The sequence below is a fragment of the Osmerus eperlanus genome, chromosome 3 (assembly GCF_963692335.1).
Source record: "Osmerus eperlanus chromosome 3, fOsmEpe2.1, whole genome shotgun sequence".
In the NCBI taxonomy this organism is placed as follows: domain Eukaryota; kingdom Metazoa; phylum Chordata; class Actinopteri; order Osmeriformes; family Osmeridae; genus Osmerus; species Osmerus eperlanus.
In genome coordinates this window covers 11,366,688-11,438,776 of record NC_085020.1, presented here as the reverse complement: position 1 = coordinate 11,438,776, position 72,089 = coordinate 11,366,688, and the positions used below count along the sequence as shown (strand labels likewise).

General features: G+C 45.7%; 1 protein-coding gene and 2 long non-coding RNA genes across 4 annotated transcripts in view; 2 read left to right on the top strand and 1 right to left on the bottom strand.

Annotated features, from left to right (window-relative positions):
* zeb2a (zinc finger E-box binding homeobox 2a) overlaps positions 1-12,589 on the bottom strand; it is a 47,101-nt gene extending 34,512 nt beyond the window's left edge. The window contains exons 1-2 of the mRNA XM_062456243.1: positions 12,352-12,589; positions 10,567-10,711 (exon numbers count right to left, since the gene is read on the bottom strand). Coding sequence (XP_062312227.1) covers positions 10,567-10,639 — 73 coding nt within the window. The 5' untranslated portion in view covers positions 10,640-10,711; positions 12,352-12,589. The remainder of the gene's footprint in view (positions 1-10,566; positions 10,712-12,351) is intronic.
* Positions 12,590-19,955: 7,366 nt separating this feature from the next.
* Positions 19,956-25,404, top strand: LOC134016836 (uncharacterized). 2 transcript variants are annotated; one of them, XR_009929669.1, is made up of 3 exons: positions 19,956-20,073; positions 22,101-24,359; positions 24,568-25,404. It is a non-coding gene; the product is annotated as an uncharacterized LOC134016836 (long non-coding RNA). The 2 variants fall into 2 exon arrangements; XR_009929666.1 differs by lacking the exon at positions 19,956-20,073 and adding an exon at positions 21,478-21,572.
* Positions 25,405-45,876: 20,472 nt separating this feature from the next.
* Positions 45,877-46,663, top strand: LOC134016826 (uncharacterized). Its single transcript, XR_009929655.1, has 2 exons — positions 45,877-45,921; positions 46,004-46,663. It is a non-coding gene; the product is annotated as an uncharacterized LOC134016826 (long non-coding RNA).
* The last annotated feature ends 25,426 nt before the right edge of the window (positions 46,664-72,089 follow it).

Here is a 72,089-nt window from a genome sequence, read left to right as displayed (position 1 = left end):
ACCTAAGACTTTGAGCATGACATAATACTTTGCGAGGTAGTGAACTGCAGGCAGCTCCAGCCCAACTGTGACAACACTTGTACCCACACAGACAATGTTCTCACAGCATTTCTGCTCCTCTTTGTTTCAGGCTTAACAAAACTCCGCCATCACGCCGCTTCGACTCAATAAGAACTGTCGACTGTCGTAACCCCATCAAGCCTGGCCTGTCATATGCAAACCTGTGTGTGGGGGGTGGGGGTGTGCGTGTGAGGAGAGAGAGGAGAGAGAGAGAGTGAGAGAGGAGAGAGAGATGAGAGAGAGATGAGAGAGAGAGAGAGAGAGAGAGAGAGAGAGAGAGAGAGAGAGAGAGAGATAAGGTGGGAGGGAGGGAAGGAGGGAGGAGAGACGGAGGTAGGGTGGGGAGGGGGGAGGGGGGGAGGGGGGGAGGGGGGGAGGGGGGGAGGGGGGGAGGAAAGCCAAGAGTGAGAGGGCAAAATAAAGGAAGAGAAGAAAGGGAATTGTAATGTGCCGTTGATGCGTTTGTGCCTTACTTAATCCTCTGGATCGGTCCTGTTTGAACAGATGCTTAATGTCAGAGAAGGATAGAGAGATAGAAAGAGAGAATGAAAAAAACAGCCACCAAAAGGACCAGAGGATTTTAAGCCCGGAAGGTGTCTCATCTCCCTCCTGTGCAACAACTAAACGGGTAAGCGACATGTCACAAGCTCTGGAATACCACGTATCGCTGACACATTCTACCGCAAGACCAGGTTTCCAGTCTGGCTGACAGATAATCAAGTCCCTCTACGCCTTTATCTTGTTGAGCAGTGCAGATATGAGTCATGTGTAACAGCAAGTAAACTCTCTTGCCTCTACTCACCCCTCCCATCTCCTCTCCTCCCTTCCTTTTCTCCTCTCCTCACCTCTTCTCCTTCCCTCCCCCCCTTCTCTCCTCCTCTCCTGCCAGCTCTACAGTAGTGTAGAGCTGGCAGTAATAGCAAACATGCTGCTGCCACCATGATACAAACTGGGGATTAGGGTTAGCGCGGGGGGGGGGGGTTTGGGGGGGGGTTGGTGGGTGCAGGGGAGGGAGTTGGGGAGGGGGGTGAGCGTGGCTTGCTCATTTGTGTAGATGGTTGAGAAGGTGCCGCACATGAATATTTCATCAGGTTTAATTGCAAAGCAGGACCCAGTCAGTAGCACCATTAGGAGTGAACACCCCCCCCCCCCCCCAAAAAAAAAAAGAAACAACAGAAGAAAAAAAAAATCACAGACTCCTAACGCAACATTAACATGCCTTGTGATCTGCCTGGGTTGGCTGTGCCATCTGGGCTAGGTGTTGGCATGGCTGGTGGCAGTGCCAGCCCTCCATGACACCCTGCCTGCCACAGAAAACCCACCTAACTAACCAGGGCTCAAGGAAAATCTCCAAACTTCAACTGTCACTTTCACCAAACCCACACGTGTCCTCGGTGGTGGCTCAGCACTGAGGCAGGTTACAGCCCAGAATCGAGGCTGAGGGGGAAAAGGGCTCACATTTCCCTCAGATAGGACTCCACAGGAGGGCTTCGACAGGGATGTCAGGTCCTATCGCCCTGAGTGCCTGGACTCCCGCGGAGCTGGGGAGACTAGAGCTGAGGAAGGCAGGAACAGGACATCGCACTCTGATAAGGGACCAGCTAGCCTCGCCTGGGGGTTATGGAGCGGGTGGAGGAGCAGGATGGGGAGGAGAGGTGGGGGGCGGCTGAGCTAGCATTAGCACTCAGAGGCGTAGCCTAGCGCGGCTCTGCTCAGGCCCTGGTGTCCTCTCTATGAGCCCTGCACTTTCTCATTACTTTAATTGGTCGATCTGTGACCAAGGAAGTAGTGTCCTTTCATCCCTGGCTAAGGAGCCTGGCACAGTCCCCTCAGGTGCAGATGAGCCTCCTATACACCCAGCCTCTAATACACCCCAGCTTCCTATAAACCCGGCCTCCTATACACCCAGCCTCCTATACACCTAGCCTCCTATACACCCAGCCTAACTTAAACACAATCCCCAAGTCAACACAGGCCGTGTGGGGACCACAGGCAGGGGGACAGGCAAGGGGACAGACCACTGTTACTTGGGTGATCTGCCTCCACGCTTTCTCCTCTGCCTCCATGTGAACAAAGGATGCCTCTAAACCAGGCCACAACATGAGGGGGGGGGGAGTGTGTGTGAGGCAGAGAGTGAGAGTGAGAGAGAGAGAGAGAGAGAGAGAGAGAGAGAGAGAGAGAGAGAGAGAGAGAGAGAGAGAGTGGGGGAGGGGGGAGTGACTGAGAGACGGAAGGAGGGAACAAAAGAGAGAGAAGAAGGCTGAACCGAACAGAGACAGGAAACAGATAAAGGGAAAAGACAAAAAGCGATTGATAGAGAGATCGGAAAAAAAAGAGAGCACTGCCGCCGAGTCCCCTCTGTCTGCCACAGAGAGAGCGGGAGGGAAAGAGAGGAAGAGAATGAGAGGGGGAGAGAGAGGGGGAACGGAGGGAGGAGGGTATGCTGTCATCGTGACTAATCAGTCTGGTTGTTACCTGGGGAGGTGTCTGGATGACATTTGGCGGTGACAGTGTTGGGGACGACAGGCAGGGAGAGAACCAGGGCCCTGTCACATCCTATCACCTCTCCACCTCCGTAGCTGTGCCTCTGCTTCTGAGTACAGTGAGGCCCAGTAAGGCTGGAGGTGGCTCTGACTGACATACATTCTCACTTCTAGTGGACAAGGTATGCAGTGAAGTGCATGGTAATAATAAGAGTGATGTATCCATTTAGCAGATGCTTTCTCAAAAGCTACCTGCAGAGGGATTTGAACCTGCAAGCCTAACAGCCTTTTCCCCAGAACAAGCCAGCCTTGTGGAGGGTTTCACGCTAAGATGGTGTCTCAGTATGCTGTAGACTCCAACCTTCTGATTGGAGAGTCAGATTCATTCACTTACAGTGATTCAAAGTCAGATGCATTCACTTACAGTGATTGCCAGTTAGATGCATGCCCCTTCAAAGATTCAGAGTCAGATTTATGATTCAAATGCAGTTTTACAGCAAAGATAGTAGAATTGATTATAGAATTCATCGGCCCCAGAGCTGACAGATTCAGAAGTAGGTTAGGTGGGGGGTGCTGAGGGCATCACAGTATCTACTAAATTGATCTATTCCTTTTACTTACAAACTGACCATTTGCTCTACATAGAGGGAATGGCCCAGAGGCAAGATGCATATGGACATCAATGGGTAGCATGACAGCATGTATGGTTCCCATAGTAACATCCCATAATAACAAGGCCAGTGTCCCAGCTCAGGTGGCCAGTCAGCAATCCACACACACACACACACACACTCCCACACACGTCTGCACACTAACCCTAACCCAGTACAGGCCATGGATAGAGTCAGGCTCCCTGCCCCTGAAATATGGATCAAAGCTTAGCCTGACCCCTCTACACACACACACACACACGTCCACACACACACACACACGTACAGGACAGGACAGGCAGAGAGGCAGTCACCCGTAACGGAGAGGTCTGGACTCACAGATGTCATGACACCTTATTCCACCGATCCGTTATTGATTGTTCCATGTGTCTGTGACCTTGCCCGGGGTGCTACTGCCAGGGAGCCAATCACACGCACACGTTTGTGTGTGTGTGTGTGTGTGGGGGGGGGGGGCAGCTGCAGTGTGTGTATGTCTATAGGAGGGTCTGCAGTGTGTGTGTCTATGGGGGGGGGCTGCAGTGTGTGTGTGTGAGGGGGGGGGGGATGGGGGAGATGGGCAGCTGCAGTGCGTGTGTGGGTTCTGGGTGGGGTCTGAGGTGTGTGTATGTGTCTGTGCTAGATGGCAATGTTTGATGGTATAAAGGTAGACTCCCTCCCAATCATGATCACATCCGTCAGATGACGCAAGACCGTCCGTACAGCTGATACACCATCACACAGTGAACTGATTAGGAACACAAACTCTCTCTGGAACATTACAACCCCAACAAACAATACAACTCATGGTAAACTGATATGACTGAAGATATGTATGTATATATTTTTTATTAGACAATAGTGTGTCTCTCTCCTGCTTTTGTGCAGTAGGTTGTCAGTGAAGGTTGTCAGACGGTAGATTTGAACCCCCCCACCCCCCCCACCATCACCCCCCCACCCCCACCCCCAGATGGCTGATAGCAACAGTGAACCTTACTCCCAGTCATTATCACCGTCCGCTGTGTTTCTGCTGCCTGCGGTGACATACCTCATTACTGACCTTGGTGAATCCTGTCTGTTTAGGCTAACGGCGATGTGCGGCTGCTAAATGTCACGAGGGTACGCTGCACTCACTCAGGAGCCACTCATGAAGAAGATGTGCACATGGTTACACAGGGGATGGGGCATGGGCGCAAAAGACAATGACCCATGTCAGTCACCTTGAAAAGCACAAACATGGACAAGAAGAGCCAATGTGATCTGGAGGACGGGGGTGAGGGGTGGAGGGGGGTGGAGGACGGGGGGGGCACAGGGATGCTCCGGCAGGGTAACTTCCGGGCCGTGGCCTCCGAGTTGATCCGAACAACAACGACCTCGAAGGAACGCAAGCTAACCTCGAACCAACGAGAGGTGTTCCCACGTTGCCAGAGCAGCAAACCCTTCTCACTCTCTCTCTATCTCTCTCTCTCTCTCTCTCTCTCTCTCTCTCTCTCTCTCTCTCTCTCTCTCTCTCTCTCTCTCTCTCTCTCTCTCTCTCCATCTCTCTCCTCTCTTGTCTCTCCTCACTCTCTCTCCTCTCCTCCCCTCCACTCTCTCTCTCTCTCTCTCTCTCTCGGTTCTGACGACTTTTGTCTTGTTGACAGACTGACGGCAGCTCAGAGAGACGCGGTCCGCTGGTCCGCTGGTCTGTGAGCAGCTCTCAGAGCCCGCTGAGTGGGGGAGGCTGGAGATGGCGCCAGCTCAAACGTGTCCACTGACAGGGACAGGCATGTCCCTGTTAGTCACCGGTGACGCGAGAGTAAGCTCGCCTGCGGTGGCGTTCTCCTGTCCCCCTCAGTGCTGAGGCAGATGTTAGCGTGGCTGGCGAAGCAGAGAGGTGGGGGGGGGGGGGGAAGTGTAGCGGTGAAGGTGGCGTAGAGGGTGGGGGGGGGGGGGGGGCGGGGGAGGTGAGGAGGGGGGGGGCGGTTGTTGTGGCTCGGCTTAGTGCAGCATGCACAGCTTAAGAAGGTAGAAAAACCCTCTCCTCCCTAATTCGACAGCTTTCCCGACTCGAGACCACACGGAATGTCTGACCTACTCCGACAATGGTCGCTTTTCCACCTCAAACTGTTAGAAACAACCTGTGCTGAAGTCGCTGGGGTGGGATCAGGCCAACTCTTGAGCGGACCGAGGTGACTCCGTGTCACGTGCTAGCGTCAGAGTCACGTCGTACCCGCAGTGATCGAAACAGGAAGGCCACAGTTCCATGCCCCCCCCCCCCTCTCCTCCCTCCTCCCCCCCCCCCTCCTCCTCCCTCCTCCCCCCCCTTCTCCTCCTTCTCCTCCTCCTCCCTCCTCCTCCTCCTCCTCCTCCTCCCTCCTCCTCCTCCTCCTCCTCCTCCTCCTCCTCCTCCCTCCTCCTCCTCCTCCTCCGTGTGTGTGAGCTGCATAGAGGTTTAACCAGGCTCCGCAGGCCACCGGCACACTGGTTAATATTATGTGCCTGGCTGGTGAAGCATTATCTCCTCCTCTGAACAAAGGCCCCCTTCTTTCTAAACAGGCCCTGTCTCCTCCCCAATGTCCAAAGGTGTTTGGTGAAGTAAATCTGCCTAAATCCTGCACAGCTTGGTCTGGCAATGGGAGGGGGGAGGCGGGGAGGGAGGCAGGGGGGGAGAGGGAATAAAGGTGAATGAAGATAATCTCCTTAAAAAAAAAAAACTATTCTGGGGAAGGGGGGGGGCGGGGGAATTAGGAATTCATATCACATGGTGCAGCATCCCTCCTCTTCTTGCACTGTGTTTCCCTCACTCTCTCCCTCCCTCCCCCTTTCTCTCTCTCTCTTTCTCTATCTCTCTCTCTCCCTCCCTCCCTCTCCCTCTGTCTGACTGTGTGATTGTTGACCTATTAAGAAGCTAAAGAAAAGAGGGGGTGCTGAGCACGGTGGTGTGTCTGGACAGGCAGCTCAGGGGCCGAATGTTCTGAGTCTCTGGGTGGATGGAGCAGGAGGTTCTCGGTGTGATAGGAGGTTCTAGGTAGGGCAAGGGGCTATAGGTGTAACAGGAGGCTGTAGGTCTAGCAGGTTTGGAGTTGAAACGACACCAGCCCTGATCTTAAACACACACAGTCCAAATGTTAGCATTAAAATGGCTGTTTGTGTGTGCACTGTCTTACCGAGGGAGGGAGGGAGGGAGGGAGGGAGGGAGGGAGGGAGGGAGGGAGGGAGGGAGGGAGGGAGGGAGGGAGGAGGGAGGGAGGGATGGAGGGAGGGAGGGAGGACTGGATGGGACAGGATGTGTGGGACAACACCCAATGTGACTCTCTGTCTCCTGTGAAAACAACAACAAGTCACACCTGCTCTGTCATGCTTATTAAAATGGAATCTGAAAAGTCTCAGGCCCTCGCAAGATTTCTGTCTCAGGCCCATAAACCAATCTGTCCCCCCTACCCAACTTTCTCTCTGTGTCTTTCGCCGCACCTCTCATCCCTCTATTCCTTTCCCTCTGTCTCTGTCCTTTCATTCTTCTTTTCCTCTCTCTCTGCTTTCAGACCACCCATCTTTCCATATATCACTGTCTCTCTCTCCAATTGCTATCTCTCTCTTTCTGTCTCTCTCCCTCCCCACCTGCTCTCTCTCTCTCTTTCTCTCTAAATTTCTGACTGTGTTTCTTTACCAGTCCTCTCCCCCTCCTGTTATTTAGCTGTGAATAGTCCAGGCATGGAATCCTGTAACCCTATCTGTCCATCAGCCGGACCCAGCCCTAGGGCGTAGTGGGACAGGACAGGGAGGCTATATAGGGCACGTAACCAGGGGAGGCACCACAAACAGCTGCAGGCACCTCCGTTATGGCGCTTGCAATACCAATCCCTTCTGCACCTCTTCACCATTATCATTCCTATTTTCACACACACACACCCTCCATCCATCTCACTCACACACACACACACACATTCACTCATTAACTAACAGACACACACGTTCACTCGCACTCACTCACTCAACACAGGCACACTAACTCACTCACACACTCACTCACTCACTCACTCAAACACTCATACACTCGTTCCTTCACACACTCATAGACTCACTCACGCACTCACTCTCTCTCTCACACACTCACTCGTTCACTCACACTCTCCTGGTTGGCTTTCCATTTTTGCAGCTCTTTTCATCTCAGGCTTTGGGATGCTGAAAGCGAGAGAGCAGCCTGGCGGCAGTGAAAGGCCTGAATTGTGATTAAGAATGAGGAGAGGAGCTCTCTTTCTTTGTTCTGCCCTGAGGGGGTGTTTACTGAGGGGTGTGGGGAGGAGAAAGGGAGGGAGAGGGGGAGGGAGGGTGGGGAGGAGAGGGAGAGAGGGGAGGGGGAGTGTGTGTAAGACATAGCGGAGCAGATATGAAAGGCATTCAGGTCAGCACCGATGTGAGCGAGAGTGGTATCACACCAAAGGCTTTCTAAAGGACCTCCGCTGTAGTGCCAATGTGTGTGTGTGCGTTTGTTGGTGTGTGGGAGAGATAGAGAGTGAGATATAGACAGAGAATGAGAGAGTATGTTTATGTGTGTGTGTGTGTGCGCGTGCGCGCGTGCGTGCGTGCGTCCACAAGAGCACATGTGAGGGTCTATTCCTCTCTCAGGCTCGACACCCCATACATGCCTTTAGCCAGAGGCCCATGTAGGAGCAGAGAGAAGGCAACAGCAGACACGAACAAGGAGCCATCAGAAAGGTATCTGTGCATGAGGCCGGCCGGACAATGGCACGTTTGTGAGGAATGGACATGAATGGTACAGCGGGCATCCTGACACTGCTGATGGTACAAGCATGGAAATGAGAGAGACACTCACTTCTAATGAAACCCCTTTGTCTGGATCCACAAATGTTCTCGGTACAACAGCATACAAGCTATGACGTTTACAACAAAATGGCTTTGCCATCATTTTAGTATGATGTTCACGGTGAGAGAGTTTATTGTGAGGATCCATCTAAATGTTTAACATGAGGGTCGCAATGTTTCAGACAGGCTAACAATAAAGCCATGTCGAAAAGGCCTAACCTAAGATCTAATCTTACGGGCCTTAATTAAACCGAAACACTAGATATTAATGTATGTTTTGACACTTAACAATTTGATTTTAACTCTGGGGCGAGGGGTATTGCAAACATACAACACTCACACACACAGAATAAAAATTGGAAAAAAAATTACTGGCGAGGTTAGCGGAGCGCTTTTGACAGCTGCGCTCTTACAAGCAAACGAGCCCTCGCAGCTGGATGTGACGTGCAGCACCGGGAGAGTGTGTGTGTGTGTGTGGGGGGGGGGGGGGGGCTGCGAAATGCAACAAAGCGGCGCAAGCTGCGCAGATCGGGTTGCACCGGGCCTAACGTGACCTTCCCCAGGGACCCTGAGTGGAGATTGGGGGCAGATCGAGCAGGCATCCTCATAGAAAAGTAAAGTTCAATCACACTCTAACACATAGCCTACTGCCTTTATGTTTAGGGGAAAGTCCTATCATATTTTCTTACAGTTTTGTGAGAAAGGGTCTTCATGTGAAAGCATGAGGATTACAGGACAAAACTTTATATAGTAGGCTAATACAAAGAAACGGTAGGTATTAAACGGTAGGGTATGGTTCAGTGCCTGCGGATAGTGGTGATGCGTGATGGTGAGCTCGATGAAATTCAAATAGGTCACTGAGAAGCCTGTGTCTGGGCTTGATTTGAACGGGGTCTTCTGACACATTTATTTTGACAGTAAAAATATTCTCAATAAATTCACACATAACCATCATGCGAACGAAGTGCAAGCTATGCTCTACAGCGCAAGCAATCTTGGATGAAACATCGTCAATTGTCAGCGGGCAATTATTAATAGAATCAATTAAATTATAATCCACATTGCATGATTTAAAATCTGTGCATTCCATACATCCAAAATAAGAAGTTGAATCTGGAAAAAAGAAATTCCGTGTAGGCTATGCGGGGGTAGGCAACACCAGACAAATATCTCTTAAAGTTCAGCACAATTACGAAAGCGATAGGCAATGTTTATTGAGCCGAATAGGCTACACTTCAGAAACTTAATTTGGCCTGTAGGCTGGTTAGAGTTCGACTAATTCAACATTTGCTAATGAGATTGGCTTAAAAGAAAAGAAAAATGTCACTAATCAAGGTTGCTTTTCTTTTTGTAACCAAACATAGTCTTATTACAATTACTTTCCCCCCTGCCCTCAGAATAGGCTACAGTTCACAAAGCTCCAAAACTTCAACCGTGGCATTGTTGCTGTGTGAATCAGAAACGTGCTTGCAGCTACTTGAGAGAAGACCCTGAACAACCTATCGATTTCAGTAAATCAGTGGAGAAAAAAAAGGATTAAGTCGACTTTCGCATGTTGAAACGTAAAGAAATGTCTCTAGTGTAGCAGATGTGTTATCTTGACTAATATAGCCTACAACTTTGCATAACACTTGACTAGCGTTGCATAAAAGAGACGCAGAGTCCTCGTCTGATCATAATGACTGTTTATCTGTCATAGCCTACGATTGTTAGAGGCCACATTACATAGCCTACCTATAACTTGAAATGAAGCCACGTCTTCCATCATAGAATTGACAGCTATAAACGAGGCCAGCTTTAGTCAGGCATAGCCCATATTGCAAACACGTTTTGTTGTCCATTGCGCTGTGTAGCGACGCATCTGAACAAACGGCAAATGACACTGAAGAAGCCTATCTGCTGTAGGCTACTTGGTTAGGCAAGATCTTTTAACAATTTCACATAAAGAATAGGCCTAGGCTACTGCTCAAGTTATAGAGACGTAGAAAGATGCAGACTGGCTGAAAGAAGGATGTCATAGTTTAAAGTATAGATAGAGAAAGCAAATAGCCTATCTTCGCGGAAAAACAAAACATATAAAAACAAACAATTTTAAAACAAAGTACAATTATACTAGTAGCCTATAATTACTTAGTAATAATAGATACCGCATTAAAACAATTCAGGTTCCAAACCATCCACAGGTTTTTTTTCTTCTCAACTTCTCGAATGCATTGAAAAGCACTCACGCTCAAATAACGGTTTTTCTCCCTCTCCATAATGGCACTATCTCGCTGATCCGCTACTCGAACCCCGTATAGCCGATACGTGCCTTCTCAGTTTCACTAAAGCCTTCCGTACATAATTGTTTCATATTCTCTATTCTCATTTATATATGCTACTTTCATTGTTTATGTTCATAGTAATGAATTAAAGCGTCAATCAACACCAAAGAAAACTTTGGTGAACCGCTCCTCTGTCTACAATGAAGAGAGAAAGGGGACAGCGCGGGATGTCCCGCAAATGACTGCGTGACATAGCTTACAAACCTTCACAAACATTTATTTTGGTCACTTAAAAGTTGTCCTTACCGTTCTTTCTTCGTGGGTTGGCTTGTTTTCGCCTCTTACACCGGGGACCCTCCGCCATGCTCTCGTGCTTCATTGATAAGAGTAGGTCAGATGGCAGTCCGCATGGGCTTGACTCCTTGAATCAGCAACACGCAGACTCCGCTATCTAACAACCAAACAAAACGGCCACAAATTGTAGGACAAGATGACTTGTAGATTCCGTGAAACAAACAAGGGGCCTGAAAATATTACGTTCGAATTCACTCTAATGTCCTCAATAAAACTCCATAGGATAGAGTCCAGAGTTTGCAACACTGTGCGTGTCTGCCGTCGCCTGATCTTTTGATGAGAGTCTAATCGGACAGGGCGTCAGTGAACGGAGCAAGGAGGAGGAGGTCGGACGGGCAGACACATTTGATAGATGGGGGCAAGTTAAACCAATTTGACTTAGGTCGACTAGTGGAGCCTTAAAAGGTAGATAGTTCAAGTTAAAGTGAACTTCCACACAGTTCTGACTTGTTCGTTATTTTGTGGGATTTTGAAAGATTTCTAAGGTTTCAGGCAATGCTGTTTTATGGCATCTTTCATTTAATAGATTATAGGCTACATACATCTATATACAGGCCTATATATAGTAGATATTGCATACATTACATTCTCAAACTGTATGAAATGATGAAAATAGACAAAACATGTATATCATTATTTATCTAGCCTATCATGATACATCCGCTCAATCGAATTAAGTTGTTGCCAATTTAGTCTAACGAACTAATACACATCATTTAAAATAAACCCCTTTCTCCTAATATTATGAACATAGCCGTGTTTGAGTTGTTTTTCGATGGAAGTTCTAGCAAATGGGCTTTCCCCGTCCTGTCATTTGGGCCACACCTTTTCATAGAGAAAATACTTTCACAATTGTGCAAAATGTAAAGGTTGGTAAATGTCAAACTTCCTTATTGTAGTCAGTTATATGAAGCCATTATGTTTAAGAGCTCACATGCATGGAATGTGAGAAGAAGCATCGGCGTGCCCATGGCCCTCTCTGTTAGACGCTTTAAGTGCAGGGACGCATTGTCACTTGAGTTTGAATTAGAAGGGTAGCGAACCGTAGCAGGGGAAAACAAACATACAAATACATCACAAACATTTAGACAACTCGGCACTGAATATATCCTATTGCAACAGCACAAACCCTTTGGCAAATACTGTGGATTTTAAATGGTAAAGCGTGACAGCAGAAACACGGTTCAAAAAGAAGGTCTTAGTTTAGAACTGAATTACGAAATATTGCCACTGCATCACACTATATCTTTTTTTCCTCTCTCTTTGGTTTTGGCATTTGCACCAGCAATGCAACAGCAGTGCGGATATATGTGGCCACAGTCCAAACGTCGCTTTCACATGACATGATATGTTGGTAAACTGAGATGTGCTGATATAAGAATCAAACTCACATATATGTAATAGTCGGCATAAATACGGATGGCACACATGCACCTTCTCCGCCCGTTGTGTCTCATACTGATTTTTTTTTTAAAGAAAGGAAGAAAAATAGGCTATCGAAGACATTGGACTTCGGATGAAAGCACACGGGAAAAACCAGCGGACCATTGAGGCACGCATACACAGTGGCTCACACCTGGAGTATTGCGCACCTCTGCCACCTGCACAGGTAAGTGGTTTATCTAGGAGAATGTGCCAGAGAGCACAGGTATGCATGATATCCAATCTTCCACTGGTACGCTAATATTTGACTAACATATTCATAAAAAATATGACATTGTTTGAAAATACACCTACCAGAATGTCAGAAAGATGGTCCAAACTGCCGGTTATAGATAGAACGTCAGAAAGAAAATGGTAAAGTGTTGAGTCTTGGATCCCCCCAAAACGGAAATATGCCTTGGAAATAGCTTGACGAGGGACCGTTATTCCTGATGGGCAGGTTGGGACTGATCTCTTTTAGCCACTTCACCAAACAGACCTGGGGACGCACTGACGTGTTACGCCTCTTCTAATGACATTTTTTCGCTCTTTCTTTACTGAGATATAGAGGCGAGAGACCTCTTAACACGCGCCACCTATCTTCATGCGGAGGGATAATTGAGGAGTATATGTGTGCGTTGTTTGGAGACCGAGACCAAGTTGTTGTCACCCATGAGATGATGCTGATTATTTGTGAGCAACGGTTTAAGTCAAATGTGAGTTAAATACTGTCGAGTCTGTTATAAAGTTTTATTTTTTCCAAGCGAAACCGAAAAACGACCAGCCTACTGCAATGCGAAGGGATTTGTGTTAGTGGTGACAAGCACTACCCGCGCTGTCAGACAGGAGCAGTACAAAAGGAGCGCCAAGGTATCTGATTGGATCACACAGGTAGTTTACCTGTACACGTGCGTATGCTCTCCTGTGCTTCTCGTGCCAGCTGCGTCACAGGACTGATGTGATTGTCTGACAAGACTGATATTTTTTATTTTGACTGTCTCTAGCCTACTAGAAACCCGTCCCGTTTCCATTCCACATTGAAGGCACTGTTTTCTGCATTTTTTTTAATGGACAAGGTGGGTACGGTTTTTTAGCGGCTACAGTGTGGACAAATGTAAATGAGAAGATTCATTTTTATTTTGTTTAACATCGATATTCCTCCTTTATTTCATTTTCAGGTTCCACCATGGGCTACTTTTACACTAGTGTAGCGGAGGGTTACATCCATTAATTGTGGTGTGGAAACTATTCCCTCCCTTCTCTGCGTGTATTTATTTTCTGCATAGATATGTTCACCAATGAATGCACTCGACTGTGATTAGAATGCTCAAAGCCAATTGAATTGACTTGAGTAGTTTGGCTAAATTGTATTAAGAGATCAGGTCATTTCTAAATGTCAGATATTTAAATATGAAACCCTACCTCTCATTGACAATCTTTTATTATAATAATTATTTGTATTATTATTACTATGGCCTAATAAATCATGTTATTATTAATATTGTTATTATAATAGTCAATATTGGAATCTAGAACATGCCCTGTAAACCATATATTAACGGCAAATGCCTTCAGTAAATATTGAACTTGATGAACATGCAATCATTTGTCAGAGTCGGAGGTATGCAATATGTAGCCGATACACACAGATGCGTGCAGGAACTATGTGTGTCTCTCCTTTTCTACTTTATCAACGGAATGAAACTGTATTACAGACCTCAATATCAGAGTGAATATCTTGATTTGAGAAAGTACTTCGTAGGAAAAAGCGCCTATCGGCCTTTCTCATAATAAAATGCTACGGGGCATAAGGGCAATTCCTGAATTTTCAAATAAAATACATATTATTGAGCTTAGCCTACCTGTCGTTTCATCATTTTGAAATTACACACATACACATCAAAAGCCCTGCCGTTAACAAAATCTAGTTTTACAAACCCTTACTAATCTTAAACTAGAGGCACCTAAAATAAGAATCACTTTCAATTCTCTTGGATGCAATGTTACAGAACATGATGCAGTGACCTAAAATAAGATGGATTTGAGATGGTTTCATCAAGGCACCTTGACACGCCTCATCACACACGTTTCTGAAATCAACTGGAACACATTATTCTTTTGTTAAAATGTTAAAAGACCACAATCAATAAATGACATACATTCCTAAAGGTTTCTGCGATGCGGTAATTATGTCATCAAACCATACTTGAACGAGGCCAACATTTTAACCCCCCCCCCCCCCAATAAATAAATAAATACAATATATATCTGATGTGATTGCATTCCCTCAAACTCAAAGAACAATATACATTACAATATATATCATGACAATGACCTGTTGAAGGATTAAACTTAAAAATGTCTGTGTCATGTAATTGTGTCTGGTGTTATGCCTGACACCACCTGGTTCTAGAAACACAGAAGGGAAGTGAAAGCTTGAGTCACCATAAACCTGAGGTAAGGTTTGTTATGTCCAGACCATGTGAGCTGTGTTTTACTAACACAAACACACAGACACACCCCCCCCCCCAAACCCCCCCGCACACACACACAAACACAAACACACACACACACACAAAGATAGAAACCTAATGTTGCACAACAGCTCTCATTGCAACACAGGAGGGGTAGATTAGAAGCAAATGGATGTCAGTGACAGTGCTAGGTGAATGAGGGAACTGCAGAGTGTAGCCGTGTTGAGTAACCGAGGACCTCAAGAGGCTTACAGCTTCACACCACTCTTCTCAGGGAAAAGCCAGGCGGTAAAGATGGCTGCAGAGTGAAAACGACAGGACATTTGATCTCCTGCACCGGGACAACAAAAATAACAACCCACACATACAGCAAACACAACCAGGTCAGTGTTAGTTCCAGTGTGAGATGGCCTACATGGCAGGACAACAGCTAGATGTCAGGACAGGCCAGCTAGGTGGCTTGACCAGAGATGTGCAGCATCCTCAACCACACACTGTTGAGCCAGCCACCACCACTGAAGAGCATGGACAAGGACACAGCTCCTCGTGTGGGCTGTGTTCAGAAGGACACAGAAAGACAAGCAGGTCCCACAGTGCACGCCCAACCTGCCCTCCCACCCCCCTTCGAACCCCGGTGAATGACCTAATCCAGCGTCTGCTGTCAACATAAACAAATCCCTAATCTGCATCTATCTATCTGTGTAATACTTCTGTAAATTGACAAAAGAGAGGTGGGTTTGGGATTGAGAAGGGGAGGGATTGGTAATGCGGGAGGGGGGTGCATTGACTAATCCCGGTAGGGGGTGGAGGGGTAGCAAACGAGTATGACGGCTGGAAATGAACCAGACAGACAGGGGGAAAAGGGTTTTCATTTCTTTTATTGGGAAGGGTAGTGAGGGCGGGATTGCAGGAAGCATTGATGTGTTTACGCTTACATCCTGTGTGATACAAAGTATGGGGCTGTAATGTGTGAGGGATAGCTCTCACAATGAAACATGGACCGCAACCTTTTGACCCTCTGGGACCCTCTCCTTGGCTGGGATCCTGGGTTGACCTCATGACCGCCTGGGAGTGTGTCATTTAGGGAGGAGTGAACAGTGACTCACTGGTTTTATCCAAGTGACCTCATATTGTCACCGTCACCACAGCACAAACTACCTGGTTTACACAATCATGGTAAAACACTTAGGTCAATGCTGTTTAGACCAAAGATGTTGATAGATAGTAATATCTCTCCTATCCAGTCCAGCCCACACTGGTTACACAGCGAACTTGACCTCACTGTTCCGGGTAATGTGAAATTCTGGCCAGTGTAGTTTTTTTTGTTGAGGTAATGAAAATCCCAAGGGGTCAGATAAGCCAGCCTTTATGTTATGGGCCATGACCCCCCCCCCCCACCACCCCCTCCCCACGCTTGTCTCTCTCCCCCGGCCTGGTCATTAAGCTCTGTCCAAACAAATAGGTGCTTGTGTCCCACCAGTGTAACAGCAAAGTGGGGTTTGAACTCCTGCCAAGCTGGATGGGACAGGGACCCTGGCACCCCTGCCACTGACCCCTCTAGTTTTTAGGAGAGGTGGGGCGGGGGTGAGGTGGGGGTGGAATGTTGAGGCAATTACTGATGACAAGCATGTTTCAAACAAGAGAAAATGTTGCTATTCTGGTTGTGGCTTTGGGAGAAAAATCTGCAAAGTATGTTGTTGTTGTTCTGAGATAGGGTTGGCTTTACAATACGACAATTATTTTTACATATTTGATTTTTACAATGGAACGTGGCACTGTTGACACACTGCCAGCTGTACTCAAGACTTAGCAACTGATTTATTTCTCCATCTTAGACCTGACTTCCTCCCTAGAATTCTTAGAAGCCTAACGTTTCTGATCTTCCTAGAATTAATGTTTTAGAGACGCAACTGTCTTTTCTAAACATGGAGGAAGTTGTCCATTTTGTAATTCTTGCTGTGGCCTCTGTGGGTGTGTCACTCCCCACACCTCAGCCAGGGTCAGACTGGAGACCCAGATGAGGAAGGCCCCAATACCCACATTCTATGGGCCACTAGTGTTTATCGGAAAACCTATCAGGCCTTAGGGGACAGGTATTAACAGAGTGTAATAGTATTTGGACCAGACAGTAGTGTACCACTACCTCCTTACACTCACACACACACGCACACACACACACACACACACACACACACACACACACACACACACACACACACACACACACACACACACAGACAGACACACACACACACACACACACACAGACACACACACATACATACACACACATGCACACCCACACAGACATGTACACACACCAGATACACACACACACACACAGACTGCTGCAGACCTACGCTGCCCTCCTGCGTTGAGATTTCAATTTTTAAAGGGGGGGAGGGGGGCAGGGATTTACCCCCCCCCCCCCACCGACCCCCCTACTCCCTTCTCTTTCTCCCTGCCCTGATTGGTCCTATACTGACAGACAGATGTGTGGTTCCTGTGGAGCATGCTGGGTTTCTACCCAACTCTAAGCCTAATGGGAAGTTATTTCTATGTCTGGGGGGTGGGGGTGGGAGGGGCTTGAACTGATTACTCTAATTCCCCTCCCCTGCCCTCCCCCTTTTTGCCACAACCACTATCATAGTCCCCCCTCTCCCCCACCCCTCGGCCCCCCTTCATCTCTCCATAATACCGAACAGCCCACCCCAAAAGCCAGCTTAAGGTAAGCCAAACGTTACCATCAGAGCTTAGAGTACCTACACAGCGCTGGCCACGCAGGGTGAGTCTGCTGCCCCGGGAGAGGGGATCACGTGCGCGTTGGGATGGATCACGTGCATGCCGGGGAGGATATGTAACATAACCTGTATCACCTGTCAGAGTAGGCTACCCTGACGTGCCTGCCATGTCTGCCCTGCCACTTGATCCAGCTTCATCACACACCAAACGCTTTTGATCAGAATCAGGTGTTGACAAAACACTTGCACACTGACACACACACACACACACAGACACACACACACTGACACACACACACTGACATCCACACTGACGCACACACACAGACTCACACACACTGACACTCACGCACACACAGACGCACGCACGCACACGCCAATGGACACACTAATGCATGTGCTAACAGATGCGTACGGTCACACACACATGCACTCACATTACCACACACACATGCACTCTTTAGAAGAAAGACAGAAGGGCCAACAGACACACTGACAGACACACCAGGTAAGAGGCTGGTTATCAGCCTAAGCAGTTAATCTTCTCCTCTTACACCTAAATCTTTCAGGAGGCCTGTTGAAACAAACAGCAGCCAATTGTCACTTACATGGAAGAGAGATTAGTCAGGTAAGTGGAAAATGTGTCCCGTTTTAAACTATTTCCATGAGCCCTCCATCACAAATGTCTTTGAGGAGTGTATATTGGTGCCCCACAACTTTTTTACAGCTCATTTTATAGCTTGCTTGCAGAAGACTAAGAGTAGGTGAGATGATTAGTTTAATTCCTCAGTGACTTTGAGAGATGTGTCCTTGGTCAAGGGTCTTTCAGCCAGGGGCTGATTCTGTCCAAGGCAGGCATGATGCCACCTACGGGATGGAAAATCCCTGAAATTGCAGCAACGTGAAATTAACTGTTGCCACCATGTCGAAAACCAGAGGGAGGAATGTCTATGGAAGGATTTACTGTAGAAAGAGTCTGCTTGCACGGGAACATGGTTGCAGCAGAGTATAGGTTGTTGCTTTGCTGAGAATACAGCGTTTATGAACTTATAGCTTGCGGTTGAAACCAGCCTCAGAGGAACAGAAACAGAAAACGAGAAAGGCAAGAGAGAGGGAAAGAAAGACTGCTCTCGGAGAGTCTGTAAAGGGCTCTGCTGTTCCTGTTTCTCAGTATGCTAACTGGTGTTTGACCTGCACCACGCTCAAGGAGACAAAGGCTGGCCTGATTTAGACTGTCAAAGCTTGCACAGGAAAGGTGTTAATTTTCCCAGTCTGATCTTAACCACACATCCCGTTCGCTCGGACTCATTAAAGACGCTATACTCCGAGGACGGCGCACATCCATCAGATGTTCTCCTTGCTAATGAGTCGAGAGTAAGAAACTGCTAATTTGTCATTCTATATTTGGAAAAAATAGAACTTAGCAAACACATACACACACACAAACACTCCAAACTTGATACCATGCGGTTGGTTAGCCCGGTAGACCAGCAGGCCAGGGCTGTGCATGGTGTGGTAGCCATGCAAGGGAGAGGTGCAGGCCTGTCAGTGGGGTGGCCAGAGTGATGGGTCGTCAGGTCAGGTCTATATTTACTTGGCTGGCACTTCCTTTGGGCTGTCATGATGCCCTCAGGACTGCTGATAAAGAGCCTGGATTCTGCAGTGACATGACAACCCTGACAGGACTGTACACGGGCTGTGGGCTGGGCATGAGTAGGAGAGAGTGTGTCTGTGCGTGTGTTATGTGTGTTTGAAATGTCTGTTTTGTTCTAGGGACATCGATTCTAAACTTACATTTCTACCAAAGTAATTTGCAATATGATGGTGAATACAGGAAGAACACTATAGGCTGTCAGGTTAGCACATCCTCTCATGTTCTCCTGCTGTGATGGCCCAGTATGGTCGCCATGTCAGCAATCCCCAGCCTGTGTCTCAACCATGCGCTGCCAGGCACAGGAAGTGGACAGGGAAAGTTTATCAGGCACAGGAAGTGGTATGGTGATACCTGAAGAGGAAACCTGGAGGATGTGACTGGCTGTTGATTACTGTACACGGAGCTGACAACCCTGTCATTTAGCCTTGTGTGTGTGTGTGTGTGGGTGTGTGGGTGTGTGTGTGTCAGGGTATGAGGAGGTGGAGAATGTTCTACCAGGCCTGCTCAAGGAGGAAGTGCATTCAAGCTGTGATAGTCAGACAGTGAGGGGTGAGTGTGCATGGAACCATTCCCTCACACACACACACGCACGCACACACACACACACACACACACACACACACACACACACACACACACACCCTACCTCACACAAATGCATACACGCCCTACCTCCTCACTCACACACACCCCACCTCCTCACTCACACACACCCCACCTCCTCACTCACACACACCCCACCTCCTCACTCACACACACCCCACCTCCTCACTCACACACACCCCACCTCCTCACACACACACAGCCCACGCGTGGCTGCTTCATGAATATGAAGTGTGAGGTTAAGGGTCATTGATGCTCACTGCCACCTGGCTATCTGACATGACTCTCGCTGTCTGGATCCATCACACAGCTCACAAACAAACCCACCTTGGTGTTCTTACTACACATAGGACCCTGTAGCGTCCAAGCCCACACCTCTGATCCCTCCCACTATTGGAGGGAAGGGATTTGAGACAATCCATCACCTTCTCCTTTGAAAGGATGAAACAGGCTTCTTTTATCAACACAGCCACAGGAGAGCGGCTTCATTCTCTCCCATCCTCCTCTGAGCGGCTCTGGGAGCGCTCCTTCTCCCAGGAGGGATTAACCACACAGCACCTGTCAGGTAGGTTCACAGCGAGCCACAATGAGAGAAGGAGCGAGTGGGAGGAGAGAGGAGAGAAGAGGGAGGCGAGAGGGAGGGAGGGAGAAGAGATGAGATGAGGGAGAAGGCAGGGAGTAGAGAAGCAGGTGGAGAGAGGGAGGGGGGAGAGAAGAGAAAGGGAGAAGAGAAAGGGAGGAGAGAGGGACGGAGGAGGGATCAGGGAGGAGAGGAGGAGGGAGATGACATTAGGGAAGAGAGAGGGAGGTAGGGAGGAGAGAGGAGAGGAGGAGGGAGGAGAGGTGGAGGTGGAGAGACGAGAAAGGAGGAGGCGAGAGGAGAGGAGAGAGAAGGGGATAAGAGTGGAGAGAGGAGGCGGGGAGAGAGAGGAGGAGGGGAGAAGAGAGGAGAGAGGGGTAAATAAAAGAAGAGTAGTGAGTCTCCATTTCTTCTCTCCTAATTCAAACTTTGACTGCATGTGCCTGGAGAGGAAGACTCCCTACTCGTGTGTGTGTCATGCTGTGTTAATCGCATTGTTGGCTCTCTGGAGAAAAGCAGAATGGAGGTAAAGTCAGGTGATGGCTCTCAGAGAGGAGAACATGGCTGAATTAAAAATGATAGATGAGTGGCCTGGGGTTGTATAGGGAGGTGACATGGGGCAGTGTCACAGACGCATGTATGCACAAAGGATTATCTTTGTGTTCTTTATATGGACTATGGGAGCTGGGATGGTCATATTGGACACTCATTACCCAGGAGAAAAAGGACTTAAACTTAAACGTACTGCTGACTTAAAATATTCACGTGTTTGGATGGAAACATTCAATAAACTATGTAGACTAGCTGTTCAACGTAAACCAGCCTGTCAACAGTGACCACAAAAATGTAACGTTTCTCATTTTGGCTGAGCGTCATAGTTATGGGGTAAGCAGTCCTTCTAGGAGGCCACTTCCACAGGGTAAACAGCATCTGAAGCATTACAAGATTATTGAGAAACGTTATTTGTTAAGAGAGTGAAAAGGCAAAGGAGTGGAGAGAAAAAGTATAGATAAGAAGAAGCTAGAGAGGAGGAGAGAGATAAATAGAGAGATGTGGAAAAATGGTGTGAAAAAAGTTAGAGAAAGATAGAGAGCAACCGAGAGAGAGAGACGGAGGGAGGGAGGGAGGGAGGGAGGGAGAACTTGACCCACACATACAGTTTCTGCTGTAGTAAGATGAGCCAGCACAGCGGCCTGTCTGCTGGGAGGATCCAGCAGGTCATGTTAATGTCAACACCGCTGTCACAGCCCCTAATGTTTACAGCCTTCTTCCTGCCAGCAACCACCCCAACACCAGCGGCAAACTGACTCCTTCCCAAGTCTTCCTCTCCTGGCTGTCATGTCATGTGTTTGCCTGTGAAATTACTACTCCACCGTACTCCATTCAACAGCTGCCTTCATGGATGACGGCCACCTTGGATGGTTTCATTCAAGGCTAATGCTACTTTGTCTTTGATGACAAACCCCATCAAAGGTGACCTAAAGGTCAGTGTTAGCGCACGCTGTTAATAACCTCAAGCTAAAGCTCATTCTGAAACTGTTTAGAGGAAATGTTTGTACTGGGAGGTAAGTATAGAGGATTTTGAAGCTTTGACCTCTAGGTGTAAAATGTATTTCTCTCCAATAATGTCTGAAAAATGTCCCATCAAAAAGCTGTTAAATCTTGAGTCACATGATTACTGTGGAACCACGACTGTGTGAGCTACTCAGGGGTTGGGCCAGTCATTTTGAGCTTTGCTAATTACAAACAGCAGTTCACAGTATTTTACGATATTGAAGTGAAAAAGCAATGAAAAAGCTTGTTCTTGTGCAGTAAGTCCATACTGTGAATGAATGAGCGCTTTTGGAAAGTATCTTGCACAACAATTAAACAAAGGTAATTTAAAATCTAAATAAACAGTGTCCCTGATAATCCATAAACAAATATTTACCTGTCACCCTCTGAAGATATATACCTGAATTATTTCAATATTTAAACAAACGAATTCATTAAACAGACTGCATCTTCCACAGCGTACTGGACCATGTAGGACTGGAGAGGGCCTGAGACCTACACAACGTCAGGCGACACATGATGCTGCCAGGGGTGGTCTGCGGGTGGTGGAGTCCTGCGAGGGAGATTACCAGCTACCACAGGTCAGGTGTTCCTTCTTAACTCCAAAGCCAGTGTTTCAGAGCCAGCGCCAATGCAAGGCGGAGGAGTGTCGGACTGGGAGACTCCTGCAGCCCGGGGACTCCCTTTATGGCTGTTTTTCTTGATCCGTATTACTTACCTTGAAAATAGCCGACCCTCCACCGGGGCCTCATTGACATTCCAGTCAGAGTGTCACAGTTATTGTTTTACCACTCAGCAGGATGTCATACGTTTGCTGTCCTCTGACAGCAAAGGCGTTGGGTGTCAAGGTTTGAGTGTTAAAGGTCAGGGAGTTCGTACTCCCACAGCAGAATGAAACTCCACCATTCCGGGACTGACCCAACACTAGAGGTCCTCCTAAAGGCCGTAGGTCATCTTCTGGGTCAGAGAGCAACCAGCGGTGCAGAAGACACCTAACTACTCTATTTCTAGACAGAACCCCACAATCTTTGTTTATCCTCGAGTGGATTTTTGGACGGTTCTACGCCGCCTAATGTTTACCCAGGAATGAGAGCCGGGTCAGAACGTCCTGTAGAGGTCGTGTTCAATGTCCTCTGTTGTTCTTGGAGACTCCCCAGAAACCGGCTGGAGTTATATCTGTCTTTGGTCATCCAACTGCAAGGGGAAGTATCTAGGCCATGCTTACCATGCAAAATTGTGTCGTTATGGTACCTTGCCAAGAAAGCTGAGACACCTTTTATAGATAGCGTCTGATATATTTGATACAAACGATGAAAGACTTTTATAGAACTAGGCTATGATACTGTTAGAACGTGAGCTTCATTGACCCTGACGGTTATCATGATGTTTTAGGGTACTCCTTATTCATGAGTTGTTCTCTTATGAGCCACGTCACCTTTCTATGCTCTCTTACCTCACCTCACACTAGGTCAATCAGAGCAGGAACCATGTCAGTGATTACAGCTTGGGAGAGGCTCTAAAAAGAAGTTTGACTTCCTGTATGGATTCCATTTTGTTTTGCCATACAGTCAAATGCAAGAACAATAGTGAGCTAATGTGTCAACATAGAGAGCAACCAAACCACTACCGAGGGTGAAAGAACACATTCCTACATTCTTAGAACCATTGGTAAGTGTTCTTCTTAAAAGGTACACTCCCTCCTGCTAAATGCTGTCAGATGGACACAATCCCTCCCCGGAGGAGAGACTGAAGCCATCCGCTTGCCTCTCATATGCTTTTGTTTCTTCAGGACTCTTTGGAGACATTCCTCCTGGTCGCTTTGACACAGAAAGAAAGCAAACAGGGACGGAGAGAGAAGAGAGGGATTTTTTTTCTTCTTCTTTTATTCCCCAGCTTGCAGGCGGCGGGTGTGAGAGCAGAGGGAGGTGTAGGTAGGCTGTCTGTGGGAGGGTTAGGTTTATGTTGGCAGCCAAAGACAAAGAATGCAGACAGAGAAGGTAGGGGGTAGCCTGATGCCAGGTCACTGACACGACAAATCAAAACTAAAGGGACTTAGGCTTTGGCCTTATATTTCTTGTTGGATAAACATCTCCGGGGTGAGAATTGCCCAGACCCTCTCATACATCGTGGACAAACCCTTACCTCCCACCTTCCTTCAAGCTATAACAGATAATGTTGACTCACAATCCCCCACTGCTCTGAGGGGGTATACAATTCGTCTGCAAGGTAGCGTCCTTGAGCTATGACCAAATGTGTTATGCTTGGAGAGGCCTGTGTTTAGCTGGATTCGCTTCAGAATGTGGGCTCCAGCTACGGTTCTACCGATGTGTTCTTTTTTTCTCTTTCCCCTCGTCACAGGAGACACCTCCACCCTAAGCCAGGGAGGTTTCTAATGTAGTCATGCCCAGCAAGTGTGGTAGAATGGCGTGTTTGATTTGTAAAGAGGCACCAGCCAGGCTAGAGCAGGCGGCGGTGATATGAGACGTCTTCTGTGCTATCGTATGCGTGGGCAGGGACTCTGTCTGTATCTGGTGCCAGCCTCTGTTTCTGACTAATACACATTAGGGGGAGATTGCACAGGAGGAAATCCCGAGGAAGGCTAGTTCAAAACATTTCAGAGTGTAACAGGCAACAGTGAAACACTTCGATAAACTTCCTAGTACAGCGGATCACAGAGAGGGGAGGAGAGGAGGCCAAAGTTCAGCCGCTGGAGTGAGGTAAGACGCCTGGTTAGACAAACGTGAACTGGTAAACGTTGTTGATCAGTGAGCAAAGTCAAATGAAAAAAAGGGGGTGTTTTATACAGCGAGAGAATAATCTGAGAGTGACGAGTCATTGTTCTAAACAAAGTTGAAAGAAGCACAGTTCCTGTCACAGAGCCCAGTAACAACTGATTTATAATAACATATTTCCCTTCTTTTCCAGAGGGAAGAAACAGTGGTTGTGAAAGCTTGTCACGTTAGGGTGGAACCCTGACAGAAGGGCCTGGTTGTGAAAGTCCACCTCAGGGAGGCAGGGCACATCGTCTACAAGCAGTCGGAAAGGGAAACCATTAGTGTTGTTTTCTTTAGCTGTAGATTAAAGCCAGGCAAGGAGCACCGAGTCATCATAAGTTCCTGCCTTCATAGGTGTTTGTATTGAACCTCGTCTCAGCCACTTCCTTTAATCTTCAAACGAAGATGGGGAAAAAGACAAGTATTTTGTCGGACATTCCTCCCAGCTTGAAGTGTACAGTAGGTTCTGAGTGGGTGAAAACACAGAGAATCTGAAAAACGACAGACAAACCCAGAGGAGATAAACACAGCAGGGACATTTTGCACACTACTCGGTTGAGGCATGGCCTGTGCTAGAACTACTGAGACTCAAACAGGGTCAAGTTATTTCCGCTTAAAACAATAAGGAAATCAAACTCAACGACTACCGGTATTATGGAGATGGATGTGTGACTTTATAACCTCAAAGTTGCTACTCTGCCTCAAGTTGGGAAAGTGAGTTTCATTAGTTCCTTAAAGCAAGACGAAGCAACAAGACTGTCTGTTGGTTAATCTATCGAGGATACTCAAATGGCATATTTTATCACTGAAGCGAAAGAGTAAACAAACCAACAGGATGTTGTTTATGCCACCCTGCCTCCACTTCAAAGAGTTCTTTGTGGGACGTGTTCTAAAGAGAGAGAACGCTAACAACATACCAGAAGTCCATAATTAGATCTACATACCGTTCTGGAGAGGAAAAATGTCATTGTTATGTGTTCAGGAGAAATAAACCGTTTTGTAACACAATAACCTGTGGTCATAACATATTATTTTAACGATCTGGTTTTCAACCCAACCGAACATTTATATACTGTAGTTATTTCTAGAATGCGCACACCCCTTGAAAGTCCCTAAATGTTGAATACAGACAGCAAACCTTTATGTCCAGTCTTTGGTCAAGGCACAGTTTTATATGTAGTCCTTAAGCATCCCAGATCTACAAAGACTTCTGAATAATACACGTTTTAACTGCCCATTAAAGGCCCCCTTTCAACCAGCAAGGTTAACATCTTTGTTTATCCAAATATGTGTTTCAGGGAAAATGAACCATATGATCAGAGAGCTGGTGGTCAGATTCGAGATGAGATGTGTGTTGTTGTCCTGTGTTGTGGTGGATGCATCTATGGTCCTGCCAAGCCCAGATAAGAGGGAGTGCTGTGGGTCACTGGGTTAGAATGGAGCCGAACAGTTCAGAGTCTGTCATGGTCTTCATTGATGGTATTCTGTCTGAGGAGACTGTGAAATGCCACATGGAACAGGTGGGTCAAACAGATGTTTATAGAGAACGTTTGACACAAACGAACATGGATACACACACACACACACTAAGCACACCTACACTCACCTCACACACCAAACACACTTATGCACACTACACTCTACACCCACGAGAGTTGTAAAGGTGTTACTCAAGCTTGCCGTTAAGTTACAGTTGGGCTTCCCAGGTGAGGTTAGGGTTAAATGAGGAAGTAGGAAGTGCTGTGACACACTCAACATGCCACAAGGTGTCTTCACTCTGGTTCAAACTCATGGTGTGCACAATGCGTGTGTCTGTGTGTGTGTGAGAGAGACTGTTCGTGTGAGTGTCTGTATGAGAGAGAGAGAGAGAGAGAGAGAGAGAGAGAGAGAGAGAGAGAGAGAGAGAGAGAAAGAGAGAGAGAGAGAGAGAGAGAGAGAGAGTGAGTGTGTGTGTGTGTATGTGTTTGTTTGTTTGTATGTTTGTGTGTGTGTGTGTGTGTGTGTGTGTGTGTGTGTGTGTGTGTGTGTGTGTGTGTGTGTGTGTGTGTGTGTGTGTGTGAAAGAGTGTGTGCGTGTGTGTTTGTGTGTTCAGAGGTGGATGGGCCTCTTTATACCGCAATTTAGAGCTTAATAAACTTACACCATTCAGCAGTTACAAAACCATGTCTCTCGGAGACACAAAAGGTCAAGAAACTGCAGCAATAGAGGACTATCATGCTCTTAGAGAAGGGTCCAAAATTACCACAGGTCCTATTGTCAAACATTCTCTAATTGCTTAACTACTGCAGAGCTGGGTCTTGATGAAGAACCAGGCCGAACAGGAAGCACATGAGGAGTGCGGTCCTCATCCCTGTGTCCTCCATTGCTCTGTGTTCATCCAAACACCAGAGTGAACTATCTGTTCTAAGGATGTGTATGGGTTGAGTCCATGTTTAGAGGACATCAATATAGTTCCAAATCTGTAGATCTCATGTAAACAACCAAACATCCAGAATGTTTATAGGAAATTGTTTTATGTTCTGGATTCACATTACCTCAATCATTAGATATTGATCTTTGACTGTCTCCCTCAGCACTCTCCTGGACCTGGGGGGATGATGTAGACAGACCAGAGATGAGGGAGTCCATCACCCTCTGGATGAGGCCACCGTGTTCTCTGGAACGGTGAGGCCGCTCGCTTCCAAACATGAGCTCGCTGAGACCCACGTGAATGGATCTCCCTTTGCCTTATCACAACCTAGACGGCAGACAAGCCCTCCTTCCTCATCCCTGGTTGAATGCTGAAGACAGGCAGATGGAACACAACATCAGAAATTCTTACTGGATGATGGTGTACAGTGTACAACAAAACCATTTCTTCCTGTTCAAGAGGTGGCCACACTGGGCCTTTCTAAAATGCATCTCTTTTGAATACATTAATAATACCAATAATTTGGTGATTGGGATTGAAAAAATTCACAATAGATTGTTGATACGCACTGAAATGTCTTGACCCTAAGGCTCTGACATTTATTATTTACTACTCTGGTCTGAAAGAGCAGGGAAGATAACTCCTCCACTGAAAAAATTCTAAAAATGCAATTTTGTATGACTGTTTACATTTGCACATTTGTGTGTGTGTGCGTGCGCATTTGTGCGTTTTTGAAAGAGAGAAATAGGGATATAAAGAGAGTGTGTATGTGTGTGTGTGTATGTCTAATAGTCCTGACCCTTAGGAGATTGTCATGACTTATTGAAACTCTAGGCATGGATAAACAATCCAATTATTCTCTGTTGAATCAAGACCGTTTTGCATTTTGCCGCTTCCTTGAGAATATCTGTGGAGAAAAATATATATTTCTTAAAAACAAAATCCCATTATTGTGCCCCCTAAAATTAAATATGTGTCGGAATAACAATAGTTATAGAATACCATAAACCTCTTCTCATGCTGATGCAAACAGTTCAAAGTGCTGATTCTGTCTCTAAAATAGGGCCTAATTGTCTATGAAAAAGGATGAGTCGTTTCCTATGTGTTATGAGGATCTCTAGAGTATACAGGATGCAAATGGAATAAACCGTTTCCGATGATAGCTATTATCCTCATGACTCAGCCGCTAGCTGTGCTAATGCCATTAGCCACAGCCTGGCCTATCCCAGCCCAGGCCTATCACAACCCAGCCTATCACAGCCAAGGCCCATCACAGGCTGGCCTGCCAAAGCCTGGCCTATCACAGGCTGGCCTGTCACAGCCTGGCCTATCATCAAGATGAAACATGCTTTGATGAACTGATAGGAAGGCCTGTATGGTTTTCCTATTATCACTGAGTAGTGGTTTGGGATGCTAAACCTTGTCCAATTAATTGGCTAATCTGGGGAAAAAATGGAAATGGAGTATTTTGAGCTTGATTTTCTTTCACTCTTTATGTTTTGAGAAGTTCATTTTACTCAAGCCAATCTGTATTTCCTCTGTGAGGGTCCGCCAGTAGTGTGAAAAGTATGAACAGCATGTTGAATATTTGTTTCTCACTGCTATTTGTATGGATGTGCTCACAGACATGCTCACTGCCGTGCCACTGTCCTGAAGGTAAAAGTTAACCAGAAAAATCCAGAGCACAAAGCTTCAGAGGTGCACAGGTTTTCATCTTCCTGTCTGAAGTGGAAACTCTGTCTACTGAAGTTACAACAAGGAGGTCTTTTACTTAGCTGCCCTTCACACACACAGCAAGTATTCCAGGCCAAACCTTCCCCATCTCTCCTTCTCTCTCCAAAAATCTCTATCTTTCTCTACCACTCTCTCTCTCTCTCACTTTCTCTTTTTCACCATCTCTCTATCTCTCTTATCTCTCTCTCTATCTCTATTTCTCTCTCTCTCTGTCGCTCTCTCTCTCTTCCTCTCACTCTTGCTTCTCCATCTCTTTTAACAACAGATTAAGTTCAGCAATTCATATCTTTCAGTCCCTCTCCCCTGTGTCCACCCCTCCCAGAGAAATGACCAGGCCCTCTGTGTGTCCAGCTCGGGTTACCATGGCAGCTCCACAAGGGGCTATCCTGTGGCAGTGATGTCATCCAGCACCACAAGCATCTCTCTTCAGGGAAGGATTCACAAGGTAACTTGAATCAAACTGTGCAAATTGGGAATAGGGGCTCTGGTTCTATAATGGGAGTCCATATCAGTGATGTGGGACAGGATTACCTTTTATTAAGCCGTGCATAGGTCGAGACCTGTTATGTAAACTGTTCAAGTGCAGGGGTCAAAACGTGATTGGCAAAATACATGCTTGCCGTAAATAAATCTGTTCTGGTCAAATGATTATGCATTTCTCTTGAGTCAACCGAATGTGTGTGTATGTGTGTATGTGTGTGTGTGTGTGTGTCTGTATGTGTGCCTGAGCCCCCCACCCACCAAAAATAAAGGGAAATTTGTTCAGTTAAACCGTGTCAGAGGTGAGCAGGCCTACACGCGTATTGACAGCTTTATGGGCTGTGTGCAGTGAAGAGTGGAGGGAATAGAGGAGAGAGCTGGCATGCTTCCCAGACACACGCAGGTAAAACAGCAAGGTCACAGCCTCGGCTAACACAAACAATCTGGCACCCAACAACTACACCCGCAGCCTCTTGGAGGATCATCTGTGGAGCTATATGTGTGAGCGCTGTGAGTACGTGTGTGTGCGTGTGACCGATTGTGTGTGTGTTTGCATGTGTGCGTGCGTGCAAGAAGTGTGTGTCAGAGAGAAAAAGGGTAAGAGAGAAATAAAGATACACAGAGAGAAAGGGAATGTTGTGTTTGTGTGAGTGTGTGAGAGACGGAAAGAGAAAGATGTATTGTTTGTTTGAACTGTTTGTATATTTACTTAATACTTTGGCAATTTAAGGATCTTTGTCACGCCAATAAAGCAACACTGAAAGTAAAATTGAATTGGGGGAGGAAAGTGTGCGAGTGTGTTGAAGGTTGTGTGAAAATTATACTGTAATAGATGTTGAATTGCTAGCAACACTGTGGTTTTGTAATTCTTAGAGACAGAAGAGCATGTAATTTAAAATGTTCAAAATAGCTTGTAGGAGTTCATCTGTGAGTTGACAATATAGAGTGGTTGAAAGGCTCCTCAATCTCTTCTGTGTTCACAGACTTCAAGGATGAAACAGTACACAAAGGCATGGGAGTTTTGTTGTTTGTTTGTTTTTAATAAGGGGGTGTTGTGACATGAACATTTCATCACTACTGCTCGAGTGCACTTGTTAGACGTTCCCCAAAACAGACACTCGCTCATTGTGATAATGGCGTTGTTAGTAAGAAACAGAATCACATACTAGCCGTTAGAATTCACAGTTCTCTGCGTTTTTACGAGACTCTAAAGATTTAAGAGTTTCTTTTCTTTTTTTTTTTAAACGTTGTACATTTGGCAGCTCTTTGCTACGCAGCTACACCCTCTTGGAGTACGTCATGAGAATCCAGCTCTGGGCTTAGTGACCCAACTGCATACCACAGTGTGGTCACTTGAATTCACCAGAGAGAGCGAGCACAGAGTGATGTCTGATCTCCAAGGATATTTTCACTGAAAACAGACAAGGCAAACTGTCAGGACTGTCATGGTTGTCGAGCAGAGTGGGATGTCTGTAGATGTGACGTGCAGAACAGGAAGTGTTTCGTAGCTCAACCACAGGGATCCTCCCGAACACAGGAAACGGATAGGTCCAGTCTAACTAGTCGCCACTCCCTCAATGCCAAAATAAACCTTTGTATTAGCCCCCAGTGCTCCCCAGATTTAATAACATAACCCCTTTTTTCTTCATCTTCACTATCTTAAACCAGGGAGCTTTAAGTCAGTCTTAGAACCACAGCTTGCTTTTGTCTGTGTAATACGTCAGTTACTGAAGCAGCCTTGTGCAAAAATACACACTCTCCAACCCAGTGTGGTTATTGGGTTGAGACCAGAGATCCCAAGTGAGTTGCAAGTTGTAAGATACCCAGGAAGCTCTCTAAACTGCTGCCAGCTCTCAAGCACACGTCTCTTTCAGGGTCCAGGAAAAACACTGTTTCCATCAGGGAAGGAGACTGTGTCACTGGCAATGTGGATGCCACCCTGTATGACTCACTCCAAAAGGGAGATTTTGCCTGAAAAAATAAACATAAACTTTTCCAGATAATGAGCCGAATTCCTGCTACGTGTTCTGGTATCGAGGAAGAGTGTTGCGCCAGGAACCCTTCAGGAGTAGACTTGAGAATGGTCTAGATGATCATACTGAACTGGACATGTTGCTACCAACTGCTTTCGACACATTTGGATCACCTTGGATTTTAGTCATTTTCAAATCTCGCAAACAATATCCAAAGAGACTCAACCGAATTCCACAACCTTTCTCCACAGAATCAAGAAGAGCCAAAAGGAGGAAAGGTCTTTTGAGGCAGGTTTAAAAACAAAATGGTTTTTTAGTTCATCTCTGCATATTTGTGAGGTCACCATGTCACCCCTCAGGCTGAGCTTTGTCATCCAGATCGTTCACTCAGGGGAAGTGGTCACTCAACCACCACTTGCGCCCTTGTATCCGGCATGACTCATAACCTTGGCCCCGGACATTTCAGGTCTGGCAAAGTTAGAGGGCCTCATTCTTCTCATAGACGTGCCATTGTACCCGCCAGGTTAGTCTACTGCCACGGCGACACAGACGCGCTCACATCACCCCTCCACATTGGGGGCAACCCCTGCGCTTCAGAGGAATTCTTGGGGAATTCATGCACCATCTCCCGGGCTAATTGAATTAGACAGGATTGTGTCGACAGTGTGGCCATTGTGGCTGCAGCACAATGTTACACTTCATCAGTCCAGCGCTCGGGGTGGAATTCTGTGCCATTTAGACCCCCACGCTGCCCCAGCCCCTCCCTCTCCCCCCTAGCCCCTCCCTCACCACGACATCCTGGTCACTCTCTCTCTCCGTCCAATGAGATGCCCTGAGGTCTATCACTGGGCCTGGATGGGGGATTAACTGCTCTGCTGAGAGGGGCTAACGCCTCCATCAGGCTAGAACTGGAGCAGGGAAATAGGGGTGTGGAGGTGAAGGAACTAAGTTCCAGGTGAGGAACAAGAGGGTACCTGGGGAGGAATCTGGGGGAGAAACTAGAGGGTAACAGGGGAGGAATGGCCCAGTGCCCACCGAGTGTGGTGTCACCTAGAGGACATGTAGTATGGAAGACTCTTTGTGGAGCTGTTTGCTCCGGAAGTTACAATTTGAGGATGAGATGGTGGTTGGTGGATGTTTAACTTTGAGTAAATTTGAGGCTGGCTCGGTTGATTGTTGATGGGGTAAATATGAGTGATTTGTCAGGTATTACACAGAGTACCATGTGATATAGGGGCATATTTGGATTACGCACATTGTATTCATATTGATCACAGCGATTTGAAACAAATGCAGCAGCATACCTATCGCCCTGGAAACACCCAAATAAAGGAGACGATCACATAGAGGCGGGCAGCATTCTAAAAATATGGCATGATCTCCCACCCAGCCAAAGAGCCCCTTTGTGGACAACAGTTGGTCATACATTCCTGAGCACAATTACACATCTCGCCATGTTTCCTAATACAGTGGCGGCATTATTGTGAATACTAGCCGGTTTTGAGCAGAGATCAGTCACGTTGGAAACTTGTTTATAGATTCACGAGCAACCCCCTCCAACCCCCCGCCCCCCCCCAACTTAAGTATGCTAATGGCGCAGGGGTTAGGGGAATCTGTGGGTGTGTGTGTGGGGGCGGGGGGGGGGGGTGCAACTGCGAGACTTCCACAACAACCCCAAGTCAAATATCAATGGGGCAGAGGATGCTTTGTGTGTGTGTATGTGTGTGTGTGTGAGAGAGAGAGAGAGAGAGAGAGAGAGAGAGAGAGAGAGAGAGTATGTGTGTGTGAGTGTGCTACGTGTGTGTGTTTGTGGTTGTGTGTGTGTAAGTGTGCACATGTGCATGTGTGTAAGTGTGTGTGTGTGTGTGTGTGTATGCAAGTGTGTGAGTGTAAGTGTGTGGGTGTGTAAGTGTGTGTATGCATGTGTGTGTGTGTGTGGGGGGGGGTGGTGGAAGGGGGACACAGAGACACAGATAGGTCTTTTGTCTCTGCCCTGTCTGCAGTCCAGCTCTGGCCTCAGGCTTTTGCTTTTCATACAGCGTCTGGTGCTGGGCGGCCACACAGACGAGACACGCATAGCTCTGCTAAATCTGGACTGCCTCTGGTTATAGGAGCGAATTAACAGATAAATAAGGAGGGGAACAGAGGCCCTCTTGGACGACACGTCGTCGTAATGAGATGGTTCACCTTCCTAGTCCGCCTTTGACCTCCAGGCAGACGCCGTGTGAACGACCAGCTAACCCTGATGCTGCCGCTGAGGAATGAGAATCTGTTATGTCCTCACACAGACACACAGACACACACTCACACACACACACACACACACAGACTCTACAGCATCGCAGGGCTTTCCCACCATGAAGAGAGAATAGCTCGAAACAGACACAATAATGACATCAGAAGCCTGAGTTCTGGTGACAACTTCCTGTTTCCTGTTTTTAGGAGAAAAAAACCTCCTCATCGTGTGTAACGGTTTGCGGGCCACAGGGAGCCATAGGGAGACACCTGGTCTTCTCCCTCTGGAGAGTAGCCTCAGGTCTGGGTCAGGACTGATTGATTAGTCTACATCGACCGCCCCTGTGTGTAATGAAAGGTTTAATAGGTCAGGAGCCTTGTGATGCCTTCTGCAGGTCATAAAGCTCTCATTAACCTCCGTCTATGAGGAGCAGGAGGAGCCAGGGTCACGTCAGGGGGAGCAGCTTCAGTCACGGTGGCTTTGATCCTGGGAGAAAGAGCCAGCTCTGTTCTTGGCTTTCAGATGCTTAGGAAGGTGTCTCATGGAACCAGTCAATAAGCAACAGTCAATTCACCAGGCTATCAATTAGAGCACACACCCGTCCACATGAAGACACACACACACCCACACATGTACACCCCACAAACACACATGCACACACACACATCCACACACCCGTCCCCATGAATTCACACGTACACACACATTCACACGATGCATACTCACATAAGACAGGAACGCACACACTCCCCCACACTTTCAAAGACTGACTGTGACAACGGAAGTCCCTTCTTTTGATAGGTGTGATGGCAACTGTAGTTCTGTGTTGCAGCTTCCCTTTCTAAGAACAGGTAGCAGCATCTTGGTAAGAGGAACATGACATAACCAGAGACTGCTGATAAAATCACCTCTTCCTAAAATAATAACTATACCCTCACGTCAAAGTAATATGACTTTGTTTTCGAACAAACCGCCTCCTCTCGTAAATAGAGTTGGAAAGTCCCGCTTAACAAGGGACTTTTACCCCTTCACTTTCCTGAAGATGAAACAATTTCGGGGCAGGACGACGGATGGGGCCGACGCAGTGGAGCCGATCACATCAGTTTAATAAGCACCGGTCAGTATTGATTAAATCATGAGATGGAGTCAAACACACAGGATGTCATTGTGTTCCACATTCAGGTTTTTTCGAGCTAATCGCATTGCAAAGACCTGTGTGATTCCAAGGAAACTGTCAAATACACGACGGGACATCTTGTTCACTCGCATGATCCATTTTGTATCTGGGTCTCCTTGCTTGTGAGATGCCAGCGTTACGGTGCAATGGCGGAGACGATCGTGTCGCGCAATTCCTTTCAGCGGAGAACTCAAACCCACGCGTGAACCGATTTGATGGTTCCAATGGGTTGACTTCCATTCGTTTCACCAGACAAATGGGCCTAATCTGTTATTTTACCCATGATATCTGTTGTTATTGGGAAAGGCACACCCCGTCAGATACCTAGATCTGACAGATGATACCTCAGCTGCTGACTGACATATCGTCTGATATCTCTCAGAGCATCGCTAAGCCCTCTCCATGATCCAGTCTAAACACTGGGAGTTGGAGAACGCCGAAGAGCTTTTTTGGGGAGCTCACACATCAAGGGCTTAGTTTCGAAAATCCCTGTAATAGTTTTATATAGGTGGGGTGATGGTGGGCCGGGAGGAGGGGCTGTTTGGCAGCTGTCAATATCCCGGTCCAGGAGAGGTGGGGAGGGGAGAGGGAGGGGGGAGTGAAGGAGGGGAGGGGGAGTGAAGGAGAGGGGGGGGTGTAGATGAGAGAGGAGTATTGGGGAGAGGTAGGAATTAGGAGAGAGAGAGGCTTGGGGGGGGGGGGGGGGAGGGTTTAGGGAATAGGAAAGGTTTTGGGGAGAGGGAGGGTTTAAGGGAGGGGGAGGGTTTAGGGGAGGGATGCCCCCTGGGTGGCTAGAGGGGCTCCCTGTGGCTAAACACTGTCTGGGTTGGCCTCTATCTGCTGTAATAACAGAGTCTCCTCTCTGCGGCCTGTCCCCTGTGACTGAGACACTCATTCAGGAGTGTTTAATGATTAAGCCTCAGCATAGGTCTGAGAGCCATGGTTTCACCGACAGTATTATACACATACTATATGATGACAATACTAATGTGAAACTGTCATTTAACACTCAGAAATGACTTTAAAAATCTATTTCAATCAATTATCTCTTTTCTTTGCCTCCTCTTCCACCCTCTGTTTCTTTCTTTTTCACTTCCTTTTTCTTGCTCCCTCTCTCTTTCTGTCCCTCTCTAGTTCTCTCTCTTTCTCCTCGGTGTACACATTACCAAAGCCGAAGTGTATGTAATGAGAGGGAGAGAGTCAAGAGGAACTCTATAGCGGGATTGTGGCTGGGTCTGCAGTACGGCAAGCAGCCATGTCATGGTACGTTTTTTTTGTCAACAAGACTGATTGGTTGCACTCAATTATGGTTGCGGACATCTTTGTCTGTGGTCATGTGACACCATGAGATCACTTTGTCTGTGGGAGAATGCAGACACATTCATTACAAGACCAGGTGACAGATCGAGTTGCTTGAGCATTGGTGCCTACATCAAGAGCAGATGGCCCGGGACTGTTGCTATGGACAAGGACTGAGGAATCCATGATTTAATTCTAGATTATTTGCCTCTGCACCAAAGCAATATTGGGAAGTTTTCTCAAGGCAATCATGAAGAAAGAGCCAGGTCAGAGGAGGCCTGGAAAAACATCAGCTGTTACCTCCCAGGTTGAAGGAGAGGTAGAGAGGAAGGGAGGGAGGGGAGGTTAGAGTGTGAAAGAACAAGAGAGAGACAGAGAAACAGAGCGAAACACAGAGAGAGGGAGACAGAAAGAGAGAGAGAGAGAGAGAGAGAGAGAGAGAGAGAGAGAGAGAGAGAGAGAGAGAGAGAGAGAGAGAGAGAGGGAGGGAGGGAGGGGGAGGGAGGGAGACGGAGATGGAGACGGAGATAGAGGGAGACAGAGAGAGGGAGACATTGTGGGAGGGAGACTTGTTTAGGAAGTAGAGCCAGGTCAGTTTTAATGTCTCAGAGACAGACAGAGAGAGAGAGTGAGAGAGAGAGAGAGAGGGAGAGAGAGAGAGAGAGAGAGAGAGAGAGAGAGAGAGAGAGAGAGAGAGAGAGAGAGAGAGAGAGAGAGAGAGAGAGAGAGAGCTATAGAGAGACAGAAAGCGAGAGCAGCGACAAAGACAAAACTAGGTTCCCACTTGAAGCCTGTTGACTCTGGTAATTAAAGTAAACAAGTTTTCCTGGCTAAAGAACTCTTGTTCTTTGTGCATCCTCAGACTGCAAAAACAAGCAGGCGGCTAGATCCACACCACCGGGGTGTGTTTGGAGAGATGGAGCCAGACACTAAGTCCCTGTGCTCTCATTGTGTTTGATCAGGAGGCTCAAACGCATAAGGCCATATTTGCTCCGTCCGTTCGTTGACGGGGAGGAGTGTGTGTATGTGTGTGTGTGTATGGTGGCGGGGCTTGGCATTTATGTGTGTGAAGAGAAAACTATTTGCTGCACTTTTTTGTTAGACTAATGATCCACTGATTCAACATCCAATGTAGACGTCTGTCAGTACTTGCTGAAAATGTTTCAAACATGCACTCAAAGAATACTCAGCGTAACATCAGAGTCCAGCCCTGCCTTGGTCATGGTCTGTTTGAACAACAAAAACACGATCATCAAATGCCACGTAGCAAAAGAACCCTTACTAAACAGAATGTATGAATAGATGTCTGAATTACTCTATTGCTTATGTCATTCTGCTTTATTTAACTGTGTGAATCCAGTCCATTCAATAGTAGGGAGACAATTTCAGGTTTCCTACTGTACTTCCCTGGAGAGGAGAACAAAAGTTGATCCTTGTCACCGCAGCCTCCATTTCTCTTGATTATCCCTGTCGGTCTCACCGTGCTCCCCAGGTCCTGAGCTGTGTTCTGTCTGGAGTGATGTGTGAACGCTGCTCACACTAATGTCTGGGAGTAGAAGTGTGGCGTCAGACTGGCGCTGGAAGACCTGTTTGTCATCTTACATTTCCTGCTTTTCTCTGTTTTGACCTCTTTCTGGCTATCTATCTTCATTTCACTCCCTCCCTCGCTCTGTCCCCCCCGCCCTCGCTCGCCCTCCAACCTAGCAGGCCCTGTAGTCGCTCTCCCATCCTGATTGCTGTAATTGTATTATGTAGTTTAACATTCAATCACAATGAAGAGAAACACACATGCTTTTTGTCCATCTCCATCCTCAAGTTTTGGGCCTAGTTGACGTTTCTGTGGAAGCACTGTAGACATCTCATTTAATTAGGTGTCCGATCTTTATCCTGGACTTCAAAATGCTACTCACACAATATCTAACATAAAGAAACGTGTTGGTACCTACTGGTATTTGTTAAGCAAACATTTGAACCCCTAACCTCTTGACCTGCCATCAAATGCTCTACCACTGAGGTATCGACAAATACATAACTTGGCATTCACATGACAGGAAATACATGTATACACACAAATGTGATCCAATCCAGCCATTTATGATATTACAACTTGGTTCCTTAACAAAATCACAAATCCTCATCTATCCTCTATTCATATTTCTGTCCACAACGTGCTCAGTGTGTTTCAGGCTGGGAGACAGAGATGTGGCAGCTCTGACTGTGTGGAAGGTCTCAGACGAGACGCCGTCACACGCCGTCACACAGCTGCTCTCTCTCTAAAGAGGCTCATGCATTTCCAACGCGCCAGAAAGCACTCCTGTGCTAAAATAAGATGGACAAATAAACAAGCGTTCTTTTTTGAAAGTAGATCAAATATGTTTGATTTTGATTGATAATGGTTAGGGCTTGGCCCTTGATGTATGTATGTCTGTAATTGTGTCAAGTGAAACCTGTTAGGCTTCTGCTGCATTCTGGCAGGTTGTTTCTACGGACAAAATAGGGCCATTGATGCACCTATACACTGGAAGGTTTCAAGAATGTTTCTTTCAGAGTAAACCTATTCGGGATGTGAAGGCAGGCATTTATGATTCAGCTGGAAAATATGATCATAAAATTAGATCAGTGACACATGCAAGGACGCGAGCACGGCGACAGTCACCAAGACTGAGACAGTAAAGGATGACTATTTTCAGAGCATGAAGAATTTGGAATTAACTTAGGGGAGGAATTCTGCTGGAACACTGGTACTGCAGCAGGTGGCACGGGGGCAACCTTTAACCTTTAAAATGACGAGAGATTGATCCTGACTTCCTGCTAGTCTTGCGCCGTTCTTATCACACATGGTATCAATCCTAAAACTAAGCGTCCAATTTAAATGTATATTTGCTTAGAAATGTAACACGTTATGATAATATACAGTATGAAATGTGTGCCTGTAGTGAAGTGATGTTGCCATCATATATTGGAGACTAGGTCGGCAACATGTAGTTTGGAGGTGTCCACAGTTTATTGTGTGACATTCTGGTCAAAAAAACATCACTTCAGAACGTGATGCTGTGTCCTGGGCAATGTCACAGGAAGTGACATGTTTCCCTGAAGCCAGGCTGTGACTGCAGACAGGGAAGTTGCACCTTATTTTAGGAGGTGTCTTCACCCTCCGCAGCGCACTGGTTGTGAGCAGTCTGCGAGCGCTACACTTCACAGAAACACAGGAAGCGTTTGTTTCTAACGCAGCAACATGAACTCCTAACATGCCCTGATCTCTTTATTTTATTGCACATTATAATCTGTCATTGTAAGTGCTCCCAAGAAGCAAGCTGGCTGGCCGAGAGGCTCTTCCTCCCCTAGCCCTGAGGCTTTCATAAGGGATTATGCTTTAAAATCTGGATGAAAACACAGGGATTACCGGAACAAAAAAATGTCAACATGTGTGGGCTTCTTTACACTTCATTTTTAACCATTTGAGTCCATCTCTGTCCTGATAGAGGAAAGAAGATTAAACGTACTCTCACAGCCCTGTCTCCTCGACTCGTGTAAATTAACACTGTCCTCAGAAAACACCAACTGCACATGCTGAACCAGGTAGAGTTTAACACTGCAGCCATGATATTGTTGCAATGTACAAACTACACACAAACAATGTTGGTAACACTTTAGATCCAGGTGCTTGTAATTAGCGTTAATTAATAGATCAAAGGCTTTAGTAAGTTGGTAAATCTTAGTAACACATATGGATGTCAAAAAACATCTTACAAAGGTATTTTTACCTAAGCTTACCTCCTTTTACCATGACACTTAACCCATGCCCTAACGCTTACTAACCTACTGTTATTAACACTTCTTCACATCATCTTATACGGTCTTAGTACCTATGAACTCACGCTTATTACAAGCACCTGGATCTAAAGTGTTGCCACAGTGTTTACAGCTGTGTCTTGAAAGTGAGTCAACAGAGTCAAGACCCATGGATGGTCAGGAAAATGTATTGACTTTAATTATCATGACAGTTTGCTGCTGTACTAGCGGTTTTAACCTCATCCCAGGTTCCAGATCCAGTTTTAATGGATCCTTCATCAAAGTATTTTGCCTTTTTGATGCAGAATAAATCATCACTTTTTGTTATTAGCTCCCAGGCATTTCTGTAAGAACGTGTGGGTGATGTTGCGCAACGCCAGTTTTAAACTCTTCTTCTTCACAGTGGGTGTCAGAAGACCTTTTATTGCATAAAGAACTTGAGAGTCCCCCACAAAGCATGTTATGAATGTTGTGCTCGCTTTTAATATACTGAATAACAGCACTGCCAAACCCCTGAATCACAACATCAATTAAATCATCAACCAGTTCTCCTCACTGCCCTCATGCTTACATTACATACTTCTCAAATCCAATAATCACTGCTCATATATCACAGAAAAAGAATACATGCAGTTCAAAAAGAAAATCCTGAGCAGTTTCCAAGACCGCACCATATGAACATCATTTTTGTTGAAGGGAAGGAGAAGGAGATGCAAAAAAATCTTTAACAGAGAGGGACAAGAGGAAATTGTGAATTAAACATGTTACATGTTTGTGTTTATCTACCAAGCTAAGGCCTACATCTTTATTGACGGAGCCAGCATAAGTCAGAGTGTAATTGTTACTCGTGTGAATTTCAAACCTGCCATTACTACGGTTGCTTTTAAATGCTCAAACAGTTTGATGTGATGCTCACAAGCCTTATTTAACCACCTCTGCTGCTATATTGTCCTCTGCCCTGTCTCCACGCGGAAGCTGTACTTAACCCCGAGCTAGCCTCTACCCTGCCTTTACCCAGAAGCTGTCATGTCCTCTACCCTGCCTCTACCATGAGCTAGCCTCTACCCTGCTTCTACCCTGAGCTGTCCTCTACCCAGCCTCTACCCTGAGAAACCCTTTACCCAGAGGCTGTCTTGTCCTCTACCCTGCCTCGCCCTGCCTCTACCCAGAGGCTAGGCTTCCCTAAGTGAAACTCCATCATTCTGTTGTTAAAATGCTAACTAACCCTGGAGCCCATGCCTCCCTCTCTCTCTGGTGCCACTTTAGAACCACTTATGGAAATTCCTCCGTCATGAACAACTCTGGGGAAGGAAACGGGGCGTTGGGGGGGCGAGAAAGTACGCGATTGGCCGAATAAAGGATGTGGTTTGGTCACATATTCAATCCCTCATCATTGCTGCAGCGACGGCTCTTAGATGTGTTCTGTTGTGATTCGGATTGGTCGACGCATGCGAGAGCGCAGAGGAAAAAAACAACAGAAAAACACAGGGGCCTTCTTCCTGGTGTAAATCACGTATACGACGGCCATTACGACTCTGTTCCTCTGTCACTTCCATTACATCCCTGGCAGGGCCCGCATTACTCTTGGCGTGCTGCAAGAGGAGATCCACCCTGCGTAATTGCAGCCCCTTAATTGCTCCGGCACCACTCGGCTTTGGAGACGAAGCCCCATCTCACTCCTCGGCAGCCCCCAAAATGAATGCCATGTGCGGAGAGAGAAGGCCCGGACGCTGGAACCTGAGGTGGCGCCGAGACGCCTTGGGCCCAGCCGATGAGCCTTGCACTGCCAAGAGGAACATAACTCAGCCGGTCCCTCTTAAACAAGGACACTCCCCTCTCTCTCCCTTTCTCTCTCCCTCTCGCTCGCTCGCTCGCTCCCTCTCACCTCTCTCTCTCTCCCTCTCTAACTCTTTCCCTCCCTCACGCTCTCACTTTCCCTGTCTCCCTCTCTCTCTGTTGCGCTCTCTTTTTATGTCTATTTCTTCTTCACTCACCCGTCACAAAGTCTCTTTCTCTTATTAAAGCTTCCCTCCCTCTCTAGCTGGTTCCTTATTATTCCTTTCCCTCACTCTCTCTCACCAATGTCACTCTGTTATCCATATTACTCCCTCTCTTTCCCTCCCGCTTTACCTCTCGTTCTCTCCCTCTCCCCCCCTCTCTCTCTCTCTCTCTCTCTTGGTGGTAACTCCCTCTGCTCAGGAAATTATCTCCGCTGTCACCTAGCCAGGGATATGCTGTGAGCATTGCTCTCTCTCCCCAGCATGGAATTGCTGCTCTCAGCCTGTTCGTTAAGGAGTGAACTGTTCCCTTCGACTGCACACGCATCCAAGTCAGAGAGACCGCTGCTCAGAGACTACAGCTCAGAGAGACCACAGCTCAGAGACCACAGCTCAGAGTGACTACAGAGAGACCACAACTCAGAGAGACCACTGCTCAGAGACCACAGCTCAGAGAGACCACTCCTCAGACACTACAGCTAAGAAAGACCACAATTCATAGAGACCACTGCTCAGAGATACTACAGCCAAGAGACACCACAGCTAAGAGAGACCAAAGCAAAGAGAGACTACAGGGAGACCACAGCTTTCCAGCAAAACAGGTTAGCGAGGACCACTATGCAAGAAGAACTGACACACACACAGACATGCACAAGCACAGAAACATGCGCACACATACACACACACAGAGACATGCACACTCAGAGACAAGAGTCAGCCCTCTGGCCCCCTTCCTGGTCCCAGCACCCTGTCCTCAGACCTCCTCTGGTTTACTTCCAGGTCCCAGAACTGTCGTCCAATCCCCTTACCGTGCACTGCTGCCTCACATATCCACAGGAAGTCAACTAAAAATAGCCTTAATGGAAGGTTCGGTATTGAGACGTAATGAGAGAAGGATGTTGTAAGGATGATGTGCAGTTCCAACAGTGTTCCTGGACATTCCTGAACGTTTCTCATGTGAAAGCCTGGGACCAAATTCAGGCTGCACACGGACACACATTTATTTTCCTTTCAGGTTCAACACACTCTGTGTCAGGGGCTCTGGAGAACAGTGTGAAAGCTAGCCGGCTTGGAGAACTCTCCGCCTTCTCCAGCAAGGATAGCCTGGTGTTGTTTGGATTTGATCAAGGCTTTATCTTTTTTGGTCTCATCAAATAAACAAAGATTGTGTCTTACAGAATCAGCAGGAGACAAAGTTCACTTTTTTGGTTCTGGTTTAACAGTATGTCTAATGGCTCAAGCTATTTGGTTTTTAAACCACAATTGATTCATATGTTTTTAATTCACTTTATTGCTTCATATGGACTGCAAAAGCATATGTGTTTGTTTATGTGTGTTTGTGTATGTGTGTTTGTGGGCCTTCAAGAATGCAGCGCTTGTGTGTAGGAGTTTGTGAATGTCTGCACTGCACCTGAGCGAGCTTTTCAATGAACGGAAACCTTGTAAAATTAACTTCATTACCAAGATTCAAATAAAAACAGTCTGAAAAGCTTCTCTCAATTTTCCCCCTGTGGAGGCCCAGCAGGCAGAGTGGCGTAATCTGGCCTACCCCTTTTCATCATTCTCCAATTAAATACAGGGGGGAATCTGATTAGAAAATGCCCTTCAGATATGTACACACAAATCAGAAATATAAGATGAAATCTTTTGGGGTGATCTTCGACTCTTTGTTGAGAATTTTCATATGCACATTTATTTCTCTAACACCCAGGAGGAGTTAAGAAAATGTCGAGCACACATTTCTGCTGTGGTTCGTTTACTCCAATCACAAACACATGGCTCCATGTGGGGCGGATTGCAGGCAGGTTCCCTGCATCACTCCACATGTGCAACACAGACACTGTCTGACACACACACAGGATACCTGCCATGATCAGCCATGCTGGATGTGTTTTGTAAGATGTAGATGGTGATGTTTGAATGGCGTGTGTGTGTGTGTATATGGGAAAGAGACAGACAGAAAAAAGGAGAAAGACAGAGAGAAAGAGAGAGAGAGGGAGAGAGAGAAGAGAGAGGGAGAGAGAGGGAGAGACAGAGAGACAGAGAGAGAGAGAGAGAGAGAGAGAGAGAGAGAGAGAGAGAGAGAGGGAGAGAGAGAGAGAAATAGAAAGAGAGAGAGAATCATTAAGAAAGACATCAGGGTGAATTATCTGTTCACCTGAATTCAATCTTATGATTTTGTGATAAAGTTGATCATGGTGTGTTGTTTTCACAGTGAAGCTTGTTGTTTTCGTATACAGTCCGCTCCGACCCCACCTATTCGAGATCTGCAACGCTGTGTGCCTCCGTACCACAGATGAGAGGTAGAACGACTCAGTAAATGAGAGGCAGAAACATCTGGTGGCCTTCTTGTGAAACGAGTTCAAAGTCTTCTCAGCTCCTTGATTATTTAAACATTGTTTGAGCCAAATTAGTCACCCTTGGAAAGCAGGGTGTACAAACTGCTCCAGCCGCTCAAACACCCCTTCACACAAAAAGAAGAAGGAAGAAAGAAAGAAAGAAAGAAAGAAAGAAAGAAAGGGAGGAAAAAAAAGCGTGTCTCCAAAACGAGGGAGGGTTGGTTGTTTTTTCTTCGGAATCCATCGTCAGATGTCACGTTGTTTCTCTGCCTCTTTGACGTGGGACCTACTTTGATGTGGACTGCCCCGGGCTGCAAACCTATGTGTGTCTCTGTGGTGACTGTCTACATTGTCTACAACCCCACCGTCAGCCTTTCTTTAGATCGACTGTCTTCATTAGCAGGCCTACACTAGCTCAGAGATCTCTCGCTGTGAATAAAGATATGGTTGGGTTTGAGAGAACATGAATGGAATGGTTTGCCGTGGTTTACCATCTAGATTGAGTTGGGACCTTTGTGTTCCAGAATTAGAAACAGGGAAAGTGCTCTGTAAACCTGCAGAAACACAGCTAATATCTGTTCTGAATCAGGTCACATATTCATGATACGGGACCTGATATATATCCTAATATTAGCACATTATGTACATTTGATCTTTTAGAAGACTCTTTCATCCAAAGTGACATAGAAATAGTGCAACTCACCTTCCTGACCCTTCTCTGGACCTGATGCGTGCTGGAGTGTTAACCCGGACGACTCCTGAGGTCACAGTTTTACAGACAGGCCATTGTTATTGTTTGGTCAATGGTTGGAGGGAGACTGGCAAGGCACTGGGGTCTCTCATCAGGGACTTGGTCTCTTAAGTGTTCTGTGTGTTTTAATGTGGGAAAGGTCTGTCCTCTTGATGCTTGTTGTTTGATATGTTCCAGCCTGGCGTCAACTTGAGAGTGTGCGTGTGTGTGTGTCGTGGTGGAACATTTGCTTACAAGCTTGCGTGTTTTTGATTCGGTCTATTATGGGCTTCTTGTGTATTGAAAGGAAGTGCTATGCTCAATGTTTTAGTGCCTAGTGTTTGGTAGAGTGTGTTTTCCATATGGGCTGTGTGTGGGTGTGTACTATGTGTGTGTGTGTGAGAGACAGGGAGAGAGGGGTGGGGAAGAGAGATTTAGAGACAGATAAATACATCAGGGGAAATTATCTGATAATCTGAATGACCTTCTGATCTGTTACAGTTGCACATACTGTGTTGCTTTGTGTGTGATGAGTGCATGCGTGTTGAGTGCTCATCAGCGTGACTTCTCTACCCTCTCGTCCTGCTGTCTGGTGGTTGAGTGGCTTTCCTTCGCTGAGCAGGAAGTGTCTCTCCTGCCAAACCTGATTAGAGGCCAGAGAAGCCTCATCTTCTCCAGCTCCTCATTAGCGTTTGTAGGAGCCTTAGACCGATGTTAGAGAACGTCAAGTTCGATAAATGGTCGGGCCCTTGGTAGTTTGGGGCTGAAGGTCTTTTGCAGTGCACCTTTGCCCCTGAATGAGTTGAGTAAAGATGTAAAAACTTTGGGATTTGCTTCCATCATCAATACATGTGGTGGGATGCCAGGTCCCCGACATTTGTTTCAGTGATCAGTTTTTACAACTTTAAAAGTTTTAAATGAGAGGCATTTAGTTGTGTTGGCAGAGAGATACTGCTTCCAGAGTTACCCTCTGCTCTGCCATGACAGAAAGGCAACACGGCTTGGCAAACTCCATCCCCCCATCATTGACAATTTACATCAAACCCTTTAAAAGACAGATAATTATGATCCACTGCACAAATAACATAAGCAATTTATCTGTTGCTTACATTATATCCCGAGTGTGCGTCCAGTTCACAGCGTGGGTTTGAACCTGATCCAAAGAAACTTGGCAACACTCCGCGAGATGGTTATTAATATTCTGCAAGGCCTGAGAAAATAAACTTCCTGTCAATGAATGTTGCCATAGCATCTCAAGTTGACACAGAAGTCCAGCACTCGTTGGCAAAGAGGCGGCATGGCTCCGCGGCACTATTGTTGCTGATCACCTCCTTCAGCGTAGGCCAGAAGCCTCAACCATTCATTATATTTACATTTATGCTTTTCTCTTTCAGTTACGCTGTTCTTCTCCTTTCTCTAGTTTGACTGGAGAAAAACCGTTTGGGTTCGGAGGAGAAAAGGCCTGTTTGGAGAGGAAGGAAGTTTCTCGCTGGGGTCCTGATATGACTGCGGGACGCAACAGAGGACGGAGAGGACACGCTGCTTGAAGCTTTTTCTCACACAAAAAAAAGAAAAGTTCATTACATTTTAGGAGCTTTTTGACTCACAGTTTACAAACAGGCAGTAAATGCTCCTTCATGAACATTTGTTTTGCCATTGTGCTGCGACCAATCTTTTATTCTGGAAGCTAATCATTATTTAGCATGTTAGTGCTAAATTGGTCTGTTTCCTGTTTCAACAGATTGTAGTTTATTGACTTCTGATTCATGAGATCTCTCTAAGAGGGAATTGACGATATGAGCTCATGTTGGTTCTGGTAGTCACCTAAAATCCACATGTATCAGTAGGGTTTAATCTATGAATCAATGGATCAATTTAGAAGTGATAGTTTTAATTAAATACATGATGTGTCTAAATTGTGTTTTTTTTTGTGGTGAAGGCCAAGGGTAGCTGATCCCCCATATTTGTGAAGACATGTGCAAGTTGTGTTCTCAACTTAACACAATGTAATTACTCCGAATTGTTTTGTTTATAGCGATGGCATCTGATGTTGATTAAAAGCCAGACACATTTCCACAAAGCTTTGCTGGGAACCTTAAAAGAAAATGTTTACTTACAAATGGGTAAATAATTAAGATTAGTGCAAGACTGTAACTCATACAGGAATGATGACCACATCAAATACAGAAACCACTTAGTAGTGTTGCAAACACATAATAAATCCTCTGGTAAACCTCTCCCAAAATAAATGTTTCATACAATGTTTTGACACTGAATGGGTCTTCAAAGATTGCCTTGCTGTGCTGTCTTAAAAACATACTTAAATCTTCAAATCTAGCCATGCCTATCTCTACAGATGCTTCAAATTTCTTGTCGGCTATGTGATCTACATTAGGTCACTCTAGATATGGGTAGGTAGAATAACTGGACTATGCCAAGCCCCATTCTTTCAGACCCTCCGCACCCTCATATCCACAGATGGGTTCAAGAGGAAGTCTGGCTGGCACGAGCAACATGGGAACTGACTTCACAGCCCTCCCAGGAATCCTGAGATGGCGTATGGGATGATAATCCCTGAGGTCAGACTCCACATATCAAGAGTCTCAGAAAGGGTTTGACGGATTTCATTTGAAGAAAAGAGGCGAGAAGATTTTCTCTGTGTATTCTCCCCGGACAAAGACAGCCTGGGTGGATTCAGAGCCAAGAAACACACTATATAGACACAAATAATCGTAAATTGAGAATGTCACCTTTAAGCCTGAGCACTTTTATTATTGTTAGACGGAGCTGTTGAGTGCTCCTGTAGTTCTATTCTCGTTCTATTCTCCAGGGAATCTTACATGTCCCAGAGTCAGAGCCACACAGGCAGGAGAGAAGGGACACTCGACAGAAATGTTTCCAAGTCTTCTCAAGGATTGATGGCAGATGGTAAACATCTCTGCAAACAAGATAACAACATTTTTATCTCCTTCTTGGGAGGGGAGAGTACAGTGAACCAAGTCTGATAGTATAGCCAAAAACTGCCATTCTCACACTCTTACGGTCTTATTTCCTGCAAGGCAGAAACATTTTCTGTTGACTCATGAATTTAATAATTTAGGATTACACTGAAAGGGATTCAAAATGGAAGGCATTTATCTGATGAATTTTGGGTAGGAATTTGTCATTACGTATTCATTTCCTGTCCACAGCCACATTGTCCGTCTCTCTTTTCAGGAATTCTGATGCAGTCACACATTCACATACACACGCAGTCGTTTGTGGTGCATTCAGTCAGTGTGCAAATCTGCAGACCGGCTGTCCGATGGGTCTGGAGCCTGGCCTCTGAGACATTCAGCTCATCTGGTCATACAAAGTTAAGGCCAGCAGACAAAGCAAACATTCATATATTCCAATTAGATTTGTAACACTTGACTGGTTTCACAGTGTAGGGAAGTAAGAGGGTTTGTTTATCGCCCCTGTTTTACATTTTTGTTTGTGTCTGCAAATTAACTAAGCACGAGTGTTTCTCTCTTTCCTTCTCTCTCTCTCTCTACTTTTTTAATTGCAGAGATAAAAATCACGTTTTTCTGTTCGCGATCTTGTGTGTAGTTCAGAATATTTTCAGAATGACCAGACAGAGTTCATGTTGTGTTCTCCTGCTTCAACTGCAAACTAAAAGCAGCAGCTCATGTTGTCCATAGTTTGGACTCCTTAGACTGGGAAGAAATGGATGGTCAGACATAGATCTTTTCAGTTATTTTATTCAATAACAAGGACATTAGTGTATCAATACATGTTTCAGTGTCAGATTGTTACCCTTAGAACTTTTAGACACAGCAAAAGTCTAAGGGTTTTCTATGTTGCTGGTTGAAGACTTTTCTATAACAGACTCAACTGACCAAGCTGGTAGTTTTGTATTGTTTGGACACAACTTCCTTAACAGTAAGTTAGACCATGTTTTGTATGTAAATAGACTTCTTTGGAGTAAGGTAAACCGCAAACAAGTGCTGTCAACTCCACACAGGTTTGTTAAATGTCAGCCAAGCCACAAGGCAGTATTCAAAAGGACCACAGTCCAAATTATATGTCAGATGAGAACTTTTCCAGAAAGAAAGACAGAAAGAAAGAAAGAGAGAGAGAGAGAGAGAGAAAGGAAGGCAAGGAAAATAAAGAAAACGTTGATTGCTTTTGAAAAGAGACTTTCGATCATGTTTGATGATGTTCTCCATAATATTTCCCCAGAAAGAGAATGGGAGAGTTTGTTGTGATTGATCCATGAATTAGTAGTACACACTCAGTTAAAAATGAGTGCAGTGTGGGATATGAGGTGTTATTCATCATCTTATTGCTCTGGTTATCCCCCAGAAATCAAATTGGATTAACCAGAGTTATGACAGACATCAGCTCATACTTTGTCGTCAGTTTCACACGTCTTGAACCATGACATGCCCAAAGACCTTCTCCACACTGGGTTCCCTCTTCCCAAAATGTAGACATTCAAAATGGTTGGATACCTATAAGGCTCATGTGGCCATAGAATACCAAAATAGTGTACCACTGGACGCTACATCAAGCTTTCTCTGCAGCTCCTTCAGAAAATACCTTTAATATGTTATTCTTGGAAGAACTCAGAACACCATGTTTACGCACTCCAGCTCTTTTCTCTTTCCCCTTCTTCTCGTTTTGTGTGTCTCTGGAACTAACCAGAAAGGTTTCTGTAACTCTGGCAGGCGCGGCCCCAGCCCACTCCACCGCAAGGCCTGAGAGCATGGGTGTGACCCTGGGCTCGGCCTCCCTCTCCTGGATCCTCCTGCTGGGGAGCCAGGCCGTGGCTTGGCTCTGGTAAACACAGCTCACAAGTTACCCAGCCTCCTTAGGGAACATACACTGAGCTATAGAATGGTATATTAGTAATGCAGGCTATTATTTGTCATTATGATGTATTGTAGGCAGTGCTGACAGGATAGAAGTATGGTTACCCCAATTGAGCATTCTGTTTTCATGATTTAATATCACCTCTCTGGAAAGGTATACAGACCGTAGGAATGTTTGTCACAATGGAACAATTGAGTGGTTAGAAGAAAATAGCTGCGTAATTAAAGAGAAAATTCAGCAACCCAATGATTTACAATAAAGCTTTGACAGAATATGGCTTAGGGACAGTTTAACAGCGACCAAGATGGTTTATAAATATGATTTCAGTTTGACCTTACACTAAATCTAACACTCCTAAAGTTTGTTCCCTTTAAACCAGCATCTGTTTCTATATCGGTGCACCAGACAAGCCACGGGCAAATGAGTACAAGCGGGTCAAAACTACAAAATAAGTCTGCATGGACATTTATAGAAACTGGGTTAATGTTGTTCATGCAATGCACACACTTTACATCCATGGATGACATCTGCTCTATCTCCTTTGTCCTAGTACCCCCCTCCTCACACACACAAGTACATACACACACACATGCACAGGTTTTCCAGTGAGTTCTTAAGCCCAGGGATAAATGCTGTTTGAAAGCTGTGTGAAATATTTATATATTTAAACTGTATGTATACTTTTTTTTCCAACGTTGTGTGTTTATGATACTTAGTGTAATCTGATTACAGAGAATACGACCAGTGTGTGATGTGACGGCTGTGTGTGTGGGCGTGTGTGTGTGTGTGTGTGTATGTCTATGCACGCGTGTGTACTCTTTCTTTCTTCCAGCGGTGTGTCCAGGTGTGTGCTTATCTAAAAACATGCAAACTGCTTTTGTTTTGCAATGAACACCAGTCGCATCTCCAACCCCAGTCTATGTGTGAGCTGTGGAGCTTAACGTCCTGAGAGGGCATCCCTCTTCCATACTGTGACATTGTGTCACAGTGAGCAGATGCCTTTCTCTGCCCTCATGCTGGGAGGTAACTGTTTGTTGTTGCAATTTATGAAGCGAAAAAAGGTTAAAACAAGACTTAAGTCGATATAATGCTTCCAAATGCCACAAATCTGGAATGCAAAACTGAACAGATGCTGTGAAAAAGCACATAAAAAGATACACTAAAATATGTATATTTGTATTCATGATACTGTATGTTGGATGTCCTTAAGGTGTGTGTTTGCTCTCAGTTGTGTACAGTATCCCTGAAAACTGTTTTGAGTACATTTTTAGTGGTTAAGATAACATTACAAAACACCAATTACTCAGAGTGCAAGCTTCCAAACAGTGAGTAGTCTGATGTATTCACTGGGGAGGCACCAGACAGTCAGATAACTGCAGTTTGTAGACATTTGGTTCAAAAGATGCATCTGGAAGTACTAAACAGACTACCCTAATAATTGTTGTTTCCTTTATTCATTGTTTAGGAGTCAGGTGGCTGAGCGGTGAGGGAGTCGGGCTAGTAATCCGAAGGTTGCCAGTTCGATTCCCGGTCATGCCAACTGACGTTGTGTCCTTGGGCAAGGCACTTCACCCTACTTGCCTTGGGGGAATGTCCCTGTACTTACTGTAAGTCCCTCTGGATAAGAGTGTCTGCTAAATGTAAATTTACTGAATATTTGTATTCATTATTTAGTTTTGGTAGGCAACACCAACAACCAATATCTCTTTTAATAAAGTAATTTACTCAAGTCATTGAGTTCAAATTCAAGTTTATTTGCCATTTTTAACAAGTACTCCGTCAAGCCATGTACTAGAGAGGTCATCGAACGCTCTGCCTGATCATCCTGTATTACATATAAGAAAGAGAAGAGGCTTTTCTGGAGTCAGTTTAGTTTAAAATCATACAGGTCTTCAGAGAGGGAGACAAAATTACAGCACAAATGCTTCCATCGACAACCTATAATTTAAGCCTCACGGAAAAGAGAGAGAGAGAAAAAAATATTTCATGCCAAATTGTGTGGGCTCCTTTGAATGCTTTGCATATGGCAGGCTACAATTATCCAATTTCATTGAAATGTCAGTAATGCTTCTAAAACCAATATTTGCCATTCACCTCCGGTTTAACAAAACACAAGCGTCTGACAAACCATTGCCTACCTTTCGGTAAGGTCCAAATGTAACCTAGTTAAAACTGTTGCTTTAGACATTATAGCTTTCATGTTATATGAAACCTCATTTGTTGAGCTCAACCTTTGTCTTTGTTGGCAAAGATAGATAGACCTCTGAAACTAAAATGTAATTTCAACATAACAAAAAAAAACAAGACGTTCAAACCATTAGAGAATTAATATTTTTTTATTCTGAAGGTTGTATTCAGTGGTTAGACAACAACACTAGAGCAGCTGCCTGCTGGTGTTTAGCTTTCTAACTTGCAGCAACCTTAGGACGTGGCCTCTGGCCTACCTGTTCATCTGCAGAGTTGGGCCTGGCATCGTGACAGACAGAAGTTTCTGGGCCTCTTCCACAACTGGAGCTCCACAATCAGGTGGCCTGTAACAGCAACAAACCAGCATATCATCCCAGCTATGACGTTAAAACTGATGAGATGAATGGTGATAATCAGGGAGTACGAGCAGAGGGTTGGGAAGACCTGGAGCCATAAGCGCCATTTTCTTAGATCAGATATCCTTCTGGTCACAGCAGTAGGGGCTGCAGCTTGTTGCCTAGCACCCACATGATGTTCCGTGTCCTGTAGGTCTCTGAGGATATCGCGGGGATTAAGGAAAGCACTGCCCTCATCTTGGCTGGTTGGGCCAAGCTGTTCAATCTGGGGTGACACAGTCAGATGTCTCCTGAACAGACGCAATTCCAGGCTACAGCTGTAGGGCTCTCTCTCTCTCTACTGCTGATTGGTTCAGATGCCCTCTGTCCGTGGGTTTTTACACACTGGGAGAAAAAAACGACACAAAAAAACCCATGGCAGACACAGGTGGTGTCCCACCCCCAGCGTCATCCTGAAATGGCTTTGCTGCCAGCAATGGAGAGAGAGAGAGAGAGAGAGAGAGAGAGAGGGGGGGGGAGGGGGAGGGAGACAGAGAGAGAGAAAAGCAGGAGAAAACATCTGTCAGGAGATTGCGTTTTTGTAAGACTGATTAACGAGAGCAAAGCTGCTGCTGCCAATCCTGCACCTTGTCAGAGTAGTTTCCTAGCAGTGTCTGATCCCCGGCAGAATAGCAACAGCTGAAACGTATGCAGGATCATGGAGGAATAACACAACCTGTTTCACAGGCCTCAGTCTCTCTCCATGACCAGCAAATGAATGTTTTTTTGAGGTTCTCAGGATACTGTGTAATTAATTCAGTTTTAGAGAACACCAGTATCTCAAGAGAGGAATATACTGTATGTTATTGCTTAATGGAACACAAGGTTATGCAGTCTCAGAAGGTTTACCTGAAGTACTTTTCTGTGAAGGAATGTTTTCATGAGTTCATCAAACTGCCCTCAACATTTTAAATAATGACTCGCACACTATGAGAATTCAGCGTACAATATTTTTCTCTGAAATAAACTTGTTGGGATATCAAAGTAATGCTTGTGTGAGAGGTTGTGCAAGAAAGCTGAGGACGGGGAGGCGTAAAAACATACTGTACTCCCACTGGCTCTCTCCCACGCCAGGGATTACTCTGCCAGACCATGGTAGGTCCGCTGAAGGAAGCAAACACACGGGAAGGAGATAGGTGGTGGCTTAGATGAAGATGGTGAGAGGTTTTGAGGGCGGGAGGCCAAAAGGAAGAGGGTGGGCTGGGAGAGTGGGGAGGGAGGGGGGGTCTGATCTTTACAGACCAGCTGTTTTCTCTCAGGTCCTCTTTGTGAAGAGACCAGCAGGTTGTAGCTGTTCATTAAACGACCCTGAGAGACATGTTCTAAAGCTCCAGGTCGCCTTAAGCAATTTTGCTGTATGGGTCAACCCCCACAGGCCGGAAATGCATTAGGAGGAGCGGAGTTCCTGCAATGAGTTACTGTACCATGGCTCCTTCTCCCATAGGATATAAGTGTTGAATCATTAAAATGTTTAAACCTGTTCAAACCTCAGGCACTATCCAAAATCGTGATACCATCTTGCTGTGTGGATTGTGTGGTTCAGAGTTGAATTTTCTCTGCTCTCCTAGTTCTCACAGCGAGGAGTTCTTCCCCCAAACCCAAAGGGTCAAACTGAAGACCAAATATTTCATATGACCCAGGTATCCAGATAAAACTGCCTCACAAACTATCTCAAGAGGAAGTGACTCCTCATTGAATGGTTGCTCACCAAATTTCTTCTGTTCCCTTTTTTCTCCCTCTTTTCAATGTTAGTTTTCAGATCCAGATTGGATTATCTGTTGATTTGTGGGGAAACCATGAAGCTGTTTGTGACAGTGATTGTAAAAAGGGCTACACACATACAATCTGATTTCATTTGGTCCACTAGTAACCATCAATGGGAAGCCAGACTGATTCAGGAGAATGACAGGCTTTCTCCGGTCCATCGAAAGTACGTAATCGAGTTTGCATTTACAGCCCAATCTCAATTACGCCAGCATTCAAAATCCTGGAGGTTTTGTTTTTTTGGGATGTGTTTTGGCTTTTTGGTAATTATTATTTATTATTTGGCCTTTTTCTTTTTCTCTGTCTCACCCCATGGAGATTTGAGGGTAATCCAACCGGGAGATTACAGGATTCTCTTTAAGACGCTTCCACTGATAAACCCGTTTTATTTTTGTCATGCAAACTGTCCAAAATGATGTAATCCCTTCAAATAACATTTCAGAAACATTGAAAAAATCCAACTATAGCACACATTATTAACATTTCTGCTCAAATAAACACTCTAGAGATCACTAATTCTCATGCTAGAATGACTGGCCTGTCACTACCAATTACCCCATTGTCATGGACATCGCCTAATTATCTTCAATTTGTCAACGTGCGTTTGATTGTAGATGACATGGGTGTCACGACCAGTGTGTTTGTTTATGACTCGTTTGTTTTTTCGTTCCAATAGTCCCTTTTGCCCCCCAACATTTCCTTTAATGAACTATCAAGCCCTTAAGAGGCCTCTTATCTGCACTAAGGAAGTGCAGTCAAGTGACGACTTCAGAATATTCTGGAGCATCGGAAGCTCAGAGGGCAAACGCCTTTTTTATGGGCCAAGAGAAAATTGCCCAAATTGAAGCATGTGTAAATACATCCCAAATCACATAAGTGTCATGATTTGATTCTATTCGATAAAAAGATCCGTATTAAAAAATGATTTGGTCACACGGCCATTGATGATGCGAATCTCCATAGCTGAATCCTACAGTGAGTTTGGGGGTGTAGCAGCTGGACGTCCTGTATTTCCCATCAGGTCCTCACTACATCCTGTCAGGTACCCAGGTTTGGGAGGGCCATGCGCGGCCTGCTCTCCCAGCCTAGCTCGGAAACGTAAATGTTATGCCTTGTTTGCAGTCACCAAGGCGTGCGCTTTGGGAAAATCCAGCGTGTTTCCCATTTTAATCCCTACCTCGAAGCGTGTAACCAAACCCAGATGTGTTCGAGCACAAAATACATTTTTACTCCCTTACAAGTTTTTTTCACATGTATTCACTCCAAAGATGACTTAAGGTCACAGGCGCTAGTCCTGCAGCTCCAATTGTGAGTTGATTTACTGAAGTCACTTAATCTCTTTGTTTGCACATCCTTTTTACAGAAATGCAAACATTTGTATATTTACAAAAATGTGTCCAAGACATAAGAATTAGTTTTCTTTCCTACCAGAGACCTCCGTGGAAGTCATTTATCTTCATATGCTGTAAATCATGACAATCCCATCCCTCAAATCTCTAGATAACAAACTCCATTGGCCTGCCATGTACAACACAAGCTGAGATCATGTAGGATTGGTTTGTGTAATACAATCTGTCTCTCTGCCTGATCCACATACAACAGGTATGCTAAATACTCAAATACATCAACATCCATCTGTCTATTACTTGTTTTATCATAATCTTTCCTCTATCGTCAGATGAGTTTTCATCGATTTATCTCATCAGTCTGTTACATCCTGTCATTATCTATAATCTTCCAGATTCACACATCTCCTGTCCCTAGTTTTGCTGATCGCCTGTGTCCTCTCTGCTCTTAGACGGAAGAAGGAGGAACTCGACATGTTACTGCTGATGTCACAGGCCCTGCAGGTCCCCAGTCAGCAAGGGGGAGGGGCTAGAAAGGGCAAGAGAGAGGGAGAGAGACACAGGGTCGGAGCCAGAGAGTTAGAGAGAGAGAGAGAGAGAGAGAGAGAGAGAGAGAGAGAGAGAGAGAGAGAGAGAGAGAGAGAGGGAGGGAGGGAGGGAGGGTGCAGCGTGGGAGAGTAACGTGGGGAACTTGTGAAGCTTCAGAGTGTTATGATAACATGAATCAGGCCCCCGAGCAGTGTCCTCTCTGCGTTCTGAGCACCTAGGGGGTCCTGACTTCCTGTGTTCCTCAACAGGGAGGGATGGGAAGGACCCATACAGGAAACTGCCCTGTCCGATCTCCAGATTGTGACTACTTGAGAAAACAGGGGTGTTTGGCTTCACTCTCACTTTCCCAGGGTGCAGCAGGCTCCAGGATGTCATTTTTCCTCTTTAGTCCATCACTTTGGTATCATTCCATCAGGGACTTGAGGCTCAGGGTCAAGGTCTGCTGTCTCGAGTAAATACCTTTCTGTGTCCATTTTCAGTTTTTTTTCCCATGACTCAGACTACTTCATCATGTTTTGACTTATCTATTTATCTATCTATATATATATCCGCCTTTCGTCTTACAATACCTTCCTGTTTATGTACATAATCTTATTAGCAAATACAGTAAGGTCTTAGAATATTCCCTTGAGGTACCCCTCTTTCAAAAATTTGAATATTCAGTTGGCACAATCTGGCCTTGAAGTCAAAGTCTTATCAGTTTCCACTACCAGTCATTAATGAGGCCAAGGCAAGACTAATGCAAATGAAGGAAATGAAGTATGTTCATTTCCATCTGTCACCATTCCACTCCCAGTCAACCATCGCATTCTGTCCTTGGGGTACCTGGAAAAGGCTTCTTGCTGTTTAGGTATACAACTTAATTGTGGCACAATTTGCCCAGGGTGAGGGAAGTTAATGTGGAACAAGGTAATTTGCATGTCCAAGCCTTTAAAATTCTTCTTTTATCACAACAATATACCTCCAGGGCTCAACAGCCTCTGATATGTATGTCTGTAATCGGAATAAAGAACCAGGAGAAATGAAGTGACAGAATGCAGAAGGTATGACACTGTATTTGTTCCCATGTCCAGTTCTCCTGGTTCAACAGGAAGATCAAAACCCATAGGCGTGTATGGGAGGTTTATTCCCATGCACTGTGATACAGTACAGTGTGGGGCTTGGATTGTCACTGGTGTGTTTAACAGAGAGCAAAGCCTCTCGGGACATGGTTTAATGTCAGTGTGTGTATGTGTGTGTGTGTATGTGTGTGTGTGTATGTGTGTGAGTACAGGAGAGCTCTCTAGTTCCTCCTCCCACGTAGGTCACTGGGAATGCTTTGGGGCTACATCCTGGACTCCACGTAGGGGGAGGAAAAATAAATACAACCCCAAAAACGCGTCTGGGATCTGAGGGTGGAATGTAGTAGGGCATGGGAATTGCACTCGCCCTGGAGGATACTTTGGCCTGGCTTAAAACACCAGCTAACTGGGAACCCCCTCACCCCTCCCCTCCTGCCCCCCCCCCCCCCCCCCCACCCCCAGCCACCATGCTCTTGCCCCAGAACACTACTGAATCCTGCTCCGCCACCCTCGGTCTGCCTGGCGGCACTCGCAAACAAGCTTGAGACAAGGTGCGTGGGCGAAGCCCTCGTTTCTGTGTGTGGAGGGGAGGGAAGGGGATGGCAGGGGAGGCTTAACTATAACCCACTCGTTTCTTAAACACTCACTCGCACACAGACACAAAAACTGTCACTCTCTCACACACATACACACACACATGCTGCCACTCACACTCACACAAATACTCACAAACTGTTCTCTTCCTCTCTTTATCTTTATGCTTTTCCTCTCCCTCCCTCCCTCTCTCTCTCTTGCTTTCTCGCTCTCTCCCTCTCTCCATCTCTCTTCCTCTCCCTCTCTCGGATTTCTCTGTCTCTCTCCCTCTCTCTTGCCCTCTTTCCTCTTGGCACTGTCACCATCATCCTAGCAGGAAGGTCTACTTCTAGGTTCAGACAGCTGCCAAGCAGTCCTGGTGATTTGCGTCAGGACTGAGGGAGAGGGAGGGAGAACGAGGGGGAGGTAGAGTGAGAGAGACAGAAAGAAAGAGAGAAAAGTGGGAGCGATGGTGAGGAAGAAAGGGGGAGGTGGGGTGGGGCAGAACGACAAGGCCTTTGGACCGTCAGGGGGAAGAGCACAGTTCCCACGGAGTCACGGGCTGGAGAGGTTAGACGCTGTGGCTAGCTGTAGCAGACACTCACTAGAATGATGAGCCCAGGGCAGGCCCTCAGAGACCTGGAGCTGAGAGGAGGGGGAGGGACGCAGAGTGGTCTCTCATTAGTTTAGATAACGTTGACAGGACCTGCTTGGAGACAGAGACTATCACAAACAAAAGCTCTGTTTAATCGGTAGTTCAAGAAAAAAACAGTAGAAGGAAAAACCTAGGGACACGATGACAGGAAGCTTCTCAACTGCATTTGTGTCGTGTCATTGACTCTGACCTGGAGTTTTTCTGGGGACTAAGTGAGGTCTTCTATTTTAGGCTGTGTACTTTATTGTTGCCTGGGTAGTGATGGGGAGGGAGAGCCATGGTTCACTGTGTGAAAACAGAGGTGGCTGAGATGGATGGAGGGAGGAGAGGGGTCTGTGTTTGAACACACAGACCCCAAAGCTCTCTGATTCATGTAACATAAGAAACTGCACAGAGGCCACAACATCAATCAGTCTCATTATGGCGTCTACCAGTCCTGATCATTCCGGAGACATATTTATTTCTTTAAAGCAGTCTGTTGTCTTTGTCGTTTATTTGATTATGAAAACTCTAATTAGGATGTGATGTGATGTAATCAAAAATAAACAACAATAAAACATCTTTTTAAAGGGGGTGGGGGGGTGAAACACTAGGGGAGAAGCAGAAAGCTTTCAGGATGTGAAGGCAAATAAATCTTAGTGATTATATGTAAACTAGAAGTTAATTAACAAACTGTTAATTGAAAACAAGGTTTAAAACTGCTAAATGAACATCATAAACATAATTTCTCCTGAATATAAATAATGTACAATTCGTTGTTTCTATTAGCAATTTCTCTTGGAGTTAATTTCATTATGTTAATGAAATCTAGCCCTCATCAAACCTACACTTTGATCCATTCTAATTGTCATGATCCTCAAAGAAAGACTTGCCACTTGCAGGGAATAAATGTAACTTTTTTTTTCTTCTTCAGGAATCATATGCAAATAAGATGAGGTAATTAAAATGTGATGTGTCTCAGTGTGTTTAACGGGGAAACGTCCAAGTGGCTGTAGATTTCATTTTCAAAGTAAAGTAAAAATAAAACACGTAGAGTTAGCGTAGAGATTTCCAAAGGAAGTAGATAAGGCAGAGATGGAAGAGAGAGGACTCCCTGTAAGCTCCCCAACCATGAGAGAACAGTGCCGCTACCATACGTACATTTTTCATTGTAATCTGTGTGAATTTGCCCCTCCAGATCTCGGTAAGTACCACTCCTGTGAACCCCCAGTCTCTCTGAGAGTATTTACTATTTATCTGATGCATGCGAGGAGAAATCTGGAGGGAACAGACAGATCTAAGAGAGAGTCTCAGTTATCCATCAGGGGGCCATTCCATATTCATACATAAAAAAACATAAACACAGGGAAAAGATCCACATTACCGTCTGCAGCAAACATCTCCGGTTCTCTACTTTAATTATGCACATAAATATTCATATTGAGCAACTCTGGGGGGTTTGGGGGGGGGGGGGGGAGCAGTATCCTGTACTGCTGTACCTGAGAAAGACTGTGCGCTTGGCATCCCTCGTGTGGAGGCTCTAATCTTCTGGCTGCCGCCTTGAAAATGTAAACATGAGATCTTTACAAAGTGCTGGTGTTTACGTTTCCCTTCTCCACCCTCGTTTCACCTCCCAGAACTGTCTTCTCTTCACTGCTGTCCCCCACAGCTGAGATTGTGTCTCTTTCATCGAAACATGCAGTGTACAGTACATTCTTTTAGTGACGTTTAACACTTACATTTACTCAACAAGCAAATGCTTTCATCCAAAGACAGGTAAGACAGTAGGGGCAGCGCACATTCAAGGTCAAGTGCCCAGTTCTAACATAGGTGGGTAACTGTTGGTGATGAAAAATGGGTGGGACTGTCTCTGGCCTTAACTTTAGATGTGGACTGTGTTTGCTCCAGATGACTGACATCTCTCAGGGGAACTGTGGCCCAGTTTATTCATTCTGACATGCAGCCGTCTGCCCGTCAGACAGACTCCCAGATGTCATCACTTTCACTCATTTGTTGAAATTACTTTCAACCACAATTTAATATCTGATTATCTGACTATCAGGAACGTAAAATTGAAAATATGCTTACCATCAGTTATTATACAAAGTACAGCATTTAAGGGGAAATCCTACACTTCCTACCAGCCTCATCACTGTTTCCTGCATGTCACATGATCTCCCATGATGCCCTTGTTTGTTGATCTTGTTGTCATGGTTCTGGGTGTTGCATAGGTGAATGCTGGCAGATTGTGCTCACCTTTTAAGTCCAGCATTACATGGGACACGGGAAAAAGCCTCTTACACACCAAAATGAAATCCTCTCTGTCTGTTTGAGTGCTTAGGCAGGGGGCCAAATGTGCTCAGGTATCAGTGCTAGCTAAACCACCCTGTTGGGCCATGATAAAACACCATCACTAACTCTCATCTTTCACTATATATATCTCTCTGCATCTCTCTCTCTCGCTCTCTCTCTCTCTCTCTCTCTCTCTCTCTCTCTCTCTCTCTCTCTCTCTCTCTCTCTCTCTCTCTCTCTCTCTCTCTCTCTCTCTCTCTGTAATCTCAACGTTTCTCGTTCTGGACAAACACACCCTGGCATGTGTAGTAATTAATTAAAGCGATAAATTAGAACGGGACGTTTTTTTATGCCGACGGGGAACACGTTGATACGAAGCAGGGGAAGAGGGCGAGGAGGGAGAGACCACGGGCGCTCCAGGCACAAATGGATGATTGTGGGGGTTTATAAACGTAACATAAATATGAGAAAAGGGTCCAGTCTAATTCCTCCTGCTGATCTGAGCTCTGTTCATCCTCCTCATCCTGTTCTTCTCTCTGTTGTCTGCCTCCGCCCAGGTCTGTGACACTCTCTCCTGTTCAGACAACCCTGCCTCTATACCCTTCATCTTTACCCTGCCTCTATACCCTGCCTCGATACAACTCTGCATCTATATCACCCTGCAGCCTGCGTCTCTCACATTCCCAACATGAGGGTGCACAGATGCCACCTTCTCAGGATTTCAGTCCACCAACAAAAGTATATTATTTTTATCTTTAATCTTCATTTTTATTGAAATATTTGTTTTTTTTTACAAAGGCTATGGGGCTGCATTAACAGCACATGTTAAGTGCAGTTTAATGCTTCTCATGTCCCTCCAGAGGCTAACACCAGATATGTCTGGCTGTTGTTTGAGACATGAAAAATCCAAATGTTGCCCTTTGTTAGTAATAGGCTTTTTCCTTGTCTTTAGGGTTGACCATCCATCTCCCTGTGTCAAGGCAACTAGTGTTGACCTCAGTCAGAGTGCAGTACACGTGAATTGTTGTGTATCCCTGTGCTCTGTCCAGTTGGAGGGAAATTAATGTGTGGTGGTGAGATATTGCAGTGAAATCCGTTTCTGGCTCTCTGAGCAGCCTTAAACATCTCATACCGACTAGATACCAATGGACATTCCCTCGGGTCGGCGAAATGAAAGCATGCCAGTTCAGATCAGCTGTCCTGCTTCCTGTGGGCATTCTGCAGAGCACATAGAGAACTCAACTTTTCTTCAAGCAGTCCTGGGGATTTCATTTTTCAAGCAAAAGAAAAATATTACCTGTGTCATGACCCTGTGGAAGCTCATTTCACTGTAATCCTCACATCAATTGATTAATGTGCTCAGATGTAGTTCCTGATGTAAACCAAGATCCTGTTTCAGCGGAAATGTATGTAGGACGGTAGTAGACTGCAGCGCAAGTGCAGTATGACATTGTTAGGACTGTAGTACATTCTGACAGTAGCCCTGTCACATCATTAGGACTGTCTGACTGTAGCCCTGTCACATCATTAGGACTGTCTGACTGTAGTCCTGTCACATCGTTAGGACTGTCTGACTGTAGCCCTGTCACATCATTAGGACTGTCTGACTGTAGCCCTGTCACATTGTTAGGGCTGTCTGACTGTAGCCATGTCACATAATTAGGACTTTCTGACTGTAGTCCTGTCACATCATTAGGACTGTCTGACTGTAGTCCTGTCACATCGTTAGGACTGTCTGACTGTAGCCCTGTCACATTGTTAGGACTGTCTGACTGTTGTCCTGTCACATTAGGATATTAGGACGTCTTAACCAAGGATGAAACTCTTAACCTAGTTGCATTAGTTTAAGGTGTTAGTTGTGTGTGCAGTACTTCTTTGTGACATGCCTTCCAGTGCTGTGTGGTGCATATATGCATGTTTCACTAAGTCATCTTTGAATGAATCGTAGGGTTCACGTTAGCCAGCACGCAGGTTACTTAACCAGAAAGGACATGTAGCTCAGCAACTCGTCAACTTCTGGGTCCTTGTGTTAGTATTTTAAAAAATCTGTTTGTTTATCAGCACACATTTAGTAAAATATACCCCTAACCCCCCCCCCCCACACACACACACACACATATACTGTACAAACACACATATAAATACATGCACATACACACAGACAACACACACAAACACACACACACAACCTGCAGGGTTCAAGTGGCTAATAGTGGACAGACTCCCACTTTGTAGTAATTACAGCCTGACTGTTTGACCTCGGCATTCAGCTCAGAGAGAAACCCCTCTTTCCTCCAAGTCTTTGTCTCAAACATATTATCAAAGGCCCTATTGGAGTAGGAGAACTGGAGCTTTGAATCACACTTGCTGTGTTACAGTGATATGTTTACTTTTGCTTTGACACAGAACCGTTAGACTTCTTTACAATGAAAATCATGTTACAGTCGAGAGAAAAGTGTTTAGACAGTGGTCGACCGTGGACGCCTAGTTTTGACTGACAACTAGCATAGCACTGGCAGATATCTCACAACTGTCTCCTCTCACAGGAAAAGATAAACAGCTTTTTCTCTTTCTAACTTCAAGCCACAACCTCTCTGCTGTTGTACATCCGCTGGTGGACAGAAATGTGACGGATGTTTCTGCAGAGTAATGCCCTGCATTTACAAACCCATTATCTCAAACAAAATGTCCCCCTCCTCACACTTCTTCATTCTAAATTACGCTACCCCTCGCAAGCTCCCCCTCACATGGCTTAATAGCACTTAAGGTGTCTTGAACATTTCTGAAAAGCGGTCCGAGGGGGGTGGGGGGATGAGGAGGGGGGTAAGGAGGGGGGTGGCAGACGAAGACCAGGGACAAAACACAGCCTTAGTTCCCTCCTCTGCTTTATCAGTGCAGGAAAGCGCAGAGACCAGTTTACATACCAGCTCACCGACAGCCCGGATTGGTTCTCACCTCTTGTCACTTTCTCCAGTGACCAATGAGTTATGTGGGACGTAGACCCTGCCCGCCCACTCTATCATTAGTGATAATTACCTTGCAGGAAAGGAGCCACTCTCCCTGCCTCCCCTCTGGGGTCATCGGTCCAGAGCGCGTCTCTCCATCTCTCTTCCAGTCCTGCTGTTTCCCGCTGACAGCTGCATGAACTCTGCAGAATGTCTTTATCTGGGCCCCTGGGAAAACACGTGGAGCCTCATACAGTACACAAACACATACAGAACACACACACATATACAGAACACACATACACAACACACAGAATACACACACATACTTTTTCTTTTTTTTACCTTGAAATATACGTTTTTTTCTAGTAGGTCTCCACTTTACTTTCATGAAAGTATTTCAGTATTTCACTACAGTACCATGTATAACATAATACTACACCACTACAACACCATAGGTACTACAATACTACCTCAATACAATACCATATATACATAATACTAACACACTAAAATACCATATTAACCATAATACTACCTTTACAATACTATTATCATATATTTTATGATACTATACACCTATAATACAATATATTCAAACATATACTGTAATTTCATATAAATGGAAGGTATTTACATTACAAGAACTCAACCTGTTACAGATGTCTCTAGAACTGAACTAGCTGAGTGATATTTTCATGACTACAAATGAGAACAAGCAGCAGAGATGCTTCAGCCCTCACGTATCTGAGGAGTCTCATCAACATGGCATCATGTCAAACAGCTGAGCAAAGTGGATAACAGCACAACACTGGTTAAACAATGCCTGTGTGTGAATGTGTGTGTGTGTGTGTGTGTATGTGTGTGTATGGGCGTGAGTGAGCATGTGTATCTATGTGTGCGTGCTACTTTCCATGAGCGTGTGTGGGCTGTGTGTGTGCGTGCATGTGTATGTGTGTGTGTGCAAGAGGTGAGTGTGTGTGTGTGTGTGTAGCGTGCATGAGTGTGTGTGCAGTACAAAAGCTGGAAATAAAGAAACAGAAAGCACGACAATACACACCTTCAATTCCATGACCTCATCTCATATCTGACACAATGGAGCACGAGAAGGGACAAAAAGAACGGAAGCTTCACATTCCAAACATTAAGTCACACCACCTTCTACATGAGTGTTTACTGTAACCTCAGCTCAGATATGTATACAAGTGCTGTCCTCAAATTAAACTTGTCCAAATGCACATCTAGCATGACAATGGGTGGGCGCAGCCAGAGTGGGATACAAAAACAGAGTTATTGTCTAAAACTAGGTCATAGCACTGGCACTCTGGATTTTTCCGGAGATAATTTACATCTTGGGTATGAATTGTCCTTATAAACTTGTTCTTTCCCAAGTGGAGGTTCAGGTGAGCTATCATAATCTGTCAGCTGGATGGTAATCATGGCATCGCGGATATCCCTGGCTTCTCACAGGAGTGCTTGTTCAGCACAATCTCCAGAAACAATTTCATATCTATCATGTGTATTCATTTCTTTCCGTATCAATATGCCAAACAGCTTGTATGACTTTAAAACGTAGGTATTCATTGGTCGTCAATGTAAACACATCCATAATTCCCTGTTCCCATCCTGCCACCCTCAGCTTTTCCAGGGAGGCCTGTCAGGCGTAGCTCATCTGCGATGGTGATTCAACAGTTGTTGAATAAACATCTGTGTTGTTTTTAACCTGCCTCAGACCAGGCAAGGTGGAGCGGCCTCCTGAACGATCCTAATCTTTTCCTCTAATTAAACGATGCAGTCGACCGGAGCGACACAGCCTGGATGCAAATGAGCGAGCGAGCGCTCACCGTAATGCTCTAATTAGGGTAATTTGATAAAATCTGTTCCAGTTGTTAGACATAATTGTGTGTTTCCTTGATCTCTTTTCCCTCCTGTTAGCAGGCATGGTGTAGACAGCCTGCTGAGTAAAGACTCTCTCCCCCAGGGGCACCGCGGTGACTAGGACGCTTCCTGGGTCTCTACCTGTCAAGCGAATTACTAACAAACCAAACACACTTAGCGGAACCTGCCCTGGATGGGAGGAATATCAACACAGTCCACGTGAATTTATTTTGGACAAATTGTTTCTTTTGTTACTAGAGTTTGCATGATGGGTGTGTCTTATGTGTGTGTGTGCGTGTGTGTGTGAGTGTGTGTGTGTGTGTATAGGTGTGTGTGCGTGTGTGTGTGTGTGTGTGTGTGTGTGTGTGTGTGTGTGTGTGTGTGAGGGAGGGAGGGAGCTTTGCTGGGGTTGCACTTATAGGAGACTTATAGATTGTGGTGTTTCAAAAGCATGTCATACTTCAATAAACCTGTTTGCAGTGGGTCATTGTACTGGCAGTTTTATGCAGGAGCAGAATTGTATAGCTTCAGATTAGCTGTCCTTGCTCTGTCAGTGAAATGAAAAAAAGCATTATGTGCAGAGCAAAACCAACGCCACTGATTATCTGAACATGTTCAGATGCAGCATGTAGTTCAGTCTGAAAACCTCCATCTAGATAAACACATACAGCATCTACATTCAAAGAATATAAACATTGATTAGTCCACACAGTTGAAGCATGTGAGTCTTATCAGGGTTGTTGGGTCTTTGATGTTTACGACAACGCCTAAGGCTTCTGTCATAAGAGGAAGAGGAGGTAGAGGGGAGGTGGAGGAGGGGATGTTGAAAACAAAAGGGCAGAAAAGCTTCAGGACCTTACATAAGCACTTAGCTACATGAATATTCCTCAAATACCTGGCATTAGAGAATGTAATCTTCTTACATAGACATTACTGCATGTGGGCTCGCTTCTGTGACAGGTGTTTCTGCATAAGCATGTACTACCAAAGATTACCAAGGCAATGATGGTAGTGATCTTGAATGGTAGGGGAGAGAGGAGAGGAGAGGAGGGAGAGAAGAGATTGAATTTAATCCAGATCTGGAGGGGAGGATTCAGGAAGAAGAGTAGAAGAGCAGATCATCACATGCAACCAGCCCACTGAGAGACGTGATGTGTTTCCTGCTGTTGTCAATGACAACCATGTGATCTCACAGAGAAACTTCCCCTTGTTTAATACCTATGGCCTGTCATGGGATCAGAAGAGCTTGAATCTGGTTAACAATGCTACCTTTAAGGCTGAGAGGGACGGGGTGCGCACACAGGCATATTAGCCATGCTTCTCCCACATGTTACGGCCATTGTGACCAATTTCAAGAGGTCATTTGTAGGTTAGCGCCCATACTGGTTTTAGGTTTCGCTAAAGTGGCTCTGGTATGATCTGGCACACCCCCAGATGCTAACGTAATGAGTCCCATTGGCTGGTCTAACTGCTGGTTTGTTGAAAACAAGACTGGATACATGTGTGCCCAAACTTACTGTTCTACCAGAAGTATCGGATGAATATTGTCTGTTTACAAGAACTCTTTCCGTTTACTCCCTGGGATTGGTATCACTAGCTCACTTTAAGCAGCCTAATGAAACTAAACATCTGTCACCTGGCATTTGGAAAAGTATCTGTTAAATTACATATTTCCTGATTTATTTTCACATCTCATATACTTCACGCAACAATGCAGAAATGTGACATCATTCAAAACACAAAACCAGGCTTCACGGAAACTCATAGACTCATAGTCTGAAGCAGCCACATTTCCAGATAAAGAGCGAGAAGTCCCTCGGTGCAGAGCGCTGTGTGGGCTTTGCCACTCCATCTCTCTAGTTGTAGTCTAGAGACTAGCCTCTTGGGGCAGTGTGGCCCCCGGGGCACGCTGGGGATCAGGGCCCCTCAGTGTCTCCTAGAACAAGGGCCATCCACCCAGAGAAACAGGGCGCCATTGATCAGCCCTATCTGAACAGACCCACATCTGGGCGACCCCTCAACAAGCAGACCTCTGTGCGTTGCAGATCGCTCTTCGCTTATGAAATCAAACGCACATTCATAACTGTGGTTCTCCTCTGTCCCCAGTTCCCTTCCTTTCACATCCAAACCCCCTCCTCCGTGCGCCCTGAGCACTGGATCAAATCATTATCTGTTCGCTTTTTGAAAAACATGTTTGTTTGTCTCCTTGAGACATCTTCTTTTTCCTCTGCTGCTCCAGCGTAAGGGTGTGTGACAACGAGGTGGCTGTTTAAGCGACAGGGGAGGCTTGCGGACAATCCAGTTTCCTGTTACAAGCCTCGGCACTTGTGCCACAGCCGTAATGTCCCGGTTCAGTGTCCAAAGGCATCCCAAGGCTGGTTCGAAAGATCACTATGAGTTTTTTGTGCTCTTCAAATCAGGTGATGAGGAGAAAAAAACAGACAAAAATGTAAGCTTCATTTGATACTTACTACCTCAGGAAAAAAAATACCAAGTATGATTCACCTATTATGTTATTTTTTCTTTCTTCTGTTTTGCTGTTTTACTTTACTTTTATCATCTCAAGAATAACATTTTGTAAACAAGACCTGCAACACCAGATAAAATCTGTTCAAACTTTGCTCTTTTAAGAAGTTTTCGGAAGCTTCTCTGGCTCAGTGTTAGCCTACTGGCGAAGCCCAGAAGGATGTGGACAGCGCTGACAGCGAGAGTAGAGACGGGAGGATGGGAGGCTTGTTTAACGCTCCGTAGCAGAGGAACGGCAGGCAGATGTTGGGGGAGAGAGCGGCTCCAGACTAGTTCCAGGCCCATCCGAGGGTGCACCTTGGGAGGCCAATGTTCATCTACGTCAGTTGTCACCAAACCTCTAAGATGCGTCTGTTGCTGGGGGCATACTGTCTCTCTGGGAGCCCAGATGTCAACATGTCTTGTTTTAGCTCTCTAGCTGACCTCAGCATCGGTGTTAGCATCAAATAAGTCGCCATCTAGATATTTGTATAAACTCCAAAATTGGATTTCAAAATGTATCCTAACCGTAACCAAAAGGAGACAAGTACCGAGATAACTGCTAGCAAATAGAGGATAGACAGTAAAGAACTCGTTTCCAATCTGAAAAACCCTGTTGAAAATGTGTTGAAAATGCGTAAACATAGATGCATTTGTAAAGTGCAAAGGATAAAGAATGAATGCACAGGAATGATTACTCCTTAGAAAGCGTGTATCTACAACAGCTTTGAGTTTGTCTATGCACCCCATTGATCCTAATGAGGTGTCTGTTTAGCAGTGAGCTGTGTGTGTCTCCCTGCTCACCCCCCTGGATTGATTCATGGTCTTGAGGTCTTGACTTTTTAAGAGACATACAACCTTAAACAGTGAGCCTCTTCAAGCCTGTCGCCCCGAGCACATCCTTACAGCGTCCGCATTGATATACGTTGTCAGTCGTCCCTGGTTCCTCACCGTGCAGCTGGGACCAGAAGCTGCAGACAGTGGTCGTCTCTCTCTTTTCCCACAATGCCGTGCTTGTGATGCCGGGGCGTTGGGCGGTGGGGACAGGCCCCTCAGCAGACCTTGGGGGCTGGGTCGGAGCTCTCCAGAGAACACGTGAGGTTAGGGAGGAGTAAATCACTGAGTTTGTCCTTAGTCAGGTAAAACTGGGTCTGTCCCAGTCCCTCCCCCTCAACCCAGAAACGACCCCCCCACCCCCTCCCGCCCCTCTCTATGAGAAGCGAAGACGAGGGCACCTGCCCAGCACAGATGGCGGCGGGCATGCTCAGACATGCCCAGGCATGCCTGCCTTCTCAGCTATGCCATCTGCGCTGGTGTGGAGGGCCAGGCAGGTGTCCCTGAGAGAGCAGATGCAACAGAAGATGCTACAGCCAGATTAAGTGTCCCTGTCTGTCACATGGTGCAGGCTCAACAAGTACATAGACCTCATCTCTATTACGACTCACATGTTCTTTTCACCTTTAGCGTTCAACAGAATGAGAATTTTTTTTATTTCTATGTGGAGAGTGGAAAATGAGAATGGAAAAAGACTCTTTACAATGATATTGTCTTGTTATTGTGAGGTCTCCACCCACACATGGCAACCACAATGTGGCTATCCCCAAGCTAAGTTGTAATTCGGTATCAGAGATATAATTGTGGAGTTAAGTATTGATTGTTTTTGGAGTTCACATACTCATTTATTCTCAGCTCTACGCTGGAAGCACAAAGCAGCGATGTTCTTATGTCACACTAAGAGTTGTTGACTTGGTAGTTTCACTCTGACTGCCAGTCTGAGGGCATGTCCGTGATCTGGTCCGAGAGGAGATGACGGCTTTCAAACACCCTTTAGCAATGTACAAACACGCACAAACTTTTTTTCTCACATGCAAACTACACACTGTCTCCCATAAAGACACATAAAGCACACTCACACACATCTTGAAAAATGCACACACACACACATACAGCACATACACACATGCACTAATACACTCAGACCAGGCATCTTTCATCCAGGGCTGCTTTCAGGCACAGCTGGAGGGCTTTGTGCAGAGGGAGGCCTGGTGGGGCAGCCTGCCTAGCAAGCAGGGCCCTTAGTGGGGCAGGCGTCCCGGGAGGAAGGCCCTAACCTCCCTTAGTGGGATCTCGTGTGTGAGGTTACCAGACCAAACATGTGCAAGCTAACTCATTCAGTCAAGGCTTCCGGCGTTAATCTTGTAGTCCCAGCATTGTCCAGAAGGGGGGTGGGAGGGGAGTGGTTGCACCACCCTCAAGAGCACGCTCTGGCCCTCAGGAGCAGTAGTGTGCCAGGTGTTGTGTGCTGTCAGGAGGATTACAGGTCAGTGACCCAAGAGATGGAGGGGGGGATGAAGAGAAAGGAAGAGAGAAAGAGAGAGAGAGAGAGATACAGAAAGGGAGAGAGGGAGACGGAAAAAAAGAGACAGATAAATACGGATAGGGAGAGAGAAATAGAGAGAGACAGAGAGAGACTGTATGTACGTATGTGTCTGTGTGTGTATATTTCTATGTATGTGTGTGTGTTTGTTTGACCTACATAACTGAAGGAGGCAGGAGTCACCCGTAGGGCTTTACCTGCTGTGACAGCCAGTCACTGGAGCAGGTGAAATGTAATCGAGGAATTGTGACATAACCCTTTTGTGGGAGGGAGAACTAGCTGGCATTGTTGTGGTATACTGAATCTCCCCGCATCTCACCATAGCATGCCATTTACTGTATGCTACAGAAGTACGCTTACATGCAACAGAAGATCGTACCCAGTACTGCTACGAGACTAAATTTGCCCTTTGGTTTGTTTAGGGAAAAATCGAAAATCAAATATTTTGTGTAGAGCAGTTACACTAGAGCAATGCTGAGTGGTCATAACAAGATCAAAAACTTGATTTAATTTCAGTAATCACATACAGTCTCTGTCAACTTTATGAGGGTGAATACTTTCTCCCACTTGTGTAACAGACTACCCAGGTCTCAATGGTGACATTCTCTGAACTGTAATTTGAATGAACAAAGACAGAAAAGCTTCACTTTTTTTAAGTCTAGGCCTCAGGTTTTTTTCAGGTTGTTTGGAAGTATCTGTTGTGTGTCGTTATATATACTGTATAATTAGACTTTATTTTGTTTTTTATACACCACCCTTCCAACACAAACCTCACAAGCTGACAGTGTTGCAGGCAAGTTTGTTCTTTCTCTGGATCTCCGATATGAGCAGAGGATAAAATCTTTCAGCAGTGCATTCCAACTGCTCCTACTGCTATGTTGTAAGTAATGCATCAAATGTTAACTAGGTATCGAAAGAAGGAAGTATGAATGCCTAAACTTCCAAATCATACCATCAATATTTCGTTAGATAGCATGGAAGTAAACACAGCAGGTAGATAAAACTGGAGATACTTCCGTTTCAGTGAATTTCGACTATTCAGCAGTTTGATCAGAAATGTTTGATGTTATCTGATTCTTACATTTCTAGCAACCCATGTCTCACCAACAAAAATTCCCACAAATTTGGTACATTTAAAAAACATCAATGTCATTTGTGGAGATTTCAATTCTTCTTTGAAATTGGAGACAGAAAATATATAACATTTTGTTCTATCTTGAACGCTTTGCTTTGTTGTCATGTTCACCTAAAGCTTTGTTGTCATGTTCACCTAAAATGAATGAGCAGTCTCTTTCATCGCAGCATGTAAGGACATGGTTTGTGAGGTCATGGTTCTTCTCGTGAGGACCTCAGACAAACCAGAATCCGATATGAAAAACTGACTTAATTAAATCTTAATCTGTCTAACTCTATTTTCCATGTCATATAGATTTGTATCACACACTAAAGAAATATTTCAGTATACATTTATAGAATCTGAAGGATCTAACTGATCTTTCAGGATTAACGCACTCCAGAACTGCCACTTGTGTATAGCAAGATGCAGCAAGATGTACGGTTAGACTGAACTGATGTTTTCGGGACAACATGGTAGCATATCGTTGTGGTGTGTTTATGCCTGAGGTGGTATATTGTTATGGGTGGCTTTCTAGAAGTGTTGGCAGGATAGCGGTAGGTTTCCTTTGAAGCAAACCATCAAAACAAAAGGGGATGAAATTAATGATTTCGGATGTGAAGATGTCTGATGAGCCAGATCGTGTCCTGTGGTACAGTGGAGCTGCGTACAAAGAGAGAAGGTGTTCAATTCAAGCTAGCAAACTATGTGCGAACTGCCAAACTCTTAGTGTTAAACCAGTGCTTGAATTGTAAGCAAGCATTTCTGCTGGGGGAGGTGTTTCAGCTGGGTGATGTGCCAGTGTTTCAACTGGGGGAGGTGTTTTAGCTGGGTGAGGTGTTTCAGCTGGAGGAGTTGTTAGTGTTTCAGGTGGTGGAGGTGTTCACGTTTGAGTTGGGAGAGGTGTTTCAGCTGGGGGGATGTTTCAGCTGGATGATGTGTTTCAGCTGGGTAAAGGTGTTTTTAGCTGGTTGATGTGTTTCTGCTGGGGGAAGTGTAAGTGTTTCTGCTGGGTGAAGTGTTTCAGAT